The sequence below is a fragment of the Oryza glaberrima genome, chromosome 3 (assembly GCF_000147395.1).
Source record: "Oryza glaberrima chromosome 3, OglaRS2, whole genome shotgun sequence".
Lineage (NCBI taxonomy): Eukaryota > Viridiplantae > Streptophyta > Magnoliopsida > Poales > Poaceae > Oryza > Oryza glaberrima.
The window spans coordinates 20,249,439-20,320,729 of NC_068328.1; the positions used below are offsets into that span (position 1 = coordinate 20,249,439).

Consider the following 71,291-nt stretch of genomic DNA (forward strand, 5'->3'; position numbering starts at 1 on the left):
TGACATGTAAAATGGCAGGGGTGTTCTCTCTCTATAAAAAATTGTTTCATAGTTCACTTTGTAATTTTTGTTTGGATATTATTCATTTAATTTAGCTACGCGTGTTTGCAGAATGATGTATAATGACATAATATATGTAGCCAATTTGTTTAAGGTATTTCAATTATATTTGGATGTCATGCAAAGCACATGGGTCGAATTTTGTCCGAATGCATATTTTGTATATAGCAAAATATAAGCATACGGATCTTAAATTCCAAGTTTAATTACAAACAGAAGAGAAACAATTATATTAGAATTCAGAAATGTAGCTTAACAATTATATTCTTGTAAATTAGATCTAGTGGTCGAAAATAATGGGCCTATCGATTTAATTGAAATATTTTATAATTTTGAGACGTGATACATGGTGACTTAAGTACTCTCTAAAGGGTGTTTAATTGGTTTTTACTATGTAGAATGATTTAATATGACAAAATACTATCATTTTTTAATGTTTCATTGTCATTTAATTTAGTTACCATGCAAAGGAGTATTTCAATTTTTATATAGTAAAATACAACTATAATGGATCTTGAATTATTTAATTAATTGCCAATAAATCAATAGTTCAAACAAATTAAACATCAAATATAATTTTATAAATTATAAATCAGTTAGCTATGATTTTTTTATATTATTAGGTTGTTAATTAGATAAACGGAAGAGGAGAGAAGCGGGAGTCAGAAGGGAGAGTATGTGAGGTATACGTATAGCAGGAGGAGAGGCAGGGATTTTTTTTTCTTTGAGACATATTCCAACGGGTCCAATTTTAAAAGATAGATCTAATTTTAGATATATTAGAAAATGTTGGAGGTGTTGTATTTTCTACTATAAGCTAAATGTTGCTAATTGGATGGTTTAAAAATATATGTGGTTTTTTGTTTCTAAAAATTTATCGAGTGACTAATAGCTAGCCTCTACCAGTATAGGACCCAAAGCAATGCATTTATTCTACTTTAATTTGTATATTGAATTCTAAACTTTGTTTTAGATAATCTCATGACGTGCATGGATAAAAAAAAGTTAATTCTAAGATTTAAATTGTATAGTTGTTTAAAATTTATTATCACAAAATATGTTTCCATATAGAGTACTAGTTAAGAATGCTTGAAAATAGGGAGGTCGTCGTCCTCGTGCATAAGGGCGAGGACTGGGGTAGGTACATAATGCTTATGTATATAACGTATTTGATGGCTGGGGTTGGGTCGTGGGCCTTTTCTCTTTTTTCTTTAGATAAATCTGATGGTAGAAAATATGAGTCCACCGCATATATATGTGAAAATCGACGGCTATATGTTTGTTTTTTCCTAATTTGCTAGAGTGACACGTGGCGAGTTGAGAGTGTTCGTAGGATGCCATGTGACGATTTGAGAGCGTTTGTAGAATGTCTAATGGACTTTTAGTATATAATAGATAGATGCCAATATAATTTAGCAACATAATGCCAGTTTGTTGAAACTTTTTGTGTTAAATTATATCACCATTGAAGTTAAACGAAAACCTATCATTGATTTGACAAGTAAGAGTGTTGGTTTGGACCATTTGGATGAGGTTTTTAGCTGCACGTAAACATGAAAGCTCGTAAATTTAAAAATATTTATTTGATTTTTTAAAAAAAGAAAATTGTCAACGTTTGATGTCGCGATTCCGGTATTTGCATAGTATGGGGATCGTTGGTACTAGGATATATGTGAGATTGAGATAAAAGAGATGGGGACGAGGATTTTTATACAGGTTCGGGCCCCTGAATTATCAGGTAATAACCCTATATCCTGTTGGCCGAAGCCGGTTGTTGATCCTATTCACCATAATCACACCAGTACAATATTTGGGGTAGCCTATCTAACTGTTGTCGACTTGGCGGTCTGAAGATCTGACTCGTAGTCGACAACAGGGTAGTCTTCCTCCTCGAGTTCGTATTCGACGAGATCAGAGATAGCGTTAGATTCCTCTCTTCAGTTCCCGTAGGTACCATATCGGGTTTTCCTAGGCTTATCTCTGATGTCGATATCTAGCAGCTTGTCTTGGCGTATGTAGACTTCTATGTTGTCCGTGTATGTTGGTTGTGTCCCCTCTCCTCGTAGATGTCTCCTTGTCCAAGTAGAATTAGGGAAACCAATATGGATACAATCCGAGTAGTCCTCGTCGTTTCCATGTAGAACTCTGGTTGTCTTTCCTTATCCGGAACTCCTCCTATATTCGAAGGTTGTTTCCATATAAGACATGGTATGTGGTGGGTCCTGCCGAGATTTAGTCGACTACTATTTGGTACGTGGAATCCATAACCCTGACAAACATATATACATATATGCATGAGATATCGTTTAGCAATTCACGAAGTGTGCTCACAAAAAACTAGGATTTGTCGTTTATAGCTGCTGAAAAGGACTACTCACTCTCTCTAGGTTGAGGTTTTTTTTGGGACGGAGAAAGTAAACCGGTCAAAGATGTGCAATAGCCCGTTGTTACTTTGAGTCCTTCTCCTTGTTTTGTTAACTGTCTCTGTAATTGCCTTATGTAATTAAAATATATACAGCAGGCTTCCACCTACGACGGGATGTAAGCCAAGCCACCCGTGCACAGTTATACTCTCAGTTGATAAATGGTACGCCAACCATTCGGAGAAAACACAACGACTTTAATTTAACTAGGAAGGTAGCCCGCGCATATGCGCGGGCATCTTATTTAACTGTGTTAGAAATTTGATTAAGAATGTTTATGATTACTTTATTATGAACATGTTTAATTTTTCAATAATTTGTGTGATGCTTCTCTGAGTGCTAGTAATCATCGCTGGCGTATAAATTCTAAACTAAAATTACTTAAAACCGTGCAAATTTGGTTTTATAAGAAATATATATATGAAACTATATATCACTTCTACATAATGCATTTAATTTTTTAATATTTAGCATATCTTATTTTTGCACTTTCTAAACTATGAGTAACAATTTTTCTTTTGTATACTATATATGTTTTTATGAATTTTAGGATATATCAATTGAAGATATTTTCTATTGAAAATATGGCTAATACGACTACATAATCTAATTAAATAAGCTGAATATGTTGAAATATTGATTTAATTGTAATTATATAGTTTTGTATTATGAAACTATGGTTTAGCAGTAAAAGTTTTTCTATATCAGAAAATATATTAGAAAATGAGACTCTTATAGCTCTCAGCTCTCAAGTTGTAGTTTAGGGTTGTATACTTCAATTATGTTAGATTTTGTTTTCAACATAATGCCGAAAAAGTCAAATTTTCTATTATATTTTATTTAAAATTTTAGTTATTTTCATTGTATCAGTACTGCTAAAATATTTGAACATTGCTATTTAGAATGGGTTTCAAATTCAAAAAAAAGGTTAAACTTAGAAAAAAAGTTCAGTCTTAAATTATTTTTATCATGTTATTTTTTTTCTAGATTTCCATTTCATCAAGCATCCCTTAAATGCTTTGATCTCTACAATTTGGTATGTAAATATAAGTGGGTTAAGGCCATACAACTTGGCATGGGATAAAAGTATCCCTTGATTGTTTTCAACCTATTGTCTATGACAAATAGATCCTAGACGGGGTACACGTTATGACATGAAAAAAATGATATAATTAAAAGTTATTTTCTCTAATCTATTAGTGACATCAGATATCATATGTATAATTTAGATGTTATGATCATCTTAGGAACATTTATTTATCTTTAAAAAGATAATTTATTCATAAAAGCGCATCTAAGTATAAGTAAATAGCCCCTATTTGAATGTTAATAGAAATTAACTACTACCACTGTTGAGGAAAAATATATCAATATTTACAACACCAAATTATTTTCATTGAATTCAAAATTGAATATGTTTTTTATAATATACTTCCTCCGTTTCACAATGTAAGTCATTCTAGTATTTCTCATATTCATAGTGATGTTAGTGAATCTAGACAGCATCACTATGAATGTGGGAAATGCTAGAATGACTTACATTGTGAAACGGAGGGAGTAATTGTTTTGTGTTGAAAATGTTACTATGTTTTTATAAACTAATTCAAGTAATTTGACATAGACAAAATTTAAAATGACTTGTAATCTGAAATAGAAGGAGTTGGAAGAAGGTCATTAAATATTTAGCATGGTATAAATAATGGGTTGACCATTATTTTAATTGAAAAACATAAGGTGGGATATATTAATTTTTAATTAGAAATTTTAGTATTTTATTTTATTTATTGGAGGCTTCAAGGTGGATAGATGGGTCCACAATGTATTAAATTAGACAAATTTTGCTACAGGACATCGCGATTGTGTGTATTTAGCTCAGGGACACCGTGGAAGTGAAGCTTTGGGGAAAGACATCCCATAATCGTGGTTATTTGCTGATGGACACTGCGCCGTCTAGCGTAGACTTGCCGTGCTGACGTGGCTGACGGGAGGCTGTTTTTTGACGCGGTCGGACGTAAATACCCCTACGCCTTATCTCCTCTTATCCACTCGTTTGGCTCTATTCGCAAGCAGTACGGGTGGTAGAACCCTAGCCCTATTGATTCCACCGAAACAGTGCCCATTCCACCGATTCCGTTGCCCTCGATACTGGCTGTGCCCAGGCATTGTCGCCGGTGGGATGCAAGTTTGACCGGAGGTGATGGCTTCACCGTCGCAGGATACGGTGGAATCTGCGCTGGCGGCATCGCCGCCGATGCCGCCGATGCCGAAATGGATTCCGAAAGGGTCAGTTTGGATTCCTCTTATCTTTGATTCGTTTTTCCTCTCTTTGATTCGATTGGGATGCATGGTTTGGTGGATCTGATTTGGGATCCCCTTTTTCTCTTCATTTGCCGTCGCATTGTAGGATGGATATAGGAAAGATGTTTTTGACAGGCATTTTAATATCATGAAAGAGGCTTCCCCAAGAGCAATGTAATGGATTGAAGAGAATCACCAGCATTTGTGGGCAAGGTCTAGCTTCTCTACTTGATCTAAGTGTGACTATGTGATAAACAACATTGCAGAGATATTTAATAGCTGGATTAGACTAGAGAAGTCACTACCTGTAGTTGAGCTGGTTGACAAGATTAGGCAGATGATCATGGAGAGGATGTGTACATGGCACAAATTATCTCTTAAGTTGCAAGGCAATATCCTGGGAAATGTAATGAAACAACTCCATGACAAAAGTAGGAATCTCAACTACAATCACCACAAGAGTCTGCCATTTGTAGGTGAAGTCAGTGGTGCAAACAGGAACTTGACAACATGGAGACACACAGTGGACTTGACCAAACAAGAATGTAGCTGCAATGAATGGCAGCTAATAGGCCTCCCATGTAGGCATGCCATCTCTTTTATTGGATCCCTGAGAGAAGTGGAGCTAGAAGACTATGTCAGCCCCTACTATCCAGTGGCCATGTTCAGGGCTGCCTGTTCCACAACTGTGCCTCCAATGCCAGACAAGAGCCTATGGGAGAAAGTGGACACAGGATTCAAGATGTGGCCACCAATACTGAAGAGATCAGCTGGAAGACCTAGAACAAGGAAGTTCATTGGTGTTGAAGAAGGTGGTTCAGGAAAGAAAAGAAGGAGATGCAAGAGGTGCCATGGCTTTGGCCACCTACAAAAGACATGCAATGAACCTGTATATGATCCAGATGCCCCTCCCCCAGCTCCACCCAAGCCTAAGAGAGTTAGAAAGAAGAAATCTAAGCCTGAACAAGTGCCTACTTGTGGTAACAACACTATGTAAGTGTGTCATGTTTTGATCAACAATTTCAGTTGCCATTTTGTTTTTTTAATATTTGTTCAATATCTCTTTCACAGGCCTCCTACTGCTATTGCTGATAGTGCTGATCAAGCCACATCTACTGCTACCCCTGCTGCTGATCAAGCCCATGCTGCTGCTGCTGATCAAGCCCTTGCTGGTGGTGCTGCTGCTGCTGATCAAGCCCCTGCACAAGTTGCTATGCAGGTGGATGACAGCCCTGGACCAGTTACAAGGAGCAGGAGTGTTGCATCCCCAGTACATGCAAGTCCATTTAAAGCCAACAAAAGGAAGGCTGTGGTTACTAGGACTGCAAAGAAGCTGTAATCCAATGCTATTAGAGTAGGCTATTTTGTTGAAATTTCCAGCTGAAGTAGTACCAAGACTTGTCTTTTGTGTATATGTGAAATTGCCAGCTGAAAGACATCCCTTATTTTGCAAGCCATTACTTTAGCAACCTATGTATATGTTGCAAGACATGACTTCAGCTATCTATGAAAGTCCTACTGCTGAAATGGAGGAATGGTTATTATTCAGATAATTGCTACTTCATATGCCATATGATTCTGAAATGTCAACAACAAATATTTCCTGCATTACATCTCAAAACAAATATTTCCTGCAATACTGCATTACATGGTTCTACTTCATTACATTAAGTGCACAAATTTTGATTCATCACAATTCATCTCATTACTACATTACATGGTCCCACTCTCTTGTCCCAGAAAGTCACTGTAAGCTCCTGCGCACTACCACGGATGATTTCATCATCCAAGTCCTTCATCAAATCTATCAAGCTTATGGTGTCTTTATCTACAACCCACTTATGTAAAGATGAAACATGATAATCTTGGCTACCATTATCCATATACTCAACATAAGCAACAACCCTAACCACAACTCTGCATGCAGAGTTCAGATGCTCTTGAGGCAGGCCACAGATTTCTTTCAAATACTTCTCCATGGAACCTTTTCTGAAAATTCTTGTACAAATGCCTCATGCACTCTCTATGCTCTACTCCATTGTTGAACACCCTTGTCACTGCAGCATCTATGCCCTTGCCTGCATCAGTAGACAGTACTAGGCCTTCTGGAGATCCAATTGCCTTATTCAAACAAACCATGAACCATTCCCAGTTTTCCTTTGTTTCAGATCCAAAGACAGCATAGGCCACTGGGAACATCCAATTGTGGCCATCTATACCAATAGCTGAAGCCAATTGTCCTCTCCACTTGCCTGTTAACACAGTTGAATCAATGCCTAAATATGGCCTGCACCCATTCAAAAATCCATCTATACAAGGCTTCAAAGCAACAAACATTCTAATGAACCTATGCTTCTCATTAATCACATCATACTCTATCTCCACTATACTACTAGGAGATCTCTTCTCAATCTCAGTTTTAAAACTATACACTGCCTCAAAGCTTTGCTCCCAGCCACCAAGTATCTCATCTAAAGCTATCTGCCTACCATCCCATACTACATAGTATGACCAGGGTGATTAAATACTTCTCCTCCAAAGTCTTCTTTAGAGCAGCAGCCCCTATGGTTGGATCTTCTCTAAGCTTGTTGATAACCCTGTCCTTAACCCAAGAATTGATGGCCATGCAATTATTCTCCAATTTGCCTGTGCTAGCACACCTATGCTCATATGGCATCTTCTTTATCTGCAACCAAAAAGGGATAGTAAACATCCAAACCATTATTCAGTTGCAAAACTTAAATGACAGAAGTAAAACAAAAGAGCTACATACCTGCCAAGTTCTACCATCTGGCAACCTAGAAGCATGGATCCTCCATTTGCACTTCTTTGCCATGCAATAAGCTCTGTATCTTGTGGCCTCAGAGTAGGGAACTGCAAGTTCAACCTCTTTCAGGACAGCATATTGTCTCATACACCTGTTAAAACAAATTCCATCCTCAAAAGTAACACCAACTTCTATCCTTGGATTGTCTACATCAGTTATATGGATTAGAGGCTCACAACCCCTATTATCATTGACATCTAAATCATCTACTAGATCATCATTCTCTACATCACCATCAGATTCCTCAGGAGTGTAATCTGGATCATTAGCCTCATCATCTGACACCAGCTCATTGTAATTCTCCCTCTCATCACTAACTCCTACACACTCAACCTCATCAAACTCACCCCATGGATCTGGATTTGGCATTGATTGATTAGTAGCTTTGTCCCTGGACTTGCTATTTTTTTTGTGGGAACCTTTTTTGTGGTAGCATCTCTGGTAGGAACATTGTCAGCCTGACTTGCTTGTGTGGGTAAAACCATACTCAGTGGAACCACTGTTTCAGCTTCATCCACACAAGACACAATTTGGGAACAAGGCTCACTCACTGTCACATGCAATGGAAGCTTCCTAACATCCCTGTATTGGTTAAATGCCTCTAATAACACAGCATCAGAACAAATTTCTACATCCCTACCCACTCTCTTGTCCCAGAAAGTCACTGTAAGCTCCTGCGCACTACCACGGATGATTTCATCATCCAAGTCCTTCATCAAATCTATCAAGCTTACGGTGTCTTTATCTACAACCCACTTATGTGAAGATGAAACATGATAATCTTGGCTACCATTATCCATATACTCAACATAAGAATAACCACAATTCTACATGCAGAGTTCGGATCCATCCTACAATGCAACGGCAAATGAAGAGAAAATGGGATCCCAAATCAGATCCACCAAACCATGCATCCCAATTGAATCAAAGAGAGAAAAAACGAATCAAAGATAAGAGGAATCCAAACTTACCCTTTCGGAATCCATTTCGGCATCGGCGGCGCTGCCGCCAGCGCAGATTCCACCGCCTCCTGCGACGGTGAAGCTATCACCGCCAGTCAAACTTGCATCCCACCGGCGACAATGCCTGGGCACAACCAGTATCGAGGGTGACAAAATCGGTGGAATGGGCACTATTTCGGTGGAATCGATAGAGCTAGGGTTCTACCACCCGTACTGCTTGCGAATGGAGCCAAAACGAGTGGATAAGAGGAGTCTCCACCGTCCATGTATATGGGGAGTCTCCTTTGAGGTCATTTTCAAATTAACTGTACCTAGGGATGTACTTAGCAGCTAGCTCTACTTAAACACTCTTAAGGTCTCAACTAAACCACCACATCTGACATCACACACGGGAAGATGGCAGTGTCCCTGCTTCTGGAGCTTCTGCCCCAGCAATGGCAGCTCTCAATCACCAGCCTCATACTCCTCGCCGTCTCCGTCGTCCTCATCTTCTGGAGCCGGTGCCGAAGGAACCCCAGCAGCCGCCTCAAGCTGCCGCCCGGCCCGACGAGGCTCCCCATCATCGGCAACCTGCACCAGATCGGCCGTCTGCCGCACTGGAGCCTGGGGGCGGTGGCGGGGTGGCACGGCCCGGTGATGGCGCTGCGGCTGGGCACGGTGCCGGTGGTCGTGCTGTCGTCACCGAAGGCCGCGCAGGAGGCGCTGAAGGTCCATGACCCCGAGTGCTGCAGCCGGTCCCCGTCGGCGGGGCCACGGATGCTGTCGTACGGATACAAGGACGTGGCCTTCTCCCCCTACAGCAAATACGTCCGCGACATGCGCAAGCTCTTCGTCGTCGAGCTGCTCAGCATGCGCCGCGTCCAGGCCGCCTGTTACGGGCCCTTCTAATGGGCGATCGATCGCCAGCGATCGCGCTGGGCGATCAGTTGGCGCCCCCTCCCCCCTCCCCTATACTCCTCCCTCTTCTCCCCTCCTTCCTCCTCCCCTTTTTCTCTTCCTATTACAGTATAAACCACACAAAATTTTTTAAAAAAACAAAAAGTTAGAAAAATTTATGTATAGAAATACTATATATGAAAAATTTGAATTCAAATTCAAATTTGAATTCGGGTACGTAAACTTTTGACTTATAAACTTTAGGTCTATAAACTTTAGGTGTATAAACTTTTAGATGTATAGAAATACTATATATAGAAAATATTTGAATTCAAATTGAAATTTGAATCGGGTATGTAAACTTTTGACTTATAAACTTTGGGTCTATAAACTTTAGGTGTATAAACTTTAGATGTATAGAAATACTATATATAGAAAATATTTGAATTCAAATTCAAATTTGAATTGGATATAATTCAAATTCAAATTTGAAACGGGTATGTAAACTTTTGACTTATAAACTTTAGGTCTATAAACTTTAGGTGTATAAACTTTAGATGTATAGAAATACTATATAAAAAAATATTTGAATTCAAATTCAAATTTAAATCGGATATATAAACTTTTGACTTATAAACTTTTGGTCTCTAAACTTTAGATGTGTAAACTTGAGGTGTATAAATTTTAGGTGTATAAATTTACTAAAATAGAGAAGTAATGCGGTGCCAAAAAAAGAAACCATGTGGAGGGGTGGAGGGAGGGAGGGGATCGATCGCTACCCCATCCCCATAGCGATCGATCGCCCATCAGCATTCCCGGCCTGTTACGCTAGGGAGGCCCAGGTATTTTTATATGTGCATGCCTTTCTGTTTTACCTATCTATCCTAGACTCCTAGTGTATAGCTATATCTATATATCTATTATTATATCTATACTTAATTAAAAAATACGTTATCTATATCTATATCTATACCTATATATACCTAATATATATAATTAAAAAATACGTAAGGTTTCCGTAAAAAAAATTTCGTCCGTCCCTTTTTTTTCGATTCAGTTTTTCCGGTGATTTTTCGCTGTTTTTTTTCCGATTCGTTTTTCTTTCGTGTTTTTTGTCCGTCTCTTTTTTTTTTCCGAATCAGTTTTTCCCGTGACTGCTCGCTCTGTTTTTTCCGCTGTTTTTCTTTTTTTTTTCTTTCCGATTCGTTTTTTTTCGTGTTTTTTTTGTTGTTTTTTTCATTCGGTTTTTATCTCATCCAATCTATTGCACAGTTGCACTTCAATCTACTTCCTCTTGTGTTTTCTCCTCCCATCGATTGCAAAAATCGATACCCTACTCAACTCTTGTTATTTTTCTCACGATTTCCTCACCCCACTCCATTCTTATTATTTTTCTCATGATTTCCTCTTTTAATTCACTGGATTTAATCTCATTTGTTGATGATGGTCGGCCGGCCGTTTTTATCCCAATCCCAAATTTTATGGATCCGTTCACCTATCAAAAAAGATTTAGATTTGATGGAGAGGATCGGCTCCGCATATGGGCAAGGTACTATGTGATGAACCCTGAGTTCCTCTCGACACTCAAGGCTGTTCTTGGCCCGATCTTTCGGTGAGTTGATGATAACTACGATTTGGAAGAAACGTTGACGACCCGACTACAACCGTACAAGACGTTGCGTTGCGCCTTAGCGATCGATACACCTCTCCATGGGTTGTTGATCTTGCCGGTGCAAATCAACCTTATTCCTGCAAGCAAATCGAAGAAACAAGCAAGAACAAGATAAAAGCAATCTGAATTGCAAATAGGAGTTAAATACGAATGATAAGTTGGGGTTCCGAAGAACAAGCAGACGGACGGTCTAGCCGACACGCGCGCTGCAAGCAAGTAGCAATGGCTAAACTTCAATCTATCAAAAACCCGAGAAACTCTAAAGGGGTACCTAACTATTTAAGGAGGTGGGAGGACGACCTAAGGGAACCCTAGGGTCGTGCTCCACCTGGTTGGGGCGCACCCCACATGGGCCCCACTTGGGCCGGGGTCCCAGACGAAGTTACAAGCCCATAGGCCCATTATAGGTGACGCAGCACCTTCTTTTTGTGATTTCGGCCGACTGGGATGGAATTTGGCGATGAAGCTGGATCCATTGGAAATATGACTCCGAGAGCTTTCCATCAAGTACTCATGGACCCAAAACGGAGCTCGCATGCATATTTGGCGGCCGTTTGAAGTTGACACTGTAGGAGGTGGCCGAACTAGATTGCAGAACTTGGACGGCTTGATCTTGATGTGAACGACGGTTGTATCTATAGTAGCCATGGTCACATCACTATGCCACCGGATCTACACGCGGGTAGCCGCCAGATACGCCGCCGCCGTCGTAGCTGGCGTGAGATGCCACCATCGCCGCCGGATCCGCCGCGAGGAGCCATCGGCGCCATCGGATCCGCCGCGGAAAGGCGCCGCCACCACCGGATCAAGCCGTAGGAAGCAGTCGGCGCCGTCGGTTCCGCTGGATCTACCCGCAGGAAGCCACCACACTCCACCCCCCTCTCTCCTTATCCGCTTGCGAATAGAGTTGTGCCCTCGTCGTCTTCACGCCGCGCCAGCGTGATAGGAGGGAGAGGAGGAGAGGGACTGGCAACGCCGGTGAGGAGAGGGGAAGGGGGAGCAGGAGCGGCGGAGAGGGGGCGGCGCTGCCAGTCGGGAAAGGGAAGGGGGAGGAGGTGCTCGCGATGGTGGGATGGGATGGGGAAGTGTGATTAGGGTTAGTGTTTTTGGCACTGACGGTTTGATGGATATAGAATCGATCCGACCCGTCCATCAAAATGAATGGCACAGATCGATCCCACGTCGAGCCGGCCTCCATCTCGGGCCACCGCACTGCTGGGCCACGCACGCTTCATGGGCAAGGTGCGCAATAGCAGGCCGATAGGGTCCAATGGGCCTTTTCTTTTTCTTTTTTAGCACTTTTTTATTTCTAAGGAATATATTTTTTGAAGGCTCGTATCATGATAAACTAAACCGTAATCGTCTAATATTTTTATATTTATTATAATTTCAGTTTACCCATTGCAACGCACGGGTATTTTTTCTAGTATATATAATATGATTGTTTCTAGTGATACTTAGGGTCGATTCTTTTCTCCCCGTTACTCTCTCATATATCATATACACGCTTCCCGAACTTTTTAAATGGTACGTTTTTTAATTTTTTCTATAGAAAAGTTGCTTTCAAAAATCATATTAATTATTTTTCAAAGTTGCTTTCAAAAATCATATTAACTCATTTTTCAAGTATTTTAAAACTAGTACAATACTTAATTAATCATGTGTTAATTTGTCACTCCGTTTTACATGCCGAGGGGAAGAGTTTGGTAGGCCATTTGGAGTGGGACTTTTCCATAGCACGTAAACGATAAAATCATTAGCGTATGATTGGTTGTATTACAAACTTAAAATTATGTTTATTTGATTATGTAAAAAAAAGTTTCTATATAAAAAGTTTGAAAAAAAATATTGTGTAGCCATGTGGGAAGTGTACTCTCGATAAATGAGTCAGTTGTAAAAGCCAAACACACTACCGAACACAGCCTTATAATGCTTGGTTTGTAGTTTGTACTAGTAACCGGCCATAATAATACCTAGCCATGTTGGGATGGTAATAAAAATGTGTAGTTTGTACAAGTCTTCCCACATTTTTGGCTCAAAAACAGTTGACTTTTCATCTATCCGATGACGTAAGTCGAGATTCGTGTATTCCTTGGCCTTTAGTACACGGAAGTCTCCATGGTTTGAGTTGTGTCCACGCTGATTTCTAGTACAACTCCTAGTCACGAGGGAGTTTTAACTCCTAGTCACGAGGGAGCTTAAAATTATGAGAAACAATGGGTTAGTAACCAGCTTCTTATAATTTAGAAAAACTAGGTTTCTAAAATTGTAGTCTCTAGTTTATCTCTGGATTCTATAACTATATATTTTAAAAATTTAGATGAGAATCTACACTGTTTGAGGAGCTGGAGATCCTAGAAAAAAAGTTATAACTACGAGAAAACCCATTATCTCTTTTCTACTTCATTAACGTGAACTCACGTATTTTTTTCACTACCGCGACGGGAACCAAGCTGCTTTTTCAGTGCCAAAATAGTGAAGTTGTGTCACTACAAGAATCCAAGATTTTTTTTTTGGCGGCCAAATAAACAAAGCCGCCAATAGTTTATCTCTGGATTCTATAACTATATATTTTAAAAATTTAGATGAGAATCTACACTGTTTGAGGAGCTGGATATCCTAAGAAAAAAGTTATAACTACGAGAAAACCCGTTATCTCTTTTCTACTTCATTAACGTGAACTCACGTATTTTTTTCACTACCACGATGGGAACCAAGCTGCTTTTTCAGTGCCAAAATAGTAAAGTTGTGTCACTACAAGAATCCAAGATTTTTTCTTGCGGCCAAATAAACAAAGCCGCCAATAGTTTATCTCTGGATTCTATAACTATATATTTTAAAAATTTAGATGAGAATCTACACTGTTTGAGGAGTTGGATATCCTAGAAAAAAGTTATAACTACTAGAAAACCCATTATCTTTTTTCTACTTCATTAACGTGAACTCACGTATTTTTTTCACTACCACGACGGGAACCAAGCTGCTTTTTCAGTGCCAAAATAGTGAAGTTGTGTCACTACAAGAATCCAAGATTTTTTTTTGGCGGCCAAATAAACAAAGCCGCCAATATTATCTTGGCGGTCATAACTAGTTGTGAAGGATACACTACTGGAGGAGCATCTCTCCCGGTTCGCAACCCCCTTTACTCCCGGGTAGCGGACCGGGAGAGAGAATTCGGAACTCAAGATGACAGCCTTTAGTCCCGGTTCAAATACCCGGGAGTAAATATCCATCTTTAGTCCCAGTTGGTAATAACAACCGGGACTAAAGTTCCCCAGCCCCCCCGACAGGAGACTGACATGCCCTGTCACTGTCAGGGGGCGAACCCTTTAGTCCCGGTTGGTACACCAACCGGGACTAAAGATCCCTTTGTCCCGTTGAAGTTAAGAACCGGGACTAATAAACCACTTTAGTCCTGGTTTTTTTTGGAACCGGGACTATTGTGGAAATCACCCGACCCTCTAAAGATCACTTCTCCAGTAGTGATATAATTATTTTATTGAGGGTTATATATGTTGAATCACCAAGGTATATGAACATTTCCTTGTGCGTCATAGGAGATGGAAGAAAGTAAAAGCATAAAATGGTAAATAGAGAAATTACATCATAGCTACTATGATGATTTGTTTGTAATATTAAATGCATTTACACTAACTTTTTTAGATTTGCTTGTGATATTAGGTGACAAATACATTAGGATTATGTTAATGATTTTTATTGCTTGATATTCTTTTTATGTTACAATTTGTTGTTAATCATGTACTTCCTCCGTTTCACAATGTAAGTCATTCTAGTATTTTCCATATTCATATTGATGTTAATGAATCCAGATAGATATATATGTCTAGATTCATTAGCATCAATATGAATATGGGAAATGCTAGAATGACTTACATTGTAAAACAGAGGGAGTACGTAAAAATTGACTATTTTTGTCTGGAAAATATGCCAAATCGCATATAAGCAGGCCCTTATGATAAAGTCAACTCAGAACATTTCCCAACCTTGATGGAAATAAATTATATCAAAGTTGTAGATGCAGCCATTTTGAAAGGGTCAGGTGACATCGACATGCAGGATTAGATTAATCATCGAGCAAAATAGTGATAATTACTGTATGGAGTAGTAGATGTGAACTCATGATAATTATTGCTCCCTCCGTCAGAAAAAAACTCAACTTAGGAGGTGTACAATGGAGGGGTACAATGAATATGGACAAGAGGCCTAATTGGCACAGCTCCAGCTCCAGCTCCACCCCTCCTGGAGCTGGAGCTCAGCCAAACAGTTCCAACTCCACAAAAAATGGGAGTAGAGCTGGGTGGAGCTCTTTCACAAAATGAACTAGAGTTGTAGAGCTGGGTTTAGGCAGCTTTACAACTCCACTCCAGACCTAACTCCTTGAGTTAAATTTAGAAGTTGGAACTGTACCAAACAGGTCTAAGGTTAGGCTTTTTGGGACATAGGGAGTATGTATTAAAAATAACCTAAGTACTCATATGTGCAGCACCCTCACACAAACACATTTATTTTTCCTATTCTAGGTAAGTGTGTATAAAAAATTAGAATTGTACAAACTTATCGGATCGGACTATCACTATCGATTTGTGAAACAGAATGTGATGATTGTATGAGTTCTGTTTTCTCAACAGGCAGTGATGCTCCCCGAGTATTACTGCTGCATGGTTAGTGCCAATTCAAAAGTAGACAGTGATAGTAAAAAAACATACAATGATATTAAACAAAACAGACAGTGATTTTATATTATAAATTGTTTTGATTTTTTTATAAATTATTTTTTAAAAGTTTATGGAGAAATATAGTGACTCTTATAACATCTTTCATTAAATCTAACATTGAATATATTCTTATAATATATTTATTCGGTGTTAAAAATATTATTATATTTTTCTATAAATTGAGTCAAATTAAAACTCGATTTAAAAGAATCAAGATAATTATAATAAAAAAGGAGGGAGCAGCAATTTCGAACCGGTGCTTAGGGTGTTTTTCTGTAGTAGGAAATCCATGGAATGACATTTGGCCATGTCATGTTTTAATTAGGTCGAGAAGCTCATCGAGAAGCTGACCCGAAACGGGCGGAACGCGGTGGCCATCAACGAGCACATCTTCTCCACGGTGGACGGCATCATCGGCACGTTCGCGCTCGGGGAGACGTACGCGGCGGAGGAGTTCAAGGACATCAGCGAGACCATGGACCTGCTGAGCAGCTCCTTCGCCGAGGACTTCTTCCCCGGCAGCGTGGCCGGCCGCCTCGTCGACCGCCTCACCGGCCTCGCCGCGCGCCGCGAGGCCATATTCAGGAAGCTCGACCGCTTCTTCGAGCGGATCGTCGATCAGCACGCCGCCGCCGACGACGACGGCCCCGCCGCGGCTCGCAGAAAGGCGGACGACAAGGGCTCAGCAGGGTCAGACCTCGTGCACGAGCTCATCGACCTCTGGAAGATGGAAGGAAACACCAAGCAGGGCTTCACTAAGGACCATGTCAAGGCCATGCTCTTGGTAATTAAGTGTTACTGTAAACCTCCAAGATCACGGTGGGGTTTCCGGTATCTGTCAAGTTTTCTTGTTTATTCATCTGATGAAACGTAACTCAATTTCAGGACACATTCGTCGGTGGCATCACCACTACCTCAGTGACCTTGCACTGGGCAATGTCCGAGCTCATCCGCAATCCGAGGGTGATGAAGAAGGCACAAGACGAGATTAGAGCCGTCGTAGGCGAGAAGGAGCGGGTGCAGCACCACGACATGCCAAAGCTAAAGTACCTGAAGATGGTGGTGAAGGAGACCTTCCGCTTGCATCCCCCCGCGACGCTACTCGTTCCCAGGGAGACCACACGGCACTTCAAGGTTGGCGGGTACGACATCCCGGAGAAGACCAAGGTCATCGTGAACGCGTGGGCAATTGGCAGGGACCCGAACATCTGGAAAGATCCAGAGGAGTTTATCCCAGAGAGGTTTGAGGAGATGGACATTGACTTCAACGGGGCACATTTCGAGCTGGTGCCATTTGGCTCTGGCCGTCGGATTTGCCCGGGGCTGGGCATGGGAGTGGCCAACATCGAGTTCATCTTGGCAAGCATGCTTTTTTGCTTCGATTGGGAGCTTCCCCATGGGGTGAGGAAGGAGGATATCGACATGGAAGAGGCAGGGAAGCTGACGTTCCACAAGAAGATACCACTCTTACTAGTCCCAACTCCCAACAAGGCACCAAACTAGTGATCGAACTGATTAATTAGCAAGGTGATCAGAGGCTTGCTGTGCAACTGTGTTGCACTTTTTGCCACAGTTAATTTCAGTATTATTCCAGTAACTTTTGTATAAGTGCTTCGCCATTTCTGTCTTTATAAACTGTTGAATGCTTTCAAGAAAAAAAAATAAAAATGTAAGGGAAACAATGATTGCACTTCAGTTTATGAAACCATCCTTATAGGGCGACGGCGTGACGTAGTTCCTGCGGCAGAGTTGCTGGTGGAGATGGGGGGCGGTGCGGAGGAAACCGGCAGGAAGGGCAACGAGCAGCAGAGTGGCGAGTGAAGGGGGGCGGGGTGGGAGTGCGGGTTGGGGTGTGGTTTGCGGTGCGTGACAGAGTGGGGAGGGGGAGCGATGGCGGTGCTAGGGGAGGGGAGCGGAGGGATTTCATGATTGGGAATCAGGAAGAAAAGTGCAACGTGATTTCAGGGATGCTAGGTGAGAGAAGGTGATGCTTGCACGGAAGCTATTCCGAACGTTAGACCTCAGTGAGATAATCTGGACCGTTCCATGAGGAATGAAAGAATGATTAATGAGTGAAATCATTTGTTGAATTATAAGGTAGATATGAGAGAGATTAACCGAACAAACCGGCTTTAGTAAAGGAAAGCAGCATGGAAGGATAATGTTGAATATGATGGTGGAAACACCATCAGGTCTACCATTACATCCATCAATGGATATATATGTTTGGTATATAGAGATTAGAGGGAGGAAGGCCAGTTAAAAAGTTCAGGAGTATATCATTCATATACACGTACCGTAGGAAGTTAAATATTTAATTCTTTTACATTGTTCAGACATCAGAAGTGCACTCTAAAGAATTACAGGCGAAAAATGGCTTTGCTGATCACTGGACTTACAATGAAACTCCACAACACAAATCTGTCGTAGTCTTAGAGTATAACAAAACATGCTTCACAAGCAAAGCCTGGTTCACTCTTTCTTCGGTGGGATATGGTTGCCACCAGTTGCAATTTTGAACAGGTAGAACGCAGACATCAAAGCACTGCAATAACGTAAAAGTTAGCTTCATAATGCATACATATTGTATTTGCAAGAGGAATACAAATGAAATATCTGCAAACTCAGAAAGTTTTCAGAATACAGCGATGGAAGTGTATACTAGTTCGGAGAGGGTTTTACCTGAGGCCAGCAACGACACCAGCTGGCATTATCTTTGAAGTCTCAAGGTATCTCTGCCCCATAACATAAGTCAAAGCTAGTGCACATACTGTTCGACAAAGCAAAATTTTACAGTTAATAAAGACAAAAGGACAAAGCAATGAGGTAAAGTGCAGGAAAAGGTGGACGTAAGGTAAGAAGACAGAAATGAGGTGAAGTGCAGGTCTGCAGGAAATGGTGGATACATTTTTCGGACAAAGTTCATTCCGTGGTATATTTCCTTCTCAGTTCCTTTCGTCAAAACTGATTTATTAACTTAAAGCAAGGGTCATTAGCTTAAATGAATCATTTTCTAAAAAATAGCTTAAATGAATGATACTGATGAGATCTTTTCAGCTCCTACTAGAAGCAATACTGCGAGAACTAAATATTGCTAAAAGGAAGATCTGAAGATACAGTCAAAGCATTAAACACAGGCAACAATGCTACAATTTATATTACAGTCCATTGAGTTAGCGAATCTAGATCTGACTGAAAGGTGGAATGTTTCAATAAAACATGTGCACATTAATTAAACTGCACATACTTTTACTGCTTTCCATTGTCAATAAAGATACAACAACATGCATAGATGATCTCTCTAGCAACAAATTTAGTACTGAAATTAACAAAAACAAAAGTATATACAGTATACAGTTACAAACTCTAACAGAGATCTAAATAGTATATCATTCTTTGCACTAATTGGAGGCCTTCCTAGAATAGCCCCATGTTAATCCTAGATTGGTAACTAAGAGGCAAGAATTCGTACATTAATAAAAATTATCTAGTTGATAAAACGAAATAAAACCAGCCATATAATATATTTAACTATTACATCCTACAGATGTCCCTAATCAATATGATGAGTTTGTTCAGATTCTATGCAAGTGTCGAGACTCAAAAGTCCCACCAAACAAGAAAATAATCAAACCACCATGTGCACATACTTAACGGAGTCCGAGTTGATCACAAAAGCTATCTGGCATGCAAACTAATTTTCATCAGATATCAATCTGCAAACTAAATACAAACATCGTAGAAAAAAATTCAATATCTAATATACCTACACTAAAACATGCTTTCCATGCCCTGGTTGACTAGTACTAATAAAATTTGCAGAGAATGAATGAAAAATGAGCTACCATGTAAATTCAATAAGGCATTGAGAACTACTGCAAATCTAAATACCATACTCTGTTAGGGAATATCTGAGAGTGATTAGCAACTATTCAGGCATTGAGGACAAATGTGTTCAACATTCTCCAATGCTAGATTCACTAATTTGGCTATGATCAATGCCTATTGAGCAAAATCTGTAAATCTTAACAATCGCACCAATGCAATCAATTGCCGTCGTTGTAAGGGAGCAATTTAGATAGCAATGAATTCAGTAGCTACCAGCCTTTATTATGGTGTCCCATGAGATGAAATGCCTCCTTGCTGGAGACTGGGGAGTCATTAGTAGCACTAGATTATCAGACAATGGGTAATTGAAGCTATGACTACTGGATTCAGAAAAGGTGTTTAGTTTTGTCTTCATACAAATGCAGGACTATCACATAGAGACAGATTTGCTGCCGCACTGCCTTTGGCAGTATGAGAGGAGGATCCTGGTATCCATTTCCCTGCTGCCCACAACAATCTGAACGAAATTGACAGGAATTCCCAAGTGCTTACCACTGAGAACATCCCTCCCTTGAAAATGCAGCCAAAGTGATATTCCTAAACACATCTATACGTCCATAAGTGCCACAGAATCCTAACCTTAACAAAGTCAAGTTGCTAGACTACTAGAGACGCCACCATCGCCATCTATCACTCCATTTCACCACTAAACTGCACATCCCGACATGGTATAACACCCAAAATACATGCATAGCCTTTTTTGGGGGCAAAATTATGCAGCGATCCACCACTGCGCAAATTCAAAAAATGCGATCTGTACTTCACCTCCATCCATAGCACGATTCCAAGAAGGCAGGATGGAGACGAACCAACCATGGAACATTTGCACCGAGGGCAGCGAAAAAATGGAGGACGAGGAGGGGGCGTACGGGTCTCGAGGGCGAGGGCGAGGTAGGAGTTGCGGCGCTTCTCGAAGGCCTTGAGGCTGACGAAGCCCGCGAGGAGGAGGAGCGCGCCGGCGCCCGCGCCGCCGGCCAGGGAGGCGGTGCTGCCGCGGCGGGCGTAGCCCAGCACGCCGCCGGCCAGGACGGCGAAGCCGTAGGGGATCGTGAAGCAGAAGTCGTGCATTTCGCTCTCTCGGCCTCCCTCCCTCCTTCTCTCTTACCAGATCTCGCCCCGCCTCGCCGGTGAGATCTCGAGAGCAGTTTCTTCTCTCTCTCTCTGACTCTCTCAATCTCTCTCGTACTCGCTCTCGCTTATTTTTGGCTAATCCGTGGTGCGCCGCGGAGAGAAGTCGTCGATCGGTGGTCGGTCTGGTCTGCGGCGGGAGGGGCACTTTCGTCATTTCGGGCGGCTAATCGATGACCGGGAGGGAGACGGAGAGAAGAGAAGTGTGCCACCCACTCGCCAGCCGCCTTCATTGCAACGAATAAAAAATGCGGCGTTCACATGCATTTGCATTTCTTTTTTCAAAGAAAAAAAAGGAAAGAGCCACTATATCAAAGCTGGGCATGTGCCATGGGCAGCCAGATTTGAGAAAAGCTAGTTTGAGGCATATTATCTGTGCAATTTTCATGCTCGTGTTTAATTACGCCGTAAATTTCAATACTCACTTTGTTCTTTTCAAAAAGGTATATTCAGCTTATACAGATTAAGAATAAGATGGAAATACAATCAAATGTTGAATACTCCCTCCGTCCCATAATATAATATAATGGATTTTGAGATTTTGCTTGCAATGTTTGACCACTCGTCTTATTAAAAAAATTTGTGCAAATATAAAAAATAAAAAGTTATGCTTAAAATACTTTGGATAATAAAGTTAGCCAAAAAAAAATTTGAATAAAACGAGTGGTCAAACAGTGCAAGTAAAAATTTAAAATCCCTTATATTATAGAACAGAGGAAGTATTAAACAAAATGATAGTATTACTCTTGTTTGAATACTATGGGAGTATAGTGATTTGTAGAAAAAGAAAATTTTGTCACCATTTTTAATTGGTTTGATGTTCACGACGTCATAGATCGTGAGTCGTGACACTACTAATTCCGTATTACCTCACTCAACTGCCATAATACCTCTGTAAACTTTAATACCGAACACAAATGTACATATATTAAAAACACATTCGCTTTAACCTGGCTTGTCTAAATGAAAAAGGTTTTCACCAACGCGTAAATGCATAATGAGTCAAAAAAAATTTAAGAAATGAGTACTCCGTTTGTTCGTATTATAACTTTGTGTTTGTTATTGGGGTTAGAACTAATCCTCTAACAGAACAATAGATTAATATATAATTAAATAAATATTAGTCAAAAAAAAGCTTAAAAATATATTAGATTAATATTTAAAATAACTTTTCTATAGAAAATATTAAAAAAACATAGTTTATCAGTGCGGGAAACATACGCATGAAAAATAATATAGTGGAAGTTAAGAAGGGGTCAATGTTTTAAATAGCAAACTAAGACATTTAGCGGTTAGCTTCTCAAACAGCTATAGCGGGCTAAATGGAGCTATAGCGGGCTAAATTGTACATGAGAGCAAAAAGCTAGAACCCTTCTCAAAAAGCTATAGCGGGAGATTTAAAACCCTAAAAGGGGTATATTCGAATTCACCTAAGTCGCTTTGATTGATTTTTAAGTTAAACTTCGATTAAGTTTATAGAAAAATTTAGCAATATCTAAAACACCATTTTAGTTTAATTAAATGTAACATTGAGTATATTTTGATAATATGTTTGTGTTGTATTGGAAATATTGCAATTTTTAAAAAATTTAATTAAACTAAAAAAATTAACCAGGGGAAACAAAATATCCTAATCCCATTTTATTACCTTGGTTCCCGTCAAATCCTTGGATGGGAACCAATGTTCCCATTTTATTACCAGCACATCCCATGATACCAAAACGCCCTAAAACCCTAAAATCGAGCAAACACCCTCGCCCAAGCCGGCCGCCCCCAATCCCCTACTACAGGATACAGATTGCACACCGGGTCGGCCGGTCCATCCATGGCGGCGAACCAGGGCGAGGCGCATCGGCGGGAGCCCGACCAGCGCCGCCCCATGTGCGGCGTCTGCACCAAGCCCCTCCGCCTCTGCCTCTGCGGCCGCCTCCGCCGCCCGCCGCTCGACACCGCCGTCGGCGTCACCGTCCTGCAGCACCTCATGGAGGTGGGCCACCCGCTCAACTCCACCCGCGTCGCCCGCCTCGGCCTCCGCAACCTCGCCGTCGCGCTCGTCGGCGACGTCAACCACCGCGCCAGCTTCCACCTCAGGACGCTCGACGCCGCCGCCGCCGCCGGCGGTGGAAATCATGACCGTCCCGACGGGCCCGGGGAGATTCAGGTGCTGGAGGGCGACGGTTTTGGCGGCGGAACGGGAGGCCCTGCTGGTCCTGTGCAATGCGAAGGTGAAACATTAGATTCTGCAATATGCTCTAATGGAATTTCTGGCGAATCGGGTGGAGCAGTTAGTTGTGCAAGGCGTGATTATGTGACGAAGGGCATCAATGCTTCTAGTGATTTGGGTGTGAAAACTGCGAATATTCGAGGTTCTAGCGATATCGGTGGTGAAAAATTGGATCTTGTGGATATCCCTGATAGGATTGGCTTTGATTTGGATGGAGAGATCTGTAGTGTTAAAAGCGACTTAGGTGGAGGTGAGGAATTGGGGTTTCAGAGTATGAAGAGGAATGGATATTGCTCAGATTCTGAAAGACTGGGCTCCTCAGCTAACCAGACAGGAAACTCCTTTGTTGATGGTATCCACGGTGAAAATCATCACAGTATTGGCGAGGTAAATGGTAATCTCCCTCGTCATTTAGTAGAAAACGCCTCAGAATTTCAAATGGCAACTGCCCAAAACTGCAATGGTATACCTAGAGAAAATGTTGGAACTGGTGCTGCTATTGGTCAAGGCTGGACTGTGAAAAACATGGATAAGTGCTCTATTACCTATACGGAGAAGGAACTCAAGATTGAAATTGAGCGTGGTGTGAAGCCCAAAATCAGATGGTTGTCAAGAGGTCCACTTGGTCAGTCAGCTGTCTCCAACGGTTTTACTGTCACGAAAATACAAATGAAGAAGTCAAAACAAACTGGGGAAGTTTCGGTGTTTGAGGAATTCTCAATCACCATACCACCAAAGTCAGCTCTGCTATTCCCGTGCCAGCGGGCAATCAGCATTGATGCTTCAGACTGTCAGTTACAACATTTGATTGTGTTGGATGGAACTTGGGCAAAGGCGCAACGTATGTACCATGAGAATCCATGGCTACAACTTCTGCCACATGTGAAGCTAGAATCAGATGGTGTTAGCTTGTATAGTGAGGTGAGGCATGAGCCAAGGGCTGGGTGCTTGTCTACCATTGAGAGCATAGTTGTTGCCATGAGGAAACTTGGAGAGGATGCAAAGGGACTGGATGATCTGCTGGATGTTTTCGAGTCAATGATTGCAGATCAACGGAGATGCAAGGATGAGAATTGGAAACAAAAACTCGAGTCCAAGACATAAGGTGGCCCTGTTTTTCTTTTGTTGTCTAATTCTATTCATATGATTTCTGGATGCATTTTTCTGTCCAGATGTCATCTATATCATGATTTTATACTAGGGATTTTCGTTTGCTGAAAGCAACTGTCTGAGATATTGTACTTTTGAACTGTCACCATTGCTTTCAATCATAGTGGCAAAAGCTGACCATTACCCTAGTTTACAAATATTTTGTGTTGGATACAACCTTTTCCTTGAGTATTGCAACACTTTCTAGTCTACAATATACTGAATGAGTTCGTTAGACATGGTCTAATCAAGATTTCTTCATACCTTTGTTTGGTCATGATCGATCGAAATGGTCTGATCTTTTTCTTGAAATTTGGTTGATATATCGTGTGTCCTACTCAACTTTTGCTCTCCATGCCATGGCACATGTGTTCTTCTGTCTCGAAGCAATAAAGCAACTATGACTAGAATTTTGGTTTGTATTGAACGTGTCTTCTACTGAATTTCACCTTAGAGACATTAGCAAAATCAGCTGTAACATATATTTCATATCATGACTCGTCCAGTTACATAAGCTAAACATTACTGAGAATGTCATTCACTTGGCGATAACCTTGTCGCATACATACAGAAATATCTTGCACAAGCTACAGTATCTTCAGATTAGGCAATACTCAAATACGGTAAAAAGCTTCTTACATGCATTCAACATCAAAATCTGGTTATAAAGGCTAAATATGTTTTATAACATAATAGCTTGATTATTTTTCTTTCAGCATTCACAAATGTATAGAAAAACATGGTCTGAGAGTATGATCCAAGACTTCTAAATACATTAGAATTAATCTGATACAGAAAAAAGAATGTCTAAGAGTAGTAGGATAACTGATTGGTCTTCATGCTACTCTATATGATAACTCAATGTCTGAGAGTAGGATAAGTTAATACATTACCTTTTGATTTAGAAAAAAAATGGTTTTGGATTTAGCCTGGATAACTGAATGGGATGGCCTCATCTTTTCGCTTATGCTTATTAGCCTTAAATTTAGAGTTGATTTTAAATTTTTTTCATCGTAGTTTATTTTTCAGCCTTTGCATTTAGATCGTTAAAAACACTACATAAAAATTTTATTCATAATTTTTTTTATTTGCAAATATGCCGTTTCGCTTATGCTTAAAATCAGCGAATCGATGGAGCTGTTCAATGCTACTCTATAGGGAACTCCGATTGCTTTTTAGTTTACATTTTATGGTATCATTCATTTGAGATCCATTGCAATGAAGTATGATGACCAAAGCTTGACATCGCTAGCTGGTATTGGCTCATCATTGAGAAGCTTTAGCAAACTGATCATCTACTTAAGAAATAACTTCGATAAGTTCACGTTTGCATGTTGGATGGAACGTCACATGCAACAACATTCTGGCTGCACCTGCACATTAAACATGAAGTCAGGTATATCATTCAAATATCCAAATGCACATAGCCTTTAGGACGAGGACTTGTAAAGAACAGGAACACACCCACTACCGCCCTGAAACTTGTACAGCTGCATTGCTGGTGCAATCTGTACGAAAAGTGAGGCTACACCTTGATGCTCCATCGTCTCACATGTGCATATTGCTTTGATTTCTGTCTCATGTCCTGATGTCTATCGAATGAAACCAAACCGTTCAGAAAAGCAAAATGAACTGGTATTGATAATTACCAGATGATGTATATATCTAATTTGCGGTTAGGTAGAAAATTCATACTCGAGTTGAGAGAGGTAAGCAGTAGACTTTCTCCTTTCCAAACATTTTCGAGCGTCGCCTTGTCAACATATTCCAGCGGGACGGTTTTTTATCTCTTTTTTCAATTATTTTTACCAACACGGTGTACTTTAATAAGATTACATTCGCCATTACAAATTAGTAAAACTTCTATTTTTCTAATCAAGACAGTGATTTCATTATAAACGCCCCACATTTTCTACTGCTGTACCGTAGAGCAAAATTTTTGCCCAAAAGAATGCTGACCAGGTGATATTTTTCACGCAGGTAGTATTAGTATTGCACACTATCAAATTATCGGTTGACATTATTTTTCGAGGTGACATGGCCCGTATAAAAATCTCCCATGACCAGTGGGACACGCTTCCGAAACTACTAGACAGTGCATTTTTTTTTAAAAAAAAATATGTGCATGTTGCTTTAAGAAAATCATATCAACCAATTTTTCAGAATAGCTAATACTTAATTAATCATGTGCTAATGAGTCACTCCTTTTTATGTGTGTGAAGGATTAGTTTCCAACATAGAAAAAATTACAAGGTCACCACCATGGAAGGCAGTAGATAGGAAAGAAAAAAACCATCACCACACACTAACAACACCTACATAGAATCTAGGAGAAGGCTAGCACTGGACCAGCCGCCGCTAGATCAACAAAAAAAAAAAGAGCTATAGCTAAACCACCCAAAACCAATACCTAAGAGCCGAACACCGCACTCAACTATATCCACGTCTTTGGGATTGGAGGGGAGAGGGTGAGAGAGAAGAATGGAACCGCTCTCCCCCACAAGACCCACCAATATGGCCAGTTTGCATTAGCTAGGGCATCGTCACAAGAGGACAAATATCTAGAGAGAGCACACACAAACTGCCTGAGAGAAATTTTGGTCAGGGGCCTCCTAGACGATGTCTCTAGGGAGAAAAGCGTCAATGAGCACCGACGCCACTGTCCGTTCGAGGTTTCAAAGAGAACTAAGACAGGTTTTCACTCGGCAACTCCACAAGAGGGGGAGGGACGGCTTGATAGCGCCACAAGAAGGAAAACGGCACCCAAAACATCATTGTTGTTGGCCCGGCAAGACCGAGTTAGGTTTTACACTAGACGCATGCCAAATGTCAATCCACAGCCAACGCTCCATTGCTCCACCACCCAGCCAACCTCCGTCAGCGCATGGACATCGCTATACAAGCGCCCCCCACCAACAGCCTCTGTGTGCCTCCACGTGGAAAGCAGCACACACGTCGTCCCGGGCCTCTCCCTTCCCCGTCGTGCCGGCCTTCTTGCCATCATCGCATGGCCTCCTACACTGTTAGCTGGCCGGCCTCCTTGCCGTTGCCCACATCAACCTCTCACGCTGCCACCCGCTCACCGCTTTGGACTTCCACGGTCCCGTCGCCTCCGGGCGTGCCACCTCACGCCACGTCGGCCTACCACCGTTGGTCGCGTGCCTCTGTGCTTCGCTAGCATTCCACTGGGAGTAGCCATCCCACACGACAGCAAGCATGAGGAATGGAGAGAGGACGCCTTCTGCTCCCAGGTAGCGCCACACGCTTCCTCTCATGCCTGTCGCCACTTCCACGTTCCTCCTGACGTTGGCACTGCACGGCCGTGCCCGCCGTCAACGCCCGCTCCACCGCACCCTTCGACCTCGCTCCACGTAGTTGCATCCGCCGCCTCGTCACGCTGCCGACTCGAGTGCGTGCAGGGGAGCCGGTCTCCCGCGCCAGGGAGGCCAGATCCGGACGGGAGGGGGCTGAATCTGGTAGGGGACACCATATCCGGCGGTGCTGCCTCGCCGTCGTTGCATGGGTCAACGCCTCCTCACCGGTCCTTGCTACCACTCTCCTCTTCGCCACCAGTAGCCAGCTCCTTGAGGCGTCGGCTCCAGTCTAGCGTCATCCTGGATCTAGTCACGGTCGTGGGCTCCGACCCCGCTACCTTGGGAAGAAAGAAGGTCCCACCGTCACTGTCCTTGGAGCCACGCGGTTTGCAGCGGCTCGCTCGGGCGGAGGGTGCCTGCCCTATGAGCGACGCAAGCAGGGTCGGTCCTGGGGTTTTGGGGCCCCAGGGCGAAAACTTATATGGAGGCCCCTACATATATACATAAACTAATTTACATATTTATATAGTCTGATAAACACGTACCATTTAATATTCAATGTGACAAAATTATTTATATATAACATTTTAAAACTCCAATGAGAAATAAATAGCAGTAGCGAGCAGAGAAGTCGACCGGCGGACGATTGACACGAGCGTGGTTATTGGCGAGTCGCGATTTGCCAACTTGCTGTTTTCGTTTGCGAGACGCCGAGAAGTCACCGAGAGCGCAGGAGCAACGAGCGGCGTGACGTGATCGAGGCGGCATGACGTGAGTGGCGTGATGTGATCAAGGCAAAGCGACGGGAGTCAAATGAAGATTGCTTCGGCTTCGCTAAAACATGCCTAACAATGGACTAAAATTTATTTTCTGTATTAGGCTATTCAGCTATCTAACTTAATATAGATCCATGGCACGTGGACTAGAATTATACAATACATAGTATATATACTGTATGTGCATAGGGGGCCCCTAGATTTTGGGGGCCTCGGGCGGCCGCACGGCCTGACCCCCCTAGGGCCGGCCCTGGACGCAAGGCCGTATAATTGAGGGAGAGAGCTCTCTTATTAAATTCAATCGTAGAAGTCGCTCCCGCTGCTGCTATGTTCCTCCACTCGTCCAAGAGACCAAGTAAAGTAAGCGAGAAACAAAAAAAAAAAGCAGGGGAGAATTTAAACAGAAGCTGGGAAAGCTCCGCGACGTTAAATCACACCTCATCTTCTTCTCGGCAAGGCGAGGTGCAGTGTTGGAAAATGGCACAGGATCGCACACGCAAATCTTGCCTACTGTTGCAAATCTGTCAAGAGCTTTGCAAGGAAAACAGAGGAAGAACAGAGCAAACTCGCAAGGAAAACTTTTTGGGGGGCAATTTTCTACTTCTTTTGTTAGGAATCAAACACCATGACTCCTTTAATACATGTTCTAGCTTGTGCTATATATAGACTGTGTTTAGTTTACGCTAAAATTGAAAGTTTGGTTGAAATTGGAACGATGTGATGGAAAAGTTGAAAGTTTGTGTGTGTAGGAAAGTTTTGATGGGATAGAAAAGTTAGAAGTTTGATGAATTATTTTGAAACTAAACACGGCGATAGACCGATCGAATCACCACGTAAACGCGTACGCTCAGTCGCTCACCATGTCAGCCGTTCACCGTGGTCACCACTTAGAAGTTACTAGGAGAAACATGCGGCCACCATTGCATGCACCACCGGAACGCCTCACAGCCGTAGTCTTCCTTTCCGGTCCCGTGCATGCCCAGGACGCCATGGGCCACAACCGAGAATAGCATCAACCTTGCCACCGCTGCTGCTTCGCCGGCGCCAATGCCGATGTGAGCCCGGCCCGGCCGCCGCACCCCCCTCCCCCTACGGCGACGACGTCACGCGCGCGCGAGATGCCATTGTTGCTTCTGTGAGGGGGGCTCACCGGAACGCGTCGGCATTGACGACGACCCGGACGAACGCGCGGCAGCATGATGCCGCGCGTCCTCATGGCGTCTACGGAGGACACGGCCACGGCCCCTGCCGGTGGGCCGCCGGAGCCCCCGCCGCAGTCGTCGTCGGCCTCGCCGTCGCCTTCCCCTCCTCCTCCTCCACCGACACCGTCCTCGCCTCAGCGGCCTCCCCCGCCGCCGCCGCCGGCCACTCCGCCCCCGCCTCCTCCGGCATCTCCAGGCAAAAACCAGAGTCCCGCGTCGCCGTCCCAAGATTCACCTCCGCCAGTGGCGTCCCCGTCAGTATCCCCACCTCCTCCGGCACCGACGACACCGCCCTCTCCGCCCCCACCAAGCAAGTCCCCTCCACCGCCGTCTCCGCCTCCTACTACGTCGTCGACACCGCCATCGCATCAATCACCTCCGGAAGAAGGAACCTCGCCGCCACCTTCGCCATCATCAGGGGCTACAACACCTTCACCTCCCCCAAATGCGCAGTCGTCGTCGTCGTCGTCGTCTTCCACACCTCCTGCCGGCGCAGGAACCTCGCCACCTGCACCGCGCGAAATGCCATCGCCCGGGACGCCACCATCGCCGCCGACGACGCTTATTACGACACAGGCGCCGCCGATCCAGCCACCACCACCACCGGGCGGTAACAGCATGATCATGCCGAGCTCCCTAACTACAGCCGGCACGTCTCAGAGCCCGCCTGACGCCACCACCGCCGGCGCACCACCACCTCCGGCTCCATCGGTGGGAGCATGGGGCGGCAACGTGCCGAGCGGGTTGCTCATCGGTGTCGCCTTCGCCGGTTTCCTCCTGGCGTTGGCGTCCATGTTCTTGTTCTTGTGCATCAAGAACCGGTGGAAGAGGAGGCGGCGGCCGGCACAGGTGATGAACCTGGCGCGCAGGAGAACCCTCGTCGTGCCGGAGCGTAAGTGTAGTAGTCCATCTGTCCAATGTCCATGCATGGATTGACGTCGGCTCGTGTCCTGGCATGACATGGCATGAGATGCAGGTGTGGCGTCGCCGGAAGTGTACCAGCCGTCGAACGGTCCGACGGCGTCGCCGAGCGGGACGAGCTCGTACGAGTTCTCCGGGACGACGTCGTGGTTCACGTACGATGAGCTGGCGGCGGTGACCGGCGGGTTCGCGGAGGAGAAAGTGATCGGCGAGGGCGGGTTCGGGAAGGTGTACATGGGGGCGCTGGGCGACGGGCGGCGCGTGGCGGTGAAGCAGCTCAAGGTGGGGAGCGGGCAGGGGGAGAAGGAGTTCCGCGCCGAGGTGGACACCATCAGCCGCGTCCACCACCGCCACCTCGTCACCCTCGTCGGCTACTCCGTCACCGAGCACCACCACCTCCTCGTCTACGAGTTCGTCTCCAACAAGACGCTCGACCATCACCTGCACGGAGGAGGCCTCCCCGTCATGGATTGGCCCAAGCGGATGAAGATTGCCATCGGATCAGCCCGTGGTTTGACCTACCTGCACGAAGACTGTACGCCACACCTTTTTTCTTTCTTTCTTTTTTAAACAAACGCAATTACACTTAATTTGGTCTTCAGCTTAATTTTCTGCATTCATTTAACCGTTCAATCGACTCTATTGTATTTGCAGGCCATCCTAGGATCATACATAGGGACATCAAGTCGGCCAACATCCTCCTGGATGACGCCTTCGAAGCAAAGGTGCGAACACAACTTGTTCCTCCTCAGCATTCCACACAGAATGACAAACTGACGACGATTGAATTTCTTGCCGATCGGTGACCAAAAAAAAAAAAAAAACAGGTCGCGGATTTCGGTCTTGCCAAATTCACCAACGATTCGGTGACTCATGTCTCGACGCGCGTGATGGGCACATTCGGGTAATTAAGCACTTCGAACGTCCGTACGTCCTAATGCAGATCATCATATATATCATGGTTTAATTCGATCGATCGAAATTTCTATGTAGGATGCATGGCTTTCGTATGTCGTTACATGACACGGATTGTATATTTGTATGTAACCTTGGTCGTTGTTGCACAGGTACCTGGCGCCGGAGTACGCATCAAGCGGGAAGCTGACGGACAGATCGGACGTGTTTTCGTTCGGGGTGGTGCTGTTGGAGCTCATCACCGGGCGGAAGCCCGTGGACTCGTCTCAGCCCCTCGGAGAAGAGAGCTTAGTTGAATGGGTAATTAAGTATATATGCATGCGATGATTCTCAAGTTAATTACAGACGCCGACGCGAAAGCTTTTGTCAGTCTGTCTTGTTACATGGTCACATGGCTGGTGATCTGTGTCCGGTGGATGCAGGCTCGGCCTCTCCTGGTGGACGCGTTGGAGACGGACGACTTCAGGGAGCTCGCTGACCCCGCGCTGGAGCGCCGCTACTCCAAGTCGGAGATGCGGAGGATGGTGGAGGCCGCGGCCGCTTGCATTCGCTACTCCGTCACCAAGAGACCAAGGATGGTGCAGGTAATTAAACTGAAATCATCCCTCAAGGGCCGTATCTATCGTTTCTGACATGTTATCTTAAATAATCATTCAAAGATTTCAAGATGTATTAGATGTATCACTCCGACGAACATACAAGTCAACTTCTATTAGTTATAACAAAAATGATTTGATAAATATAATTGCCAATGTATATATGTATCTGTCTGTCAATGCAAATAGTGTATTATAAAAAACTATATATTGGATATATAGGTGTGGCGATCGCTGGACGTGGAGGGGAGCTCGCCGGACCTGACCAACGGAGTGAAGCTTGGGCAGAGCATGGCGTACGACTCCAACCAGTACTCGGCGGACATCGAGCTCTTCCGGCGGATGGCGTTTGCCAACGACCTCTCCACCGCTGAGCTCGGCTACTCCGGCAAGGACGACGTACGCCGTCCGCCACGCTAGCAGCAGCTCCAGGACCAGGCCCAGCTGAGCACTAACGGCACATGCGCTGTTGTTAAATTTGTTGTCGTAACTAACACGCATGCATGTATGTAAGACGGGGTGGCAGAATTGGTGTATATATAAAAAGGCTTTGAATAGCAATCCTGTTGATTTGGGAACAGATTTCCTTTTTCTTCTTCTTCTAAGCTCGGTTGTGACTTCGTACGGTGTGTGCATTGACATTGGCGTTCGCTAGCCTTCGCGGCGCGGCGACAACCTCGTCCATCGATTTCGTACTTACTGCCACCCTTTTCAGGCGTGACGTGTGACCGTTGAGAGTGTGCAAGAATCAGTTAGTACGTTGTTGTTGACGAAAAAATCGAACACACCGATCTGGGATATCTGCTTAGCTTCTGTGTAGGTCCAAATCTTGATGAGATGCGAGCGTGCCAGTCAGTTTGATTCTGCAACTGACAAGATATGTAAATAGTAGATCAAAACAGCCGATCGGCTGACAAACCGATAGAGTAGTTCCAGCCGATAGCCGATAATAGCCGATGCCGATACCAGCCGATAGCGATAGGGTTTAAGCAATCGGCTATATGTCCAATGTAGATGATGATATAAAGGCAATCGGCTGATGATGATGTAATAAAATAACAATATAATCCAGTATAAACTAATTGGCAAAATAATGATATGATAAATAAGCATCGATCCGAAGGTTAAAACACACATCGGCTGGAGGTCCGATGTCATGAAATCCACAATATTGGATTAAACAGTGAAACTTTTGTTGTCATCAGCTAAATCCAACATATATGTATATGCAATTCTTATGAGCCGATGCAACATCCAGATAACTCACCGCCTGAAACCCCGATGAATCCCTTATTGGCAAATAAAAAGCAGGCTAGAGATTATGGTTCTAAGCACGACTTAGTAGATCAAACTTAACTGATGCAACACTAAGTATGAAAAGAAACATAATATCTAGACAATCAAACCGTTGACTGAGTTTTCAGGGTGGTAGATGTCTAAGCTAATCTAATCTAGCAACGCGATTTAGCCGATACTGGCAGAAACCCTAAAACGAGAAGCAGCCGATAGAGTTAAATTGATATGCTAAGACTAGATTAACAGAGACATATGATAAATTTGTAGGCAAATATATCATCCAAACCAGAGCAATCCAAGAGGTCGAATATACTGATGCAGCCTTGAACGACGCCGACGTAAACGATACAATTGCCCGGGTTGGCGGAACATTGGACTTACCCCTTAGCCGGAGATCTAACACCGATACAGCCCCGCGTCAGGTGCCAAGTCCCGCCGGACGATAAAATAAAGTAGAAAAGGTAAAAGGTGGCAATGCGCCGAATTGTATTGATCGTGAAGATAGATTACAATGACCCTGGGTGTACATATTTATACCCATGGATAAATACTAGTCCTTGTAGGACAAGAAAGAAACTTTCCTAAAGATAAAAGGAAAACATAAAGTCCTTATAGGACACTAAATACACTTTCCTAAAGATAAAAAGGAAACTAACAAACTATTCCTAATTAATAGATACAACTGCCTTCTTCGGACTTGATCCGTACGTGGCAATCATCATGAAGCACGTCAATTCAATCCGACAATGATTCCAATATCACCTTGCCGGAATCGGCTACATCGGCTTGCCTTGTCCGATTCGGTAACTGCTGATGCACACTGTAGCCGATGCGGTTCCGAAGCCGATTCATACCTGTTTCCGTTATCGATTTCCTCCCAAATCCGCTTCGGCCTTAACTCCAAATCCGATGTAAATTTACCAAATTTGGTCGTTAACAGTTGTAACATAACATATGTTTCATATCATGACTGTCGTCCAGTTACACAAGGTAAGCATTCCTCAGAATGCCATTCACTTGGCTGGCTACAAACATTGTTGCATACATCAAGAGATATGTCGACAAGCTACAGTAGTATCTCCAGATTAGCCAAGATTCAAAATACAGTAAAAAAGAGCTTCTGAGATTGTATTTTAGCAAGTCGTAAACATATATACAATATACATGGCAGGCACTTAGACTATGCTACTAACTGTAGTCTGTATGTCTGTTCAGATGTTCTTAAGGGCACATCAGAATTTTCCTGTACTCATGACTACCGTCCTGGATGCACCCGGAACCAGCCAGCGAGGTTATCCACACATCATCCGTTCTCACTGGTTCTTCGTCATCATTTCTGTGCCAAGTCCAGTGAGCATGCGTGGCATTTACTATTTTTAGTTCACCATGCCCAAAGCTTGCTTCCCGGAAGACTGACCAAGCTGGTTTCGGATTGCGGTACCTGAAAATACCGAAAAGTTGTATATAATGACACCAAAGTGATTTACATTCAGAGCTCTAACCATGGTATTATAATGGTACCTGTGGGCCAAGCCTTCCCTGTTTCCACCATCCCCAATTGTTATGTGAACAGCCCCACAAGGATCAAGTCCCCCCTTGTAGACTCGCTCCTTCATGAACAATGAAATCATCAAATGGAATTGTCACAACCATGGACTAAAAGGTCAGAGGCCAAAGTTTTGAACAATAATATTGTGCAGCTAAGAGATCTGATAGGAGCCATACCGCACGTTCATAAGCATGCACATGACCTGCGATTACCATATCCACATGAGCAGCATAGAGCAAAGGCTCCATTGCAGCCATCATACTGTCACCTTCGCCTTGATGAGCCCAATTGCTATTATACCATGGTGCATGCAACAATACGATGAGCCATGGCGTCCTTTTCCTGTCAACCTTAGCTAGATCAGCCTGAAAAGCAGCCAAGATAATCCAAGGAAAAAGTAATCTGCTGTCAGTAAGAGTAAGGTGGATTTCAAAGTTGAGCGCATCTTTTTTTAAAAGAAAAACATAGAGAAATATGCCAGCTAGGAGGGACTAATTGAGTAACTGTAACACCCCATCCCAAAATCCGCACTAGAGCAGGCCCACATAGGCATAGTACCCGACTGACACTTTTGTCCTTGTTTCGTGTAAAAGGGTTAACCCGTAGGTACTATTGTTGGAGCATGGATCCCAAACCTATCTAAATTTCCAATGTGTGACTAATCCCACCATACAAGAACACTTGGGCCACACGGGCCCAAACAAGATCCCACATATGGACCGAACTAGAACACACTAATGGGCCTAAACTGGAATTAATGGGCTGGGGTATTTCACTAGCAACTAAGTACCCCACAAAGAAAAGTATAATTTGAAAGAACTTCAAATGTAGATGCAATTGTCAACAGGGGCACACATGGTATTTCTGGGTCCTGTGGAACTTCTATGATGAAATTGCATATAGAGAAGTTAGTGCCAATACTTCCAGCATTCCATCTTTAAACATCATTAACATTATGGCTGAAGCTAACTTTATGATTTAGGAACACATGGTCGAAAGGGAAAAAAGAGAAGAAAAGAAAAGAAGAGCACCCCATATTACTTCCACAATTCCGTCTTTAAAAGGAAGATTTTTAACAACCAAATATAATGCAGCATGTATGGTTGTATCATGTAGCACCCAGTATGATAACCAAGCATGAAGCACACTACCATAGCAATGATGGTGTTGCAGAAAACATTTATGAGCAAATTTGCTCACTACCATAGCAATCCGTGCTGACGTGCAACATATCGTCACAATTCACAAATATAAAAGGTTGCAAAAATTTGCAGAACTACAAAATTCTTAGAGAAGCTAATGCTGTTGCATATTCCATCTAACATAGCTGCTGCAAGCCCTTTTGGGGGGAGAGAGAGGTTCGGGCAAGTTAAATAACACCCCTATGGATCATCACGCCTTCTGGTCATCAAAACGTATCACACGAAGTCCAAAATTTTCAGAAGAAAGTCAGTGATGCACTTTTGTACAACTAGAGCTCAAGAAAATATTTATAGATGTTCAATAGATTTTATTTAATTTACAAAAATCAATTGCTGGATGCTAGATACTATGAAATGTTTTTCTAGTTGTCAGCTTTTTATTAGAACAATACCCAAAGATTCGGAAGCTGAATTAAATAAACTCAAAATGGACATGTCATATGATGAAAAATGGTGATGGTTTGCAATGGTAGTGACACATTCACTCAAAATCAAGAAGGAGATAACATCTCGTAGCTCGATATATTGAGAATTAAGGCATAATAAATAACTGACATTAGCATAACAAATTGGGAATTAAGATAGAAATAGTTAGTTTTCGCATGAGTAGAGACAGATCAGTTGTCTTTGTGTAAAAATAAGTGTATGCAAAGAGCGAAAAAAGAGGACAAGCGCTAGGTTGCAGATGGATTGCATGTTTATACCAAATTAATTGACCATTGAGCAAAACATAAACTGAAGAAAGAAGGTCCCTTAATTGGTGGGGCCCTTTATAGTTGATCACTTTGCACACCCATGCTCTACAGGCCTGGTCGTGAATGGTTATCTAATATAAAAATCTTCTTATCTCAAATAAATAGAATTGATGCTGTCAGAAACGAGCAGCATAGGCAAATCAAATGCGATATGGAGATAAGAGATACGAAGTAATATACCTTAAGCCAAGCGTACTGATCTGAACTTTCATCATAATCTGTATAAGAACCTAACATTATAGCATGCACCCCTGCAACTTCGAAGGAGTAGTAGAGATTTGATGTGGATTCGCTCTCTTCATAAGGCATCTTCCATCGTGCATTGTATGATTGAAATCCAGACTTAAAAAACGGTATCCTTTCCTTCTCATGATTTCCTTCTGTCACCATCCAGGGCCTGGTGCTAGCAAGTGGCTCCACCAATGTACCAAAAGAATCCCACAAATGTTGCATATAATCCGCATAAGAGAGATCACCAGGGAGTAAAAGCATATCATGTGCACACTGCTTAATGTGATTAAGTGTCGAAGTTGTCCAACTGGTCTGCCCCAGATCACCTACAACAGCCAATGACAAGGGAAATTGGGAGGGTGGTGTCTTAAACTGGAATTCCGGACCATGTCCTCCACAACGGTAGTAGTAAACTGTGTTGTCATTAAGGGGCCCAATAACAACATGATGGATCTTTCCTGAACTATACATTAAGTAGCTGTATGATGTGCTTTCTCCTTGAGACGTTGATGTGTATGTGCCTGCTTCAGTTCCATAGTCTACAACTGAAGGGACGGAGTTATCATCAGTGACAAATGTAACTCTCATGTGCTTTTCTCCAGCTAGTGAAATGTGCACCTGTAAACATATTGCGCATTTTAGTCACTGGTTATCTATTAGAAAAATGTTCAAAACAAATACAAGAATTGAATTCTCAAAAAAGACTCCATATATACTCAAGGATGGCATGAAGGTTTAGTTGCATAGAGACTGCAAATTTTCTCAGATATTTTTTACATGCATTTGAGTGCAATTCTGTGCTAGTAAAGGACATGCCCCCCCCCCCCCCCCCCCCAACACACACACACACACACACAAAGATCTATTCGCCAAACAAGTGAAGACAGCTATATTAGTTCTAATAATCTAAGTATCTAATATAGTACTGTCACATCTGATACTGTGGAAACCAGAGCAAGTATTACCATTTGAGTCCAACTGATCACACACATCAACGTGGCAAGTATCTCTAGGTAACCATAGTTCATTCAGTCATTCTAATGAGTAATGAGATGCAGTTAAAATTCAAACCATGGAATGAGGTTGAAATGTTATCACTGGTCAACAACCTCTTCAGTCCTTTGCATAAATACATAACGCTGCATGCGAATGAGCAAGTGTATGAAAACCATTTGAATTTTGAATTATGATTGGGTACACTTGCAAAACCACAACAAGCAAGATAAAAGGGGGGTTAATAGTGCATTTGGTATCTCAGCTTATGCCGATGGCTCAATTTAGGCAAAATATGTAATGTAACTTTGGCCAAACTTGTCCCAAATATCCAAACATTGGCTCAATTCCACCAAATTAGCATGTGGTCTCAGTGTTTTGCACATGGACCCATCACCTCAGAAGCATGAAAGTGAGAGAACGGGCAAAGTTATGGGATTGATTTGCCTACTTATTGTCCTTTGTGAAATTTGAGGAAAAACTCAGATATCACAACAGTTAATAGTACAAGGACAGAACTGAGCCATTGCGGCAATAGTTGAAGGATCAAACGTTATAGAGTTTCTTGGATTCAACATAATCATCTGTTATAACATACAATTCAAATAGCAAAAATGCACTGTTATAGAGTTAGCATGTCACATCTAATACAGAACGGACGAGTTCACTCGCCTAAAGCAAATTGCAGAACCAGACTACTAGAGCACAAATAGGCCCATAAGCTGAAATTGGTAATTTTCGAATTTAGACATATTTCTAGCTAAGGGAAATGAGCTACACTAATTGAACACAAAATAAATCAGCTACAACCAGTTCAAAATTTGAGCCAAAACTGTACAAAACAGGGAAGTTGGTTACCAAGCAATAGCCACAAACTGATTGATCGATCCCCGAGCCGATTCATGTGTTTTCTAATCGATCGCTTCTTGGATTCCCAGAACATAACCAGACCCGACAAAACTTGACTTATACTCCAACCTACCTCGGAACAAATCGGGAGGCAAGCCAAGCCAAGCCGACGCCGCGGAAGAATCAAGGATCTCAAGAGAGAGGTTTCACCTGCTGCGGATCGGAGGCGGAAGAGGAGTCCTTCTTCTTGCTCCACGGGAAGAGGCTGAGGAGGGCCTTCCGGTGGTGGAGGCCGCAGCGCCGCGCCGCCGCGGGCGGCCGGACGTAGTCCTCGCCCACGGGAGCCCCGGAAGCGGCGGCGGCACAGGAGGAGAACGAGGAGAGCAGCAGGAGGAAGAGGAGAAGCGGAGGCACGGCCATGGGAGGCCTCCTGCGCGCTCCGGCTCGCTCCTCCATTGGACGCTGGACGGCGTGTGCAAAGCTCTCGCTCTGTTGCTGCTGATGGGGGTCAGGTCAACACAAGTACACAACACTCTGCTTTCTAGATCGGGAACACCTATACATTTATCTGTCGATAAATTTTCTTCTAAAAATTTGACATATATAATTATATTATAAACATAGTATAATTACACTGTAACTTATATATAATTACACTATAACTTGCATCTAATTACAATGTAACTTGTATATAAGTTTCACGTAATTTTGAATCGTTAAATCTATTGCATGTAACTACAATGTAACTTGTATATAAGTTTCACGTAATTTTGAATCGTTAAATCTATTACAAGATTTGTTTTGTTAAGAAAAAAATCACAGCACACACATATGTGTAAGGATTTGTTCCCACAACCTCCATTTTACCGAAATAATATATTACAGAAAGATTTTTGAAAGTTACATACAAGTTACACTATGTTACAGTGTAATTACATGCAAGTTACAGTGTAATTACACTACGATTGTACTATAATTACATCTGTCAAATTTTTAGGAGAATATTTGTCGATAAATATATAGCAAAATCGTTCTAGATCAGCCCCTCTAACCAGCTAGTGTCTTTTATCGCTGACATGTGGGCTTGATGAGCTCTTAGGTTCACCGATAAAGGTATGGTGTCATTAAACGTATAATCTTAATCCCTGCTTTCTAGGGTCCTAACATTTCAGGCGTTCTGGGCGATATATAACCGTGAAGTTCCTATAAAACATTTTCTTTTTCATTATAACGTAAAGTAGATATTTAATTAATCGGAAATAAATTAAACTAGGATGTGTGGCAAATTACATTACTACATCCGTTTTAGTTTACTTGTCGTTGTAGCACATCTCATAGCAGTAATAAACCAGGATGTGTGGCAAATTACATTAGTACACGTTAATTACATCATAAATATCAAAATTTAGGCTGTGTTCTTGGTGGGGTTGGGAACCCTCGCCTCCTGGAAAAAAAAAGAGAATGGATTAGCGTACGAATTAATTAAGCATTAGCTTAAAAAAAATTTAAAAATTGGTTAATATGATTTTTAAAACATCTATTGAAAGTTTTTAAAAAAACACACATACCGTTTAATAGTTTGGAAAGCGTACATGCGGAGAAAAAATAAACTTAGCATTGGAGCAGTATGGTTGTATTAATGAAGGGTAGTAAGTGAAAAACTTGTCTAAATGTGAATCGTAAGAACAAGAAGTATTTTGAAAAAAAAAAGTTGATTGCTAGAATGTTGAAACAGGGAGCAATTATATGAGGATCATATTAATTAAGAAGTACCTCTCGTAAACAGACTTATCTTCTAACATAAGCGGATGAACAGACTATTCTTGTGCGGTTATTCCATGTGCCAAAGGGCCTTTCCTGCAACATGTCGTCTAGCTTTTTTTTTTTTTTTACAAAATAAATATTGCATCATGCATGTATGAACAGGGTATTCCATTAGTAGCACTTGATCAATTAAAGCCATTGGCAATTTGACAAAATGGCTGTGTCACGGCCTCACGGGCATTGGAGCTAGCTGGCCATGTTTTTTTTTTCACCATGTCATTGTTACGTGGGCTGCAGTTAATTAAGTCTTCAAATTGAAAATAGAGCAGCAGTCTAATGCTTCGATTACCATATAGTATGGCATATATACAATTATAGGTGCCCCAAACGTCCGGGGCGAGCTGACTGACCTGCTCTAGGACTGGGCCTGAGTCGTACACTTAGTTCGGAGCAGAGTTCACAATTTTGATACCAGTTACTATGCCGACACTAGCGGAACATTGGTTTTCGTGAAATCCAATCGAAAATCGATAGATTCCAAACAAATTTTGTAGGAAAAAAATTGAATTCATTTATCTCGAAATTTCGATTGGCAATTGAAAGTGCAAACGAAGTGAAAAAAACATTTGGTTTGTATCGAGAACTGATCAATTTTGTTGACAAACTGGTAAGGAATTTCAAATTTATTTTTGTTTCCTAAAAATGTAGAAAATAGTGAAAAAAAATGATTAAACATTTGGGGGGAAATCTAAAACTTTTGGCATTCCCTCTCCTATAAATTTGATAACTTGACATTAAGCTACAGACGATATACAATACATACTCATAAAAGGCGATAATTTAGAGCACATATGACATATCACGCACAATTCAATATGCATCTCGGCATCAATCACCAAACATTAGGCAAATAGAATGCACGCCACCTAAATTGAAGTCCATTAGTACAAGTTTAGAGTCCAGTACATAAGGTCTAAAGGTTAAAACTAGGTTTTATTCTAGCTTCTAGCATGCGGACACCTCCATATAATTTATTGAACAAAGTAAACATATGTGGAATTCAACTTTTTAAAAAAATTATATACCAACAGGTTATATTAATATCATACTATTTATAGGATTTTTTTAAAAATCCTTTTTCTCAAATTAAATTTGAATTTGGATGGAAACCATGGAAATTTTAGAGGAGAACTATTGCCGAGCCGCGTCGAGACGTCGATTTTTCGCGAAATCCAATCGGATTTCATCGTTTTGTGAATCCTGGTTCTCTATATTAATTTAGTTGAATAGAGTGACAAAAGATTTGCCACTTGATGAGAGGAGATTTTACGAGAGGGATTAAACTTTTTTATACGAAGTGGCAAATGTTAAGAGTTAAATGCCCCTTATTGTTAGCCTCGATAACATCACTCACTAGAGCCCTCTTTGTTTAGGCGTATACACCAACTTATGAGTCAAAAAAAAGTCTGAACCTAAACAAATTAACGACACTTTCATTTCACTTTTCATATTATTAAGCTAAAAACTAGGTTGAACGTAGACTCCACCATTACACTTAGCACTTCAAATTCATTGGTTTATAAATCATACTCTCCGTCCCAAAATATAATAATTTTTAGCACTCATGATTCGTCCAAAAATATATCTTCACTAACATTCAATTTCCAACCAATAACAACTCTCCATCACTTACTTTTTCCCACTTACCTCTACTTCTTAACCATCACAACGTCTCCCTATTTAATTCTATCTACTTTTTTAATAACCATGTTCAACTATAAAACTTCTTATATTCTGGGACGAAGGTAATATAAGCCAAAAGCTGACTTAAAAATCTAAGTCAATAAACCTAAGCATAAACAAAAAGGCCACCGGTTCAAAAATTAGCTTATCACATTAGTTATAAACTAGTACTATGTTAGATTCATTGTGTTAGAATATGTCTAATCCGGTTTTAGGTGGCTATATTTTGAAATGGAGGGATATAAAGATAATAAATATAGAAGAAAGCTATTTAAGTAATACTAATATAGAAGAAAGTTTTGGAGTAGTATATTTTCTGAAGCATAGCAACGATAATCTATACCTCTATATTAGCATGAAATATCATGGTGATAAGCGCGTTGATGGTATAGTTAAGAAATAATGTCACCTTGGCGAAGAAAAAAAATATTATTATGAATAGTCAAACTTGCTTAACTCAAGTCTAATGAAGTTTAGAAATAAAACAAATGACGTGATCGTTTTTACCATTCTCGTGCTTATCATCATGGTGTGTCCAGTGTCCCGAGTCTCCTGGCCCATCAATGATATCGATTATCCACCAGTTAATATGTTAGTATATCCCGTTTGCAATATGGCAATTTGTTTTTTAATCTTCGAAGCAGTTTGCCGAGTACCCCCAGTTCTCCATATTTAACTGACACTTTCACACTGTTTTCATGAGTAATCATTATCAACCCCATCGTTTCGGTATATTTGTAAACGAAAAATAATTTATAAAGAAAACTTTTATATATATATATATATATATATATATATATATATATATATATATATATATATATATATATATATATATATATATATGTGTGTGTGTGTGTGTGTGTGTGTGTGTGTGAGAGAGAAAGCAAAAACAAAAAAATAAACTTTAATGAAAAAAAATCTCAAAATCATCTTTAAATTTAAGATTGAAAATTCAAATATTGGTCGACAAGAATAAGCATAGGTGAAAAGATGAGGTCCTATAATTTCACTCATTATACCAATATGTTTACTAGAGGTTTAGGAGCTGTTCAAGCAAAAATAAACCTTACCAAATTTTTGCAATACCAAAATGAGTTTTTATGCATTTATTAAAGTTTGGTAAGAAACTAAATGGATTCACATATTTAGCAACTCTAAAAAAAATGATATGGTTTAAAATGACAAATTCCATCGGTTGGCTTATTCATAAGCTTATTCTATGATAAGCCAAACAGCATATTCACAAACGAAAATTAATTTGTGAATAAAACTTTTATATACATGTTCTTAGCGACCTAAAAACAAATGCTGAAAAATAAACTTCGATGAAAAAACATCTAAATCAACTCCAAATTTAAAGTTGAAAATTAAATTTTAGCTGATAAGTTTAAGCATAATTGAAAAAATAAGGCTAGACATCAATCTAAACAAGCCCTCAGTAAGAATCTAGAACAGCAAAAGCCGCACTGGATTATGGAACCTGCCAGATGCAAATTCTTCAAGAATACAATTGATCGACAACTGCGGAAATAGCACCACCAGAAAAGCAGGTTCAGGGGTTGTTTGGTTCGTGACCACATGTTGCCACACTTTGCCACACCTCAAGTTAGGTAGCTTTGACTAAGTTAGCCAGGCGTTTGGTTCATTGCCACACTTGTGGCAAGATTCTTTTTCTAGCACTTTGGTCCCACATGTCATTGTCTCAGAAAAATATAGCAATGTTATAGATTGCTAGCCAAAGTGTGGTGCCAAATTTGTTCGCCTAACCTTAGGCAAGGTTGGCAAGAAAACTATGGCAACCCTAGGCAATGTTAGTATTTGAACCAACCAACCCCTCAATCTGCACCATCACAACACAAAGTCCACTTTGCAGTTTCCCTTTCTTTTTCCATGGCGGAAAACCGAAAGCATGCATTACTGGAGCCATCGTTTCGCTGAATAACCGAAACAGCATATTTGTAAACGAAAAATAATTTATGAATAAAATTTTTATATACATATTCTTAGCGATCTAAAAGCAAAGGCAGAAAAATAAACTTCGATAAAAAAAACCTCAAAATCAGCTCTAAATTTAAGGTTGAAAATTTAAATTTTAGCTGATATGCATAAGCGAAAAGATGAGGTGGTTAATGATACTACTTCACATTGCTGAAAAGAAAGTGCGCCATCATTCACCCACCAAAAGCTGGCGCGTCACATTTACAGAATTAGTACAACATAGCATTATGCACTTCATAGATTAGATATTGATATGTTTAGCAGGTGCATGGAAGTGGGAACTAGAAGCAAGGAATAAGATAGGGTGTTCAAAAATGCCCCATATGAGAAGGGATAAAAGATTTGTCACTTGATCTTTCCTTTCACCGATCTAAACTGAAAAAAAAAAAAAGTTGCTTCCTACTGTACTTGTTAGCTTCCTGCAGAAACAAGAGAGTTTGTTTGATCAGCAATGAAAACTGACGATTGAAATTAATATCAGCACAAGGGCTCAAATATTTACTGTGATTTGCAGGACTGATCCAGAATTATCGGTCGTGCTTCTTTTTAAGAACTTCCCTTCCCACGTATAAATCTAAGTAACCCTGCAACACAAAATTATAGCTCATTGTAAAATGCACCTAAATTACCACTCATGGCCATGGAACAGAAGATATCAAATAAAAACAGGGAGAGCATTGGCATAATACCTGAACGAGTTTCTCTAGATTCTGAGATTCTTCTAACAAAAATCTACAGGCATCTATCTCTGTCAGAGGGACCTTTGAGCCCAACACGGTGGTCACTTTTTCCACAGCCTTCCTCACTATAATTTTGTGGACTTCCCGGGATAACAGCCCATCTTCCCACAATGGCTTTATGATATTTTTTATGAATTCACAGAGGTTACACTTGAATACATCAATGGACATGCTACTTTCTTCAACTATGCTTTGCTGAGATGGTCCACTATGTGAATTAGGTGACTGGAACCTATTTCCATCTTTCCTTTCGCAAATTCCTCCAGTAAGTTCAATTGGCTCAGGTTGCTTAGACTGTTCTTTCTGCAGAGTGGGCTTACAAGAGGAAGCTGAAAGACTCTTGATATTATTCTGGGGATTTGTACCATCCCCATTTACCTGAAAAGTCACATTCTCAACTGGCTCTAGCTCATCATCTGTATTCATATTAGGCAAGCAATTTAAGTCTGGTATCGAGGAACATGAATCCCAATCAGCTTGTCTAGTAGTACAAGGATTATCTCTGTCAGAATCAAACTGATGGGGTATTTGTTGGTTTGATGCCACTTTGAGAGCTTGTGATGGTTCCCCACTCTCTTTATGATGTGTATCCTGTTCAGAGTCTGCATGTTGTGAATTCTCTTGTTTGATTCTCACAATGTTGCAATCCACGGCGCCCCATTGGATGACTCTAAAGTTACTTCCTGTGGAAAGATTGACAGGCTTCTCTAGGAACTTGTTTGCAGTTCCTTTATCCAATTTTGTCACACTGCACGGAGTAGTGTCACTGTCCTGATTTGAACACGCTGACACATTTACTACCTTCACACTATCATCATCCATTGAGCAAAGAACAGCAGCTTTTTTGTCCAGCAATTCCGGAACAGTTGATTGCTCACCTGATTTGGCACCATCAGCTTCCAGTGTATTTTCAATGTCACAGCCAACAACCAATTCATGTCTGCTCCTTGCGTTGGAATGACCTTCAATTGCTCCCTGCTGAGAAAACTTCTGATGCACACTACTTTCCGGATGAGAATCAGCAACTGGTTTCGTGCTAGTATCAAAACAGCCATTCCAACAACATGAAAGGTCATCTTGTTCTTTCTGCTGCATAACTTCACTAGGATTTGTTTCTGGTGGAACATCCTGATAAAACATTAGTCCTTTCTCAGCTATTGTATTTTGTGGGCTTTTCATGCGATTGTCGCCACTAAGGGATTTGAAGGGTTGCTCTGACTCTCTCTCAGTTCTTCCTTTGCTACACTTTTGTGCTTCACTGGATGACATTACACCTCTACATTGTTTGGAGTCCTCAGATGGACTATTACTTTCATCATCGCTTTCTGAGCTAACAGAAGCACTCCCTGATGTGCTGCTGTTTTCATCATCAAATCCTGAGCTAGGTCTTCCATTTCTCAATCTTTCGCTCACAGATACCTTGCTTGTTTGCACTGTCCGATTTGTATTGGTTTTTTTTACATTTTCAGCTTCAGCACAATTATCTTTCTTCAATCTTCTCCATATAATCAAACAATCACGAAGTAGTTCAGACGGAGAAGCATTATCTGATTCTTTCACACCATTCTCCACATAGGTGACTGGAGCATCTTGTAGTTTACCATTCGAAACCTCATCACTCTTCATGTCTTCTGTTTTTTTTGTGCAAACAACCAAACTAGGCTTCTTATCAGACTCTAACTTAATGTTCTCACTTCCTTCACTTTGTTTTGGTCCATTTGATGACATAATGGTTTTACTTCTACACTTAGGACTTAACAAACCTGAATTCTCATTAGACTTTGAGCCACTACATACAACAGTTGGAATATTGTTGTTTCGATGATAGTTCCCTTTTTCTCCATTTTGACCTCCTTTCTTGATTTTTTTGGTATTTCCCTCCTGATTATCACCACTCTGGCGTACATCACCATGAGAATATGATTGCCAATCCTTCATGTTCGGATAGCAGGATTCTTTAGACTGATTTTCAGAAGGCATATTCCTCTTAGCTCTATGTCCATCCAGATGATTGCCATGCCTTTTCCGGTCACTGTTTCTCCCATACGTACTATGAAAAGCAACATTGGAATTCTTTTTCTTGAGATCATGTTTTGTGCATTGCCTTCTTGACATCTTTCCTTTATGAACATTCCTGAAATTTCGACTGCTACCCAATTGGTCCCTAAAATTATCACGTGGAGATTGGTGAAGTTGCTCATGATGGAATGCATGAAATTCATCAAATGCCTTACTGGTGTGAGCTCTCCCTACTTCAAACCTATGACATGTTCGACCAACCAAGGGGTGATCAGAAATATTAAACATCAAATCTTTTGAAAAGGTGCCCTGATGCTTCTTGCAAGTCTGGAACTTTTCCATGTAAGATCGATGCCTTGCTTTATCTATCGCTGAGAAATGGGCATTTGGGAAGTTAACTTCAGTTGGCAGACGTTGAACTTCTTGATAACTTCTATTTTGTGTGCAACTCCCCTGATTAGATGAAAAGAAGTCCCCAAGTCTTTCTGTTGTACGCATATGTCCATCTGCACCTTTTGCATACTCAGACACACGATTGAGGGAAGGAACTTCTCCCTCAGTCCTAGATTAAGGAACAAACAATTGAATCAGATAATAGTAATACACATAAACAGGTGCATGCTGCCACCGAAAAATCTAGATCTGCACCTAAAAAATATTACCTTAGACAACTTGTCGGAGCATGATCAGGTGAAAGACTATGGTTGCCCCATTTTGATGAATCGCGAGGACAAGCACGACCTTCACCATGATATCCATCAATCTTATTTCCAAAGGGATAACTGTAATAACAGAAGATAGATCATAACATGGTGCACATATTTATTTTGTTAGGAAGGAAATCTTTAAGGAATGCACAGATCATGAAATGCAGAATATTGACCAATACAACATGCGAGAACATCAAAGTGGGAAATAAAAGAGTAAATTTCACAAAATCACATATAATTATGGCAAAACTAGATTTAGAGAAACTATATTGCAAAACTAGAGTACTTCTCTACCGCAAAACTACAAATTTTAGACTTTACAATCTCCATCGCTAGCAGCGATAACATAACAAGAGGGCCCCACCTGCAGCCTCATGTCTTTACACAAATGGAAGCAGAAAAGAACAAAGCTCCAAAAGTCTTTCTTCAAAGCAGGCTTGCAGTGGCAAGAGCAATAACAGTTACAGTCATGACCCTAGAAAATGGCTTGCATGTCACGGGGCAATCTAGCCAGTGGTAGCACCTTGGCAGGAGATAGTCAGTCGCTTGGACAGTAAGTGGCAACGTATGCAACTCATGTTTTGCTTCCATTGGTGAAACATGCTGCGTGATGCTTTGTGAGGCTACAAGTTGAGCCCTCTTGTCAGGTCATACTTCAAAGTGGTAGGGATGGATATTCTAATTCCTAAATACGGTCATCTCTCTTAAATCTATATTTTTTGCTATAATTTTATCGACTCAACAAAAAATATGGCAGGATTAACCAAATTTATGAATGTCAATAGTTTGGTATCATATACACACCTCTTCATACAATATCTAGGGGAGGAGCTGCGCCTGTGTCGCTTTGACTCCAGGAGTCCAGTTCGATCAAGAGGTTGGTCCCATATAGCAAAATTCTTCTCAGTTTCAGCATCATCATGTGAGGAGGACACCAGATCCTTAGTTTCTTCCTCCCTAAAAGAATGGCTACAACTTCTATCATTCAAAGTTTTGCCATGACTATGCAGCAAATCATGTCCTCTAAACTGATGTGGAATTTCTGTAGCAGCAACAGAATCTTCTATCCTGTCTCTGCATCATAAATTGCATTAGTGAAACTACTACTGGATAGAGAAACTAACAACATGACGACCATAAATTGGAGAAAATTGCATATGTACCATCACATAAGATTGGATTCGCTAGAATACCATCACTTAAATTGGCTTCACTAGAATATCATTCTCAACCAGGGCATATTCGCCAAAATACCATCCTGGACAGAAATAGCCTTGGCCCTTATTCTTCCTCCCTCCAATGCTGGAAGAGCTTGCCGGCAGCCCTCCCGTCGTTTCCGCCTTCCATCCCAGCCACTGCGCCAGCACCCTCGAGCCTTGTCACGATGGCTAGCCATCTCCAAATCCGCACATGATGCCCCCGGCATCCTTCAAATCCAGCGCAATGAGGGAACAGCAGCAGTGGCAAAGTGCGCGGCAGCCAATGGGCAAGATGAGGAGCGGCCGGTGGTGGGCTCCTTCAACTCCGACGCAACGAGGGAACGGCGACGATGGCCTCCTCCAGCTCCCCCGCACGCGTGGATCTCCTACAACTTCCACACCGCTGCGTCCTCCCCGAGCCCTGGCGTGGCGGCCAGGATGGAAGATGAAGACGACGGGGAGGGCCACCGGCAAGCTCTTCTAGCATTGGAGGGAGGAAGAAGGGCCAAGGGTATTTCCGTCCATGATGGTATTTTGGCGAATGTCCTGATTGAGAATGGTATTCTAGCGAAGCCAATTTAAGTGATGGTATTCCAGCGAATCCAATCTTATGCGATGGTAGATATGCAATTTTCTCCATAAATTGATGCAAATGATGCTAACCTGCGATGTGAAAGCAAAGGGTAATTCAGGGTTGCACCACAGTGGGGTTTCTCCCTTGCTGCTTCTCTTTGACGAAGGGCCAAACGTTGCCATTCATACTGCTCAGAGCATCTATATCCCCCTGATGCTTGTACTCTATCAAAACCAAGTCCAAATGGCAGTCTGTCCGGACCCATTTAATCGTCAATCGTTGACACAAGATTGGACTGATAATTCTTGCTTCTACGATGCAGATGAGGCTGATCTGGTGTATACATCCAATTCCGGAATAAAGCTGTCAAGAATAAGAAATATTCAGTTAAAAGTTACAAGACGTATTAAACAGCACAGAAAAATTTCAGAACTACTAGTATGTTACTCTGCTAAGTACTCTGTTTAGTAAATTGTAATTTGAAGTCTCGCAACTCTAAAAACCTAGGAGTTTAGAGAAAGCTAAATGATTGTACTGGATTATTTTTCTGGAACCTAGCATATTGAAAAATTCAATAGAAAGATAAATCAACCCAAATATTTTTCTCATCTATTACATGTGGTACAGAGAATAGTTCACCACAAAGAAACCAATTTACTCCCAAGTGTTGTCCTCATCGATAACACATGATGATGAGGATTTATATGGCAACCACTTTACAACTGCAAGGATATAGCTAGCTGGAATAAGTTGGTATTGGGGGACACTTCTTGTGAAACCTTGAGATTACTCAGATATTTATTTTGCAAGAATCTGAGCAGAACATCACCTGTATCCACGTACAAGTATTTGTCATGTTCGCAGAATATGTGCCAAACCAGAGAGTCAGATCCAAGTCAGATTTAACACCCACATCCATGCCAGAATAACAGTGGTGGAAATAGTGCAGTTTCAAGCTTAATTTCTGAAAGTTACAGAGTGCATCGTGTGCACCACTAAAGCATTCATTTTCAAATGTGGAGCTCCAAACAGTATCTCCTAGTCAAACTTCTAGAAGTTCATGATATTGAATTGTCCAACCATAAGTAACAGAACACACCCAAGCACTTGAAGCAAGCGTTTCACCAGCCATGCTTGGGACATGCACTTGGTGTTCCCAGTAGCATCAAATGCACGATGGAGCTTCGGTGTTATCGTAGGGATTATTAATAGCGATTTTCATAGCAAACAGTAATGTAGTTTGATTTGCTCAGGCTCTAAAAAAAAATTTGGTAAACGGCCACTGGAAGCGCCCAAATAATATTCCTTCCATTTTTAAATAATGGACAGCAGGCACTATTCACTTTCTCACTAGGACCAATCCAATTCACAAGATATCTACAAACACTAAAAATGATGTCATGTTCTTAAAATGTATTATATCCAAAATATAAGCATGAAATTTTCATTCACTTTAGTCTAACCATTTATGAGTAAATTAGTGGTCAAAGTTTAAATAGTAAAGTCAAAGATGTCAATTAATTAAAATGAGAGGAAGTAACTATCAAGTGAGGGAAGCACCCATACACCATAGGCCCCAGGCCCGATATGCATCCAAGCAATTAAACCAAGCGTTTCACGAGGGAAGCACCCATACGCCATAGGCCCCAGGCCCGATACACATCCAAGCAATTAAACCCAGCGTTTCACGAGTGAAAAGGCTAATTGGCGGTTGGCTGCGCGCGCCCTCTCCCGCGCAGCACAACCACGTGGCTTGCCGCAGAGATGGGGCAGCTGAACCGCGCGGTGGGAAGGGGCCACGTGCCCTTTTTTGGTTTTTTCCCGGTTTCTCAGTTTCTTTCCGGTTTTCCATTTTTTTTATTTTTCTCTCGTTTTTTAGTATGTACGTATACAAACTTGTATACATGTTTTTTCGTTTCTCTCGTGTTTTTTTTTTCAGTTTTTTAATATGTAGGTATACAAACTTTATATGTATTGTATACATATGTATATGTATTGTATACATATGTATACAAAGTTTGTATATGTGTATATTTTTTTAAACATAAAAAATGTAATATGTATACATAAATTATATATATACATATTTTATATATACGTATGCATATACTTTATACGTAAAAAGAGGGAAAAGGAAAGAGGAAGAGACTAAAGGGTCGAAAGCCACGCGTGCGGGCGCATCCCCACGCAGCCACATGCGCATTAAAGCTCCCCTTACACGAGCACAAAAAATAGTGTTTGGTGTGCCCATTGGCGTCAAATGCGCAATGGAATTTCGACGTTGTCATAGAGATTAATAATAAATACTTCCTCCGTTTCACAATGTAAGACTTTCTAGCATTGCCCATATTCATATAGAAGTTAATGAATCTAGACACATATATGCCTAGATTCATTAACATCTATATGAATATGAGCAATGCTAGAAAGTCTTACAATATGAAACAGAGGGAGTAGTGTTTTTTCATAGCAAACACACTTAATATGTAGTTCGATTTGTCCGGGCTCTAAAATTTCTTTTGGGTCAATGGCCACTGAATGTGTCCAAATAATAACTGCCAAGTGATGGAATCACCCATACGTCACAGGTACCAACCCCAAACACGTCAGCTAAGCAACAGAACTATGGTGGACCTTGCAAAAAGCGAAGCATTCGTCCATGTGTAAAGTCAAATTCGAAATAGAGCCCAAATAAGGCCTTGTTTAGTTCCCAAAATTTTTTTCCCAAAAACATCCCATTGAATTTTTGGACACATGTATAGAGCATTAAATATAGATAAAAAAACTAATTGCACAGTTTGCATAGAAATCACGAGACAGATCTTTTGAGCCTAATTAGTCCATGATTATCCATAAGTGCTGCAGTAACCCACATGTGCTAATAACGGATTAATTAGGCTTAATAAATTCGTCTCACGGTTTTCAGGTGAGTTATGAAATTAGTTTTTTCATTAATGTCCGAAAACCCCTTCCGATATCCGGTCAAACGTCTGACGTGACACCCAAAAATTTTCTTTTCACGAACTAAACACACCCTAAGTTACAAGACCAATTTCTTCTCTTTTTTTTCGATGACAGACTTTTTTTTTTCCCAATGAAGAGGACCTAATTTAGAGAGAAATAAATTAGGGTAGGTGCATGGCGAGAAAAGCGTTGCTTGCTCTTACCCTCAGCCAGCAGATGATCTGCTGGTAAGTTTTCGTTGATCCAAGTCTTCACGCGTCACAGATTAATTAACCTGGAATTCATATGACATCAGAACATCAAAATGATCAAACCCCCATGGATTATTCGAGTAGGAGAAATCCAGACAAGATAATTATTAAAGAGAAAAGGGAAAATGGACAGCAATGACACGATGATGCACAACCTTTAGAAATAAATGAGGAAGGGAAATCTCGAAATAATAAAGAAAAATAGAATGCGAAAAAAAAATAAAAAAAACTAGGCTTAAAAGGAAACAAGAAATCAATTTGAAATTGTGGGGGGGGGGGGGGGGACAGAAGAAAGAATGTCAATAACCAAAATCAAATACCTTATTAATGAAAGAATAAACAGAAGAAGTTAGCAATAAAATAACCGGAACGATCGGATGCCAAGAAACGGTCAAAAGAGGCCCTACGAGTACGAGGGCGTCCTGGCTACGTGCGGCTGCGAATAAACCCTCAAAACCCTAGCCGCCACCGACCAAAATCAGTCAAGACTACGAGAGAGAGCCCAAGAAGCGACATGATCGATCGGAGGAGATTACTAGATTAGGGCGCGTTACCGGGCGGGCACCGTCGACCCAATGCGAGAGGAAAGTCCCGAACGAGCGAGCGGCGGCGGAGCGGGGAGACGGAGACACGGCCGATCGAGGGCGGAGCGAGGAGGAGGAGAGGAGAGCAGCGAGCGGCGTAGTAGTAGGCTAGAGGAGAAGGAGACGGCGGAAGGAAGGAGGACGAGAAAAGAAGAACACGGGGGTTTTTCCGCGGAAACTGCGGTAGAAATCGGAGAGAGAATCCGCGGCGGAGATAGCGGCATCGAGATTCGTGCTGTTTGGGGGCTGAGGCTCCAGTGCCCGATGAAAAGCAGCGGGTCTAGGCTCATCAATGGTTGCGTGTCTACGTTGGTTTTGCCCTGCAGCGCAAGGCCGGACGGTGCAGGAACTACAAGTTGTATCTACAACTACTAGGCTGGCTATGCTCCAATGGATAACCATCGATAAGGGCAAAAAGAACCACGTAGCAAGGCCTGTACAGTTCGCGAAAAAGATTAGAAGATACATGGGATATTTGACGGGATGTTAGAAGGATTTTTCAGACACGAATGAAAAAAACTAATTTCATGATACGCTTGGACACGGCAAGACAAATCTTTTGAGCCTAATTAATCCATCATTAGTACATATGGGTTACTGTAGTACTTATGGCTAATCATGGACTAATTAAACTCAAAAGATTTATCTCGCGTTTTACCTCTAACTGTGCAATTGGTTTTTTTAATATATATATTTAAGAGTGAAGTGCACCAGCGGTCCCTAAACTTGTGCGGGTGTGTCATCTAGGTCCTTAAACTCTCAAAATGCATTTTTGGTCCCCGAACTTGTCTTCGGTATCATATACGTCCAAACGGGCTCCGATCCGCTCCATCCGCTGACGTGGCATCCACGGTAGCGCCTACGGGTCAGTGGGGACCCACATGTCAGCTCTCTAGTAGCCATATTTCCACCGCCCTGGGAGCCGAGAGAGAGAGAGAGAGAGAGCAGGAAAGAGAGACGCCGGCGGTGCTCGACGCGTCACGCGTGGCCGGGACGTGGCAACGCTAAGCTCCTCCCTTTTCTTTCTCAAACGTGTCGCCTTCTCTTCTACATTCTTCTGGAGCCAAACTACTCGGACGAGAGAGAGCCCTATACCTCTCCGTCGCCCACATTCTCCGTCGCCCACATTCTCGTCGTCGATCGCGAAGAAGATGATGCTCGCTGTTGCCGACGAGTCGTCTCCATTGTCAAATCTTTCCCGTTCCAAACTTCCCACATCATGCCGAGCAAATCTCCTTTTGACCCCATCTCGTTTTATCCACTACAGCAACGGAAACGCGACCTTGCCCACGAGAGCTCCGGAACTCGCACCAGGCGCCGCCGCCATGACGTCGTCGCTGTTCCGGCCGACATGGTCCATCTCAAGCCAAGCCATTGCGCCAAAGTCATCGCCTCACCATCATGGCCAAAAGCCCTCAAGAAATTTTAAGAATCGTGCACAGACGAGGGATATCGCCGTCATCTTCTCCAACTTCGGTCGCCGAGTGCCATCGCCAATCCCTCTCTCCCCGGTGAGCCACGGACTAATTAATCGTGCATGCAACTCTTTAGGGACCTCACTAACCACCCATGCACCTTCTCTAAGCATTCCACCGCTCAAGTGAGCCGTCGCCGTGAAGCCGACGTTATCCACCACCGCAGGGCTGTCTTTTCCATTGCCGCTGTTACCCAGACCTTGCCATGCCGCAATCAAGTTCCAGTGAGCACCCAGGGACCTGCTAGACTCGCATGCATGCATCTTTTTGCACTAAATCGGGCTGGGACTCTACATGCACAGGCGTACTGAAGACCACCGCCGCTCGCGACACCACTGGCATCGATTCCGGCCACCTCCGGCGACGAGACCACCTTCAACAGGATCGCAAGGAAGTCCTCAGCATTTCTTCTTGTGGTTGTGTCGGCCGAAGAATCGCCGTTCGCCAACGGCATCGTCGTGAAGGAACGCCGGCCGGCGAACTCTGCGGCTGCTGCTGCTTTCTCCCTGTGCCTATGACAGGTGGGCTCCGCTCCATTAGCACGTACAGGATTTGATTAGAGTAAGTTTAAAACATGTAAGGTTCTTTCTGTAAATATTGTTATCATATCATATATTTATTTTTATAAATATGACTGACATGTGAGTCCCCACTGACACGTAGGCGCTACCGTGGCATGCCACGTCAGCGGATGGAGCGGATCGGTGCCCGTTTGGACCTATATGACACCTAAGACAAGTTTAGAGACACAAAAATGCATTTTGAGAGTTTAGGGACCTAGATGACACATCCGCACAAGTTTAGGGACCGCTGATGCACTTCACTCTATATTTAATGCTCTATACATGTGTCCAAAGATTCGATGTGATGTTTTTGGGAACTAAACCAGACCTAATATTGGTAACCATCTTTACTAGATTTAGCTCTTAGAAAAAATTTTAGAGAGTTATAAGGGCCTTTTTAGATCACCTGGCAAAATTTTTTACCCTGTCACATCGAATGTTTGAACACATGTATGAAGTATTAAATATAAACGAAAAAATAACTAATTACGCAGATGCATGTCATATGGAGAATATGCATCTACGCCAGCCAATGCTGGGGCAAAACTATCGGCTGAACTGCTCAAGGATTGATTCTGCAGCTTTTATGAAGGCTTCCAAAAAGACGCCCGGGTTTGGTTTCCTTATGAAGACTCAGAAGACCTTGAGCTCCCATCGGACTTTAGATTTGAAGATATCAATCATGAAAGATATCAAAAGTCTAGGGAAGTTTTCTCAGCTGCAATCAGCCCATGCATTCTTCCTGTCGGCATTTATCAGGGAAGAAACATTCAAGTCTCTTATGAACTTTATCACCCGATGAGCTCAGCTAGACAACTTGGAGTGGGCCAACTCCCAATCGGCCTATTCTTCACCGATAAAATCCAATGCCGAGGGGAAATTTCATCGACCTTAATGATGGATTGGCTGCTCAATCTCCAAGGACCTCCTCTGGGTAGTATTGAAAATATCGAGCTGGCGGGTTTTAAGAGCAAAAACTTTGACAGATGGTGGGGCGAGTGGAAACTGCATCTATTCCACCAATCGGCTTCTATGTATATGACAGATCTCTTTCCCGATGTTATACCTCAGGTAAACTCTGATCTCATTAATTCTGTTTGAACAATTATTAGCCGATTCATAATTCAACTAACCTGTTCTTCTATTTTGCAGACAACAGAATCTTCCCCTCCACATCAGAGCAACAGTGGTAGAGATATCCAATATGCCCTAGGTTTAATTCCAAATAGAGGTGGACCATCTCCTCCTGTCATCGGCTACAATGCCCCCAAGACCTCAACCCTTCTTCAAGGGCTCATCAGAGAACCAGCCGATGCAGGCAAGAAGAGAAGAACCAGGTCATCGGCTGCAGACACATTAGCTCTAGCCCCAAAGAAGAAGGCTAAACTCAAGAAGCCTAAACCAACTGATGATCTACCTGTCCTGGACCCATCTATTGAGCAAGCTCTGGACGAAGAAGACATCGAAGACGATGTTGATCAAGCTACAGCCGAAGTGAGTGATACAGAAAAAACACCACCGGCTTCGCCCAAGCAGATCCCTCCAACTCCTTCTGCTCCAACTCATTTTTCAAGGGTAAGCGGCTCTCTCTGATCCTTTTTGCAATCACTTTATTTTTCGGCCGATTAATCACAGATTTTATAGTTGCAGAAGAAGAAAACTTTTGTAAAGAAGAAATCGGCAGCAAGAATTCTCAAACCAGCTCCACCAGTAAGATATTCTTAATTTTTACCAGTTGATTTCAGCCAATTTTGTCTAACACTTATCTCTTTTACAGCCTCGTCATCCTCCTTCTCCTCCTGTACAACAATCATCAAGTGACCAAACTCCATCGGCTATGGGAAGTCACCATATTAAGGAAGAAATACAACCAACTGCTCCTGCTATCCCAGTAAATTTCCTTTTGATGCAAGAAATTAAATCGGCTATATCTACTTAGCTCTCAATATTCCTGAAATTGTTTCTGCAGGTTTTAGCCGATCTCTTCTCTTTTGACATTAGAGATTATGTTGATGAGGCAGAGGAAGATACTTCGAGCAAAGCCCTAGCCCCCTTATCCGATGATGTGAAGAAAACGCTTGAAGATATTTCTCATCGGCTAGAGGCCTCCTCTTTAGATAGCTTGGTGGTCGACTGTGGATCGATTAGGACACGGTTGCATGAAGTTCAAGCTCTGATTCCCGAAGAATTGGCCGACGTCCTTACTCCAGCTGCTTATCTCGAACAACATCAATTCAAGTTAGAGAAAGCCAAGCAAAGACTAGCCGAACGTCGGGAGCGCAAGGAGATTGAAGCCACAATCCAAGTTAATCGGCAGCTTGTGCATGAAGAGAAGTCCAAGCTTGATCAGCTATCTGAGGGCCCGATCAAATCTAACATTGACCGGCTCGAGGCTCGCAAGATTGAACTCTTGGCACAACTTGAAGAATGCAACGCTGAGCTAGACATAGAACATAAAAAGCTGACCGATCTCCCAAAATCTGTTGAAGAACAAAAGGCTAGATTGAAATCGGCCATCAAGAATGTCGTTGACATGACCAAGTCCCTAAAGGTTATTTTTGGAACCGATGCTCAAGACGCTCAAGCCATTGAAGAAGTAGAACAAATTAGGCAAAGAGCTATTTTGGCTATCCAGCGATATTTGTCTCCGTGACATCCTATGTAATAGGTCTTAGAAATTTTTTGTAATCGGCTAAGATACCCTGGTACTTTCTTATCTTGACAATCCTTTGTGCCGACGCAATATAACTCCATATTTTGCTCAAAAATTTGCAATTTTTCATATATGTGCCCCCCTAATTTTTCAATGTCAAAAGCATTGATAAAATTATAAAAACGACTAAGGGCGATATAACAATATCGGCCATTGTACATCGGCAAACCACAACCGATTACAATAGAAAAGCAACTAAGGGCGATATAACCATATCGGCCATTGTACATCGGCAAACCACAACCGATTACAATAGAAAAGCAACTAAGGGCGATATAACCATATTGGCCATTGTACATCGGCAAACCATAACCGATTACAATAGAAAAGCAACTAAGGGCGATATAACCATATCGGCCATTGTACATCGGCAAGCCACAACCGATTACAATACGAAAACAACTAAGGGCGATATAACCATATCGGCCATGTCAAGGCGATGTAATCATGCATTAACCCAAACACTTGGATAATATTTCTTCAAATACTTGCCATTTAGTGCTCTTCCATAAACTCCTCCATCAAGTCCTTGCAACATGTAAGCACCCTTAGATACAACTTTGTGGATTTGGAACGGTCCTTTCCAATTCGGTGACCACTTGCCGAATTTGCTATCCCGAGTCCCAATTAGCAAAATCAACTTCCATACAAGTTCACCTTCCGAAAAATCTTTAAGTACTACCTTCTTGTTGTAATGCCGAGCAACTCGTTCTTTATCCTTGGTAACCTTTGCAAGGGCTCTTAATCTAGACTGAACCAAGTCTTCCCTTTCATCAGCCATAAGGTTATAATACTCATCGATTGTTAAATTATCTTGTAACTTAGTTCTTCTTGAGCCGATTCTAACCTCCCATGGCAAAACAGCTTCATGCCCATAAACAAGCTTATAAGGTGGGACTTGGATCGATCCATGACAAGCCATCCTATAAGACCACAACGCTTCGGCTAACCGAGTATGCCATTGCCGAGGATAATAAGAAATCTTCCTTTTAATCAATTTGATAAAGCTCTTGTTAGATGCCTCGGCTTGCCCATTAACTTGTGCATAATATGGCGAAGAATTCAACAATTTGATACCCATGTTGTCAGCAAACTGAACAAACTCATCGGACACAAAAATTGAACCTTGATCGGTTGTAATGGTTTGAGGGATACCAAATCAGTAGATTAAATGTTCTTGAACAAATTGTATCGCATCCCCAGAATCAACCTTCTTCAAGGGAATCGCCTCTACCCATTTGGTGAAATAATCGGTCACCACCAATATAAACTTATGTCCTTTACTCGATGGTGGATTAATCATGCTGATCATATCAATTCCCCAACCTCTAAATGGCCATGGTTTAATGATAGAATTCATTGCCGACGTCGGTGCTCGTTGAATTGCTCCAAATTTCTGGCAATCTTGACACCCTTTGTAATATCTGAAACAATCCTCCAGCATTGTCAGCCAAAAATACCCTGCACGCCGAAGTAACCATTTCATCTTATGAGCCGATTGATGAGTACCACAAATCCCTTCATGAACTTTGCCGATTGCAACCTAAGCCTGATCGGCACTCAAACACTTAAGCAACACCCCATCAATCGTCCGATAATAGAGCTCATCATCCAATAAAGTATACTTCAACGCCTTATATCTTAATTTCTGAGAAGCCGATTGGGATGGATTCTGTAAATATTGATGCACATCATACCTCCAATCATTGGCTGTTATTGCTGCGACCTCGACCTTAACATCTTTGATCATCGGCCTATACCCCGATGCCCCTTGGGCCAAATCATTAGCTTCAATATCTTGCTCTCGAGATACATGCTTCAAAGTAACCAGCCGAAATTCTTTTATTAGTTCTTGGCACTTCTCGTTATAAATCATCAGTGTATCATTCTTGCACTCATATTCTCCTGCCAATTGACTGATTACTAGCAAAGAATCTCCCATAATTTCAACAGCATCGGCTTCAACCTCCTTGAGTAACTGCAACCCTTTAAGCACTGCTTCATACTCAGCTTGATTATTGGTTGCATATGATTTGATAGTATAAGCAAACTCAAAACTTGCCCCCCTAGGGGAAATAATAACCAAGCCGATGCCACAACCATGAGTGCACACTGGCCCATCAAAGAATAAAGTCCACGGTAAGATCTCAACTGAGCCAATTGAATCATCACGATGTTCTACAATAAAATCGGCTATAGCTTGTCCTTTAATCGCCTTCGGCGACTCATACTGAAGATCAAACTCAGTTAAGGAAAAAATTCACTTTCCAACCATTCCTTTCAAAATTGGGGCTGATAACATGTATTTGACAACATCGGCCTTGCATATGACGGTGCATTCATTGGACAATAGATAATGCCTTAACCTTGTACATGAAAAATATAAGCACAAGCATAACTTCTCCACAGGGGAATACCTAGTTTCTGCATCCAAGAGCCGACGACTTAGATAAAACACAACTCTCATTTTCCCTTCAAGCTCCTGAATCAAAACCGAGCCGATTGATTTCTCACTAGCCGACAAATATAACCGAAAAGGTACCCCCTTCTGTGGAGGAATCAAAACTGGAGGAGAGCTAAGATGTTCCTTAATATCGTCCAACGCTTTATGTTGCTCTGCCCCCCAAGTAAACTGTTGATCGGCTTTCAATCTCAACAATGGAGTAAAAGGCTCCAATCTTCCAGACAAATTAGAAATAAATCTTCTAACAAAATTTATCTTGCCGATCATCTCTTGCAGTTCTGTCTTGTTCTCCGGAGGCTGAATCTTCTTGATTGCATTAACACTCCTTTGAGTTACCTCGATTCCCCTCTCGTGAACAAGAAATCCCAAAAACTGGCCAGTCGATACACCGAAAGCACACTTTGTCGGGTTCATCTTCAAGCCATATTTCCTGGTTCTCTCAAAAACCTTCCTCAAATCGGCTATATGATCCTCTATCTCTTTAGATTTAACAACCACATCATCAATATAGACTTCAACCAACCAACCGATCAGATCATGGTATATATAATTCATGGCTCTTTGATATGTAGCTCCAGCACTCTTCAAGCCGAAAGTCATCACAACCCACTCAAACAAGCCGATTTCACCAGGACACCTAAAAGCTGTTTTATGGATGTCTCCTTCAGCCATAAAGATCTGATCGTATCCCGCATTACCATCCATAAAACTCAAAATCTTGTGTCCCGAGGCAGCATCAACTAGCTGATCGGCTACTGGCATTGGATATTCGTCTTTTGGGGTAGCCTTATTCAAGTTTCGGAAATCAATACATACCCTGACCTTGCCGTTTTTCTTGATAACAGGAACTATACTAGAAACCCACTCAGCATATCGGCAAGGACGAATAAAACCAGCATCATCTAATCGCTTAATCTCAGCCTTTACGGGTTCAAGCATATCGGCTTTGCATCTTCTCGGAGGTTGTTGATGTGGTCTTACCCCTGGTTTGATAGGTAGCCGATGTTCAACAATCGATCGACTGAGTCCAGGCATCTCATAATACTCCCAAGCGAAGCAATCTCTGAATTCTTTCAATAGCTCTATCAACTTGGTTCTAAACTCCGGAGATAAATTCTTACTAATAAATGTCGGCCGTGGTCGATCACCTGGACCTATGTCAATTTCTTCCAAATCATCAGCCGACATAAAACCCTGTCCTTGCTTGTCATCGAGATCATCTACTGTGTCCTTGGTGTAGACATTCGAACCCTCCATGACGCCCTCAAAATAATAGCTTGGGTTCTCCATCTTCAATTGGCTGTATATCAGAATCGGACACTTTTAGAAAATCTCCATCCCAAACTTTTCCCGATAAACAATCAAGACCATCCATCTCCCAAAGAGCTAAATCGGCACTGCCAATATTGACTGACCTGTCGGCTGGCACAATTTCAATCTTGTCGCCTTGCCACTGAATTAAGCACTGATGCATAGTTGAAGGAATACAACAATTGGCATGAATCCAATCCCTTCCGAGCAACAAGCTGTAAGAACCCTTCCCATCGATGACAAAGAACGTTGTAGGGATGGTTTTGTTGCCGACTGTCAGCTCCACATTCAAAACTCCTTTGGTTTCTGATGGATTGCCGCCAAAGTCTTTAAGCACCAAGTTTGTCTTGATGAGATCTTCGGCGTTTCTACCCAGCTTCCTGAACGTAGTGTAAGGCATCAAGTTTACTGCAGCCCCACCTTCGACCATCATCTTGGACATCGGCTTCCCATTAACATAACCATTTATATACAATGGCTTAAGATGCCGATGCTCTGTACCCTCTGGCTTCTCGAAAACTGTCTGATCTGGTGACAAAGTTAATTTAGCCGATTCTTCTTCAACTTCATCAACATCGGCTTGCTTGACCCCAAACTCGGCAGGCAACGTGAAAACCATGTTAACCGATGCAGTCACAACACTTTTTCCCTTAGCCAATCTTCTTGCTTCATCGGCTGTGGCTTCATCGGCTACAGGAACTTGATTCTTAACACGCCACTCCTGCCTCGGCTTTGTTTTCTTTAGTCGATGATTGATTTCCTGCTCGACTTCCTGAAAGCGCTCCCTATTCCTTAATCTTTGAACCCTTCTCTTCTGATTCTTTGTAAAGATACCAGAAGGACACCATTGAGTTTTCATGTTTTCATTGTCCTCCTGGCCATGATCTTGGTTTACTGGACCCAATCTTTGATGAACAGGAACCCTTGTCTGCCTTAGCCGATTGCCCCTACTATACGATCGGCTTGAGTTTTCCGCAATGTCACAGCACCCAGGACAGTCCTCAATAGATGGCAGCTTCATACCTTCATTCCAACAAAATCTAAAGAACTCGCAACCCCAATGAGGATCAAAGCCATCATCATCTTCCTCATAATGCTTCTCCTGCTGTTTGTCATACTTCCTCTGATACTTGTTGATAATCTTAGCCGAATTTACCTGAAATCCTCTTGCACGATCTTCATCGGCTGTTCGGCCAGCTGTATGTACCATATTGACAGGAAAAGGATTGCCATCAACCTTCATCGGCCTCTTAGAATTATCAAACTTGATTTTGCCTCCTTCAATAGCCGCTTGGATCTGCTGCCTGAAGACTTTGCAATCATTAGTAGTATGGGACCCAGAATTATGCCACTTGCAATACCTTTTCTTGCCCAATTCTTTAGCCGATGGATTCGTGTGACCAGCAGGAAGTTGAATATGCTTTTCTCGGAGTAGCAAGTCAAAAATCTTGTCAGCCTTGGTGATATCAAAATCATACCTCTCATCTTTTCTAGAATTCTTCACCCATTGGCATGGTATAACCTTTTTGCTCCTTACCCATTCGGCCGCAGCTATCTCGGAATCATCATCCTCATCATCCGATCCATATATATAAGGACAGACATGATTAACCTTTCTAGAATTCTTCCTAGCCTCTGCAAACCTCTGTTCATGCAAGGTTACCTTTTGTGTAAGATGCGACAAGCTTTCAAAGTCTTCAGATGAGAATTTCTCCCTGATTGGAGCAATCATACCCTGAAAAAGCCAAATCGGCTAACTATGCATCAGTCAGATTTAAGCTGTAGCACTTATTCCTCATTTCTCTGAACCTCTGAATATATTCATGCACAGGCTCGTCATGTCTCTGCTTGATTGCTGTCAAATCGGACAATTTCATCTGATGTACCCCACTGTAGAAATAGCTGTGAAAATGCTTCTCCAAATCGGCCCAACTTTTAATCGACCCATATGGCAAAGAAGAAAACCAAGTGAAAGCCGATCCAGACAAAGACAACCGGAACAACCTAACCCTCAAGGCATCCACAGCCGATGCTTCACCACACTGAGCTAAAAATCGGCTAACATGTTCATAAGTTGATGTGCTATCCTGCCCTAAGAATTTTGAAAAATCTAGAACTTTGAACCGATTAGGTAGAGGAACTCTCTCAAACCATTCGGGGTAAGGTTGTCGGTACAAATTTCCAGCATCTTTCGGCCTAAGCCCAAACTGCTCCTTCATGACATCCGTAATCATATCGGCCCATGGTCATTGCTGAGGTGTTCCTTGAGGTTGCTGTGGCATGGGCTCGAATTGATTGTATTGAGGAACAAACTAGGGTTGAGTCGATCCTGCCTGCTGGTATTGAACTTGCGGTGATAGCGGCTGATACTGATAATTCAAATTGCCCCTGGTAATTCTGAAGATCCGGCTGAATATTGCACACCAAATGTTCAGGAATAGCTTGAGGTATCATCGTGCCATCTGGTTGCACGTGATGAACCAAGTGCTCTAGGACAACTTTATTTGCAGCATGCTGCACAGGCTTACCACCAGGTGTCGCAAACCTAGCCGATGCATTCATTAAGCTTTGCTACTGAATCGGCTGAACAACCTGTTGCCTTAATGGCGTCTGCTGAATTGGCTGCAAAACCTGCCGTCTCTGAGGCGTCTGCTGGACTGGTTGTACAACCTGTTGGATTGGGGGTGTTTGTTGGGTCGGCTGCATAACCTGCTGCCTTGGCGGCGTTTGTTGAATCGGCTGTTGCTGGGTTGGATCACTGGTGTGTTGGGGAGATAAGAACATAGACGCCACCTGGTCTTGCGTTAGCCGATTCACATTCTGTCCGATGTGCTGTGGTTGTTCTCTCACCAGCAACCGGGGATTAACTAATTGGCTTGGCGCCGATGACGGTGCAGCAGGTGTAGGAGCCGGTACTGGTGCCATCGGCTGAGCAGATGGTGCATTGAGAGGGATTGACTGGACAACTGGTTGATTGTCAGTGATTAATGGCCAATAATTTTGGATCACTCCTCCTGGTAGATAAAACGGTCCTGTAGCTTTATATTCAGCCATTGAACCATCAACCATTGATTTCACCATGTTTGCCAAAGTATTGGTTAATATTCCAGATTTATTGATCAAAGCATGGTGTACAGCATAGTCAACCTGATCTTGGAAGTTGTTGAACTGCAACTGTGCTGTATTGCTGTCTTGATCAACACCTCCACCTTGAACTCCCTAAGTACCATCACCTTGAACTCCCTGTACTCCTTGAGAGTTGTCACCTTGATTTCCTTGAGAACCATCTGTAGCACCTTTGTCACTCGGTTCAGCCGAGCCATCTGGAGCTTGTTTCGTCTCTCCATCCTTAGAAGAACCAGTCCCAGGAACGTCAGCAACTACCTTTACATATACTTCTGCACCACTGTTCCCTTGCGTGTTTGCATAAATGAACTTAAGAACTGGTTCTGTGCTTGCTGCATCATTGCTTCAAAATCCTTCTTTTGATCAGGTGTCAGCTTGTCTGGAGTGATATTCACGATGTTGCCTTCATTAACCTCAGATAGGCCTAGCTGCTAGATCTTCTCTTTAACAGAACTGGGGCTAGCCGAGGACGGTGATGCTGGTGGCTTCTCCTCCATAGAGAAAAACTGTTGTTGCGGTTCTGACTTCTTATCGGGTCCCACCGGGCGTGCCAAAAGCGTGTTGACGAAAAACACGAGGCCTGGGAGATCTGCTTAACTCCAGTGCAGGTCCAAACTCGCCTTTGGGTATGTTAGCGTGCTAGTTGATTTGATCCTGCAATCAACAAGAAATAAAGACAAAGAAATTGCGATTAAACCTATAAACGATAGCCGATCGGCTAAGTGCCGATGACATATCATTTATTTTTGAGCCGATGTCATATATGTATCGATCGGCAGTCATGAATAAGTAAGAAAGAACTAAATCTACTCGATCGGCTGTTGATGTTAACGATATATACCCCTTATATCGATATATACTTAAATCAAGTGATTGGGATAGATCGGTCGCCATGCTGAGACAGTATAAATCACTTAGATCGAAATATATTTTAATAACAGGACTATATATATTCATATCATGGCCGATCAGATAGATCTAGCATATATCGGCTAATACTCTGATACCACTCTATACTAAGATATTAAAGCAAGTAAAATATATCAAACAAAAGCCTAATATACTTAAATGCAATAAGATCTTAACGTAGAGGGCAGATTTAACATATCAATGAAGCATATAGAGTAAATATAGTTAAATCAGATAAGATCGGCTGAAACCCCGATACTACCCTAATCGGCAACCAGAAGGCAGGCTAGAGATTGATATTCCAAGCACGACTTAATAGATCAAACTCAACTGATGTAGCATTAAGTATGAAAAGAAGAACAATATCTAGACAATCAAGCCACTAGTAGTTTCATAGAGTGGTAGATATCTTATATAGTCTAAATCAACATCGATATTTAACCTAATCGGCTGCCTTCTACCGACAGATGTTAGCCGATTGTAGGTTAAATAGCGATATTGCTAAAGATTATGTAAGATATATGATAACTCGATGAATTACATAAACAAGATTAGAGTATCATAAATATGGAAGCACTAATCCCGAGAACGCAAGCCGTCATAACAAGTTTTACCTCTTGTTGAAGATCGAAACCGATGCAGCTCAACCCGAAAGCAAGAACTCGTCAAAATAAAACTAAAGCAAAAAGGGTGGCGATGCGCCGAGATTGTATTGAACGTATGTGTTAATTGATTACATGGGGTTCGGGGTCTATTTATACCCGAAAATTACAAACTATGTCCATATCGGACACGACTCTTATCTCTAACAAACTCTAAGAAACCATAAGTCTTTACGGCTGACTTTTTCCCAAACATATCTCTAGGGAAATTACATAAAATATCCTAATTAATAGATACAATTGCCTTCTCAGGACTCTATCCATACGCGGCAATCATCTTGAAGCATATCAACCCAACCCGATGTTGTACACCAAGTCGTATTGTCGGAATCGGCTGCACCACTTAACCAAGTCTGACTCGAACTTAGCCGATCCGGACTATAGCTGATTCTTACTCTGTTTCCGCGATAATCCTCATCTTTGATTCCGCTTCGATCTAATCTTCCTTTCCGATGCTGATATTACCAAGTTTGGTCGTTAACAATGTGGCACGTCAAAACTTGACATCGCTGAATCTAAACACAGCCTAAATTATCTTTGGCTTCAAGAGTATAGAACCAATACATCATTCTCCCTCTCTTTCTTCAACTCCTTCTCTGTCCAACTAGTTTGAAAAGCGTGCCACGAAAATCTTAATCTTCATCCAACTCTTGTTGGAGAAAAGAACGAGATCTTAGGTCCATTGGATAATAATATAGTACCTGGTTGCGTTCTTTTCACTTCCTCGTTTCCTCGGTTTTCGCGTACACACTTTTCAAACTGCTAATTGGTATGCTTTTGTTTAAAAAATTATTAGAAAGTTCCTTTAAAAATCATATCAATTTATTCTTCAGTTTTTTATACGCTTCTTGAACTGCTATGTGGTATGTTTTTGTTTAAAAAATTATAAGAAAGTTACTTTAAAAATCATATCAATTTATTCTTCATTTTTTTTATACTACTACCATCCCAGGATATAACAACTTTTAGCTATATATATACATAACAAAGCCAAAAGCTGTTATATTTGGAGACGAAGGTAGTAGCTAATCCCTTCTTTTAAAGCTAATATCCACTAAACATCTAAAACTCAACGTGCAAGCATAGTATTTATTAGCACTCCTAAAACCTACATGTAAGCATGCCACATCAACTCATTAAGCACTCAAAGCTCAACATGCAAGCATATAGTAATTATATCTAGTACAATTTATTTCATTCTAAAACCAAACATATACATGCTAAATCATTATTCTCAAATTATTTTAATAATATTTCAATCCAAATCATTTCATCATTTCTTCAATATCTAACATATATCTCGTAGGAAAGTGCGGAGCATCATCTAATAGGTACTAATGAGCCACCTCATTTTGCATGCGTTGGAGCCAACCTTCTCCGTTGGACCAAGTGAGTAAGATATTTCAAAGTAAATTTTTCCGGTGATAAATTATGTGCCAAAAGAATATAGAGCTGGAGTATACAAAAGGTGTGTTTAAGAGGAGAGTAAAGAAAAAGATCGAGAACATAAAAAAAAATGAGGTTAACCATTATTGCATGAGCATTATTAGTACGTTAGTTTAAACTTGAAAACAGATTAATATAATTTTTTTAAAAAAAACTCGTTTAATAGTTTAAAAAGCGGAAAATGAGGAACTTTCTCTGATTTGTTGTCTAAACAACCGCAAGGTTAGTACACTTTTATTAGCTTAATGGGGTGAGAGGGATAAGTCCCTCTCACCCAAACACCCTCTAAAACTATTTCTTATCGTGAGCACACTTCCCAAATAACTACGGTGTGTTGTGTAAAATAGTTTAAAATTAATTAAAAGTATTTAAAAAATTAAAATATTTAATACATAATTAATCATCCACTAATGAACATTTGCATCAGTGAAGTAACTGTGTCGAATGCAGCCAAAGTATAGTTGTGGTTGTGTTAAGTGGTAAATTTGCTACTACCCTCATCACTAAGGTGGTGTTTCAATCTTCTAATGATGAAAATAAAGTTAAGGATAAAGATAAAGATTAAGATTTCGTGTTTCATATAAAATGAGATGGTAATAACGTGTGATTAATTGAGTTTTAGTTATTACAAACTTGAAAAATGGATTAATCTAATATTTTAGAACAACTTTCATATATAAAGTTTTCATACGAAACACACCGTTTAACCGTTTGAAAAGCGTGTCATGAGTATTATCTAAAAGTTTATCCAACTTTTGTTAGAGAAAAGAACAGGGCCTAACTCCCTATTTTCAAAACAAATACTGAGACTGTGGGACTAGAGAGCTCAAATATCAACCACCCTTCTTACCAGCTCCATACTTTTTGCGCAAAGGAAAAAAAAAGCTAGAATCATATACTCTCTCCATCCTATAAAAGCTAAGATGAAATGTGATGTTTATAGTATAATAATGAATCTAAACAAATGCATGTCCAGATTTATTTTGGTAAAAAATATCACATACTATCATAGGTTGATTTTTTTATGGGATAGAAGGAATATGTTAGTGAATTAAGAGACGGTACTAATGGGTCAATGATAATTTTTTTCTAAAAGTAAATTTTACTTTGTATCATCATATTTCAATTTAGACCTTTTTAACCAATGTTTTTAATCTTGCTTCTGGACGAGTTTAGTTCTAAACTTTTTTTTCAATCTTCTAATTTTTCTATCACATCAAAACTTTTCTATATACATAAACTTTCAACTTTTTCGTCACATTATTTCAATTTTAACCAAACTTCTAATTTTGACGTAAACTAAATACACCCGCTGTTGCAATTTAAAAAGTAAAAAAGTTGGTTAAAAATGGTTACCGGCTCAGGATATGAACGTTGTATTTAGTAAGATTAGAAAACATTGGTTAAAAATGGTCATGATATCGACTAGTCCTTGGAGTCGCGGATTCCCGACGAAAAGGGTCATTTATCTACTCCGTACTACTGTGCTCCCTAGTAGCCTACTCGCACAGTACTAGTACCTGTGAGTACCTGTACCAGCAGACTGTACTAGCAGGCTAGCAGCTTACTCCCTCCGTCCAAAAAAAGACAAACTCTGGTTTCCGTGCTCAATATTTGACTTTCCGTCTTATTTAAAAAAATTATGAAAAAAATTAAAAAAAAAGCCACGCATAAAATATTAATCATGTTTTATCATCTAACAATAATGAAAATACGAATTATAAAAAAATTTCATATAAGACGGACAGTCATAGTTGGACACGTAAATTCAGGGTTTGTCTTTTTTTTGGACGGATGGAGTAGCTGAAGGCCATTTCTCTACCGAGCACTCTTGACAAGTTTGGGTGTAATCATCAACTATGCTTGACTACCATTAATGCAACGCGTCCATTCGACGATTTTACATCTCCTCTAGGGCAAGTCTTAGGCGATGTTTAAATCTAGTTACTTAACTTTAGTCTTTGATTAGTCTATGTATTTAGACACTAATCTAGAGTATTAAATATAGACTACTTACAAAACTAATTATATAAATGAAAGCTAATTCATGAGATAAATTTTTTAAGCCTAATTAATCCATAATTAGAGAATATTTACTTTATCATCACATAGGCTAATCATGGATTAATTAAGCTCAATAGATTCGTCTCGCGAATTAGTCTAAGATTGTAGATGGGTTTTATTAATAGTCTATGTTTAATATTTATAACTAGTGTCCAAACATCCGATGTGATAGGGACTTAAATGTTTTAGTCATATCTAAAAAGGTCTTAAGGGCAAGTAATATAAGGGGCTGTTTAGATGAGGCTAAAACTTTTTACTCCCCGTTATATCGGATGTTTGGACGCTAATTTGGAGTATTAAATATAGACTAATAAAAAACTAATTTCATAAATGAGAGCTAATCCGTGAGAGGAATTTTTTAAGTCTAATTAATTCATAATTATCAAAAGTTTACTGTAGCATCACATTATTAAATCATGGCGTAATTAGACTCAAAAGATTCGTCTCGCGAATTAGTCTAAGGTTATGGAATGGGTTTTATAATTAGTCTATGTTTAATACTCCAAATTAGTGTCCAAACATCCGATGTGACGGGGACTTGGAATAAGTCCCTGTTTCCTAAACAGCCCCTAACGGCCCATTTGGTTGGAGGGAGTTTTTAGGAGGGAATGGGAGTTTAGAGGAATAAGGCTATTAAGTGTTTTGTTTGGTTAGGAGACATGGGAATTTTGGTGGAATGGGGATGAGGAATTGAGGAAGGAACTCCCTCCTTTTCAATACCTCGATAGGGGCAGGTAATTGGGAGGGAATTCCTCCTTTACTTTGTCTAAGCAAATCTCAGCCATTCGTTTTTATTAATGATCTAATCTCTAACTAAACTCCCTATCAATTTCCATCACCTCTACCAAACAAGATACTGGGATTAAAAATCAAATTCCCATCTTAATCTCATCATCAATTCCCTTGTGTAAACTTCCAATCCCCTTGCCTCGAGTTACCAAATAAGCCGTAAGGGCTTTTACAGTGTGTTTATGTGGCATTTAGTCTCAAGCTTACACATAGGAGATTCTCAGTCATGTCTGTGTTTCCCATGACCAAACCAAGAACGTGTGACCAAACTGAGGCCCTGTTTAGTTCGTGAAAAAGAAAATTTTTGTGTGTCACATCGGATGTTTGACTGGATATCAGAAGGGCTTTTTGGACACGAATGAAAAAAAAAATTTCATA

At 41.5% G+C, this 71,291-nt stretch overlaps 6 protein-coding genes across 6 annotated transcripts; 3 read left to right on the forward strand and 3 right to left on the reverse strand.

The window, feature by feature from the left end:
- The first annotated feature begins 8,966 nt into the window (after positions 1–8,966).
- Positions 8,967–17,357, forward strand: LOC127766310 (4-hydroxyphenylacetaldehyde oxime monooxygenase-like). The gene is made up of 4 exons (XM_052291388.1): positions 8,967–9,441; positions 10,257–10,288; positions 16,180–16,638; positions 16,740–17,357. The coding sequence occupies exons 1-4, from the start codon at positions 8,967–8,969 to the stop codon at positions 17,355–17,357; spliced, it is 1,584 nt and encodes a 527-aa protein (XP_052147348.1).
- A 756-nt stretch (positions 17,358–18,113) lies between these two features.
- LOC127768713 (protein FATTY ACID EXPORT 5) lies at positions 18,114–21,028 on the reverse strand. Its single transcript, XM_052294342.1, has 3 exons — positions 20,612–21,028; positions 18,537–18,624; positions 18,114–18,399 (listed from the first exon to the last, which is right to left on the reverse strand). The coding sequence occupies exons 1-3, from the start codon at positions 20,808–20,810 to the stop codon at positions 18,327–18,329; spliced, it is 360 nt and encodes a 119-aa protein (XP_052150302.1). The 5' UTR covers positions 20,811–21,028; the 3' UTR covers positions 18,114–18,326.
- A 1,563-nt stretch (positions 21,029–22,591) lies between these two features.
- On the forward strand, positions 22,592–24,401 carry LOC127768707 (uncharacterized). The gene has a single exon (XM_052294336.1). The coding sequence runs from the start codon at positions 22,696–22,698 to the stop codon at positions 24,196–24,198; it is 1,503 nt and encodes a 500-aa protein (XP_052150296.1). The 5' UTR covers positions 22,592–22,695; the 3' UTR covers positions 24,199–24,401.
- A 4,885-nt stretch (positions 24,402–29,286) lies between these two features.
- LOC127768705 (proline-rich receptor-like protein kinase PERK12) lies at positions 29,287–32,542 on the forward strand. The gene is made up of 7 exons (XM_052294333.1): positions 29,287–30,427; positions 30,512–30,991; positions 31,111–31,181; positions 31,284–31,360; positions 31,524–31,671; positions 31,794–31,955; positions 32,190–32,542. Exons 1-7 carry the CDS (start codon positions 29,530–29,532, stop codon positions 32,385–32,387), a joined length of 2,034 nt encoding a protein of 677 aa, XP_052150293.1. The 5' UTR covers positions 29,287–29,529; the 3' UTR covers positions 32,388–32,542.
- Positions 32,543–34,188: 1,646 nt separating this feature from the next.
- LOC127768709 (purple acid phosphatase 18) lies at positions 34,189–39,362 on the reverse strand. The gene is made up of 5 exons (XM_052294337.1): positions 39,053–39,362; positions 36,950–37,618; positions 34,989–35,177; positions 34,785–34,873; positions 34,189–34,704 (listed from the first exon to the last, which is right to left on the reverse strand). The coding sequence occupies exons 1-5, from the start codon at positions 39,296–39,298 to the stop codon at positions 34,485–34,487; spliced, it is 1,413 nt and encodes a 470-aa protein (XP_052150297.1). The 5' UTR covers positions 39,299–39,362; the 3' UTR covers positions 34,189–34,484.
- Positions 39,363–44,522: 5,160 nt separating this feature from the next.
- Positions 44,523–53,528, reverse strand: LOC127765878 (uncharacterized). The gene is made up of 8 exons (XM_052290845.1): positions 53,362–53,528; positions 52,760–52,830; positions 49,682–49,955; positions 48,624–48,893; positions 47,772–47,891; positions 45,040–47,671; positions 44,853–44,934; positions 44,523–44,769 (listed from the first exon to the last, which is right to left on the reverse strand). The coding sequence occupies exons 3-7, from the start codon at positions 49,855–49,857 to the stop codon at positions 44,878–44,880; spliced, it is 3,255 nt and encodes a 1,084-aa protein (XP_052146805.1). The 5' UTR covers positions 49,858–49,955; positions 52,760–52,830; positions 53,362–53,528; the 3' UTR covers positions 44,523–44,769; positions 44,853–44,877.
- Positions 53,529–71,291: the final 17,763 nt, after the last annotated feature.

What these genes read in the sequence shown, in the direction of transcription:
- LOC127768705 (XM_052294333.1), top strand. Translation starts at nt 29,530, where the DNA reads ATGATGCCGCGCGTCCTCATGGCGTCTACGGAGGACACGGCCACGGCC. An exon ending in CGCGTGATGGGCACATTCGG is followed by an intron (nt 31,361 to 31,523) that starts GTAATTAAGCAC and finishes GTTGTTGCACAG; the next exon opens with GTACCTGGCGCCGGAGTACG. An exon ending in AGAGACCAAGGATGGTGCAG is followed by an intron (nt 31,956 to 32,189) that starts GTAATTAAACTG and finishes TTGGATATATAG; the next exon opens with GTGTGGCGATCGCTGGACGT.
- LOC127768707 (XM_052294336.1), top strand. Translation starts at nt 22,696, where the DNA reads ATGGCGGCGAACCAGGGCGAGGCGCATCGGCGGGAGCCCGACCAGCGC.
- LOC127766310 (XM_052291388.1), top strand. Translation starts at nt 8,967, where the DNA reads ATGGCAGTGTCCCTGCTTCTGGAGCTTCTGCCCCAGCAATGGCAGCTC. An exon ending in GCGCCGCGTCCAGGCCGCCT is followed by an intron (nt 9,442 to 10,256) that starts GTTACGGGCCCT and finishes ATCGCCCATCAG; the next exon opens with CATTCCCGGCCTGTTACGCT. An exon ending in ATGTCAAGGCCATGCTCTTG is followed by an intron (nt 16,639 to 16,739) that starts GTAATTAAGTGT and finishes ACTCAATTTCAG; the next exon opens with GACACATTCGTCGGTGGCAT.
- LOC127768709 (XM_052294337.1), bottom strand. Translation starts at nt 39,298, where the DNA reads ATGGAGGAGCGAGCCGGAGCGCGCAGGAGGCCTCCCATGGCCGTGCCT. An exon ending in ATCAGTACGCTTGGCTTAAG is followed by an intron (nt 35,178 to 36,949) that starts GTATATTACTTC and finishes GCTGCTTTTCAG; the next exon opens with GCTGATCTAGCTAAGGTTGA. An exon ending in AGGGAAGGCTTGGCCCACAG is followed by an intron (nt 34,705 to 34,784) that starts GTACCATTATAA and finishes CGGTATTTTCAG; the next exon opens with GTACCGCAATCCGAAACCAG.
- LOC127765878 (XM_052290845.1), bottom strand. Translation starts at nt 49,857, where the DNA reads ATGGGTCCGGACAGACTGCCATTTGGACTTGGTTTTGATAGAGTACAA. An exon ending in GCTCCGACAAGTTGTCTAAG is followed by an intron (nt 47,672 to 47,771) that starts GTAATATTTTTT and finishes TCCTTAATCTAG; the next exon opens with GACTGAGGGAGAAGTTCCTT. An exon ending in ATCTAGAGAAACTCGTTCAG is followed by an intron (nt 44,935 to 45,039) that starts GTATTATGCCAA and finishes TTTGTGTTGCAG; the next exon opens with GGTTACTTAGATTTATACGT.
- LOC127768713 (XM_052294342.1), bottom strand. Translation starts at nt 20,810, where the DNA reads ATGCACGACTTCTGCTTCACGATCCCCTACGGCTTCGCCGTCCTGGCC. An exon ending in CGCCCTCGCCCTCGAGACCC is followed by an intron (nt 18,625 to 20,611) that starts GTACGCCCCCTC and finishes TTTGTCGAACAG; the next exon opens with TATGTGCACTAGCTTTGACT. An exon ending in GGTGTCGTTGCTGGCCTCAG is followed by an intron (nt 18,400 to 18,536) that starts GTAAAACCCTCT and finishes ACGTTATTGCAG; the next exon opens with TGCTTTGATGTCTGCGTTCT.